The sequence below is a fragment of the Panthera tigris genome, chromosome C1, assembly GCF_018350195.1.
Source record: "Panthera tigris isolate Pti1 chromosome C1, P.tigris_Pti1_mat1.1, whole genome shotgun sequence".
In the NCBI taxonomy this organism is placed as follows: domain Eukaryota; kingdom Metazoa; phylum Chordata; class Mammalia; order Carnivora; family Felidae; genus Panthera; species Panthera tigris.
Genome location: NC_056667.1, coordinates 108968580 through 109040668, shown reverse-complemented (window position 1 = coordinate 109040668; position 72089 = coordinate 108968580).

The window sequence follows — 72089 nt, the reverse complement described above, 5'->3', positions numbered from 1 at the left end:
ACTGTGGTTTTGCTTTTAATTTTCCAAATGACTGATGATGTTTAGCCTCTATTTATAAGCTTATTAGCCATCTGTCTTCTTTAGTCATGTGTTTTTTCAAATCTTTCATCGATTATTTAATAGTTCTGAAAAAGAACTATTGAAAAAGAACTTATTGCTGACTTTTGAGAGTACTTTATATAAATTCTGAATACAAGTCCTTTGTCACATTTGTGATTTGCAAATATGTGCTCTTCGTCTCTAATGTGTTTTTCCATCCTTTCCACAATGTCTTGCAGAAGGTGAAAGGTTTTTTTTTATTTAATGAAGTCCAGTTATTATCTTTTCTTTTGATTATTATGCTTTCGACGATGTATCTTAAAATCTTCACTAATCCAAGGACACAAAGATTTTCTTCAATATTTTTCCTCAGAGCCTTATAGTTTTTTACCTGTTAACTTTAGGTCTATGATCCATTTTAAGTCACTTTTGTATAAAGTTAGAAGTATAGGGTAAGGTTTATTTTATTTTAAAGGATACACAACTATCCCAACATCATTTTGGAAAATACTTCCTTTTCTCCACTGAATTGGTTTTGAATCTCTGTTCAAAGTTCAGTGGCCATCTTTTGTGACTCTATCTCTCGACTTCCTTCTATTCTGTTGATACGTGTCTGTCATTTCCCCAGTACCACAGTCTTTGTTACTGTGGCTTTAAGCACTATGTTTTTTTGATGACTACATTTCCCCAGGTTCCAGAGAAAGAGATTTCCTGAGCTGTAGAACTAACAAGACACTGGGACAATATTTACATACATTTCAAAATGGACAGCGAGGGGACTTATAAGTTTCCTAAAATAAATGCTCTAAGGAATGGGAGGGCAGGAGCCTATGGGCAGAAAGAAGACTAAGGTTTGGTCAAGCTAAGGGACACTTGAAATCTGTCTTGGTTACCCCTGTGAGAAACAATTTTATCATTAAGAACTCAGTGCATAAATGCAAATGGTTTTGCCATTATAGATGCCACACATTTTCAAAATTACTTCCTTCAGCAACTTTTTCTCCACTCTCTTCAGTAAGGTTGTTCTGTGTGTTTGCAATAGAGTTAGATTTTTTTTTTTTTTACATTCTTCTTTTCATACTGGGATGCTTCAACCTCCTAATTTAAAAATAATTTGTGTATATTAAGGTTTACTTTTTGTGTGGTGAAGTTCTATGGGTTTTGGAAAATAAATAATGTTATGAATCCACTGTATTATTTTCCTAGGGCTGCAAAGTACCACATGGTGGGAAGTTTAAACAACAGAAACTTATTTTCTCAGATTTCTGGAGGTTAGAAGTCCAAGATCAAAGTGTCAAACAATTTGGTTTCTTCTGAGGTCTCTTTCCTTGGCTTGTAGCTAGCCACCTTCTTCTTTCTGTGTTTCTCTGTGTCCTTATTTCTTATATGATACCAGTCATATTGGATTAGGGCCTACCCTAATGACCTCATTTTAACTTAATTACCTCTTTACAATCCTGTCTCCAAATAAAATCATCTTCTGAAGTATTGAGGGTTAGAACTTTAATATATGAATTTTATGGGGACACAATTCATCCATATCTACCATTAGAGTATCATGCAGAATAATTATACTGCCTTTAAAAATCTCATAAGCTTTATCCATTCCACTGCCACCCCAATCCAAACCCCTGGAAATCACTGATTTTTTTTTTATTGTCTCTGTAGTTTTGCCTTTTCTGGAATATAATAAAATCACACCATATGCAGCCTTTTCAGACTGACATCTTTCAGTTAATGATATGTATTTAAGATTCATCTATGTCTTTCTGTGGTTTGATACCTCATCTCTTTTGGTTGCTGATTCTTTTCATCTATTTGATGAATGCACCACAGTTTGCATGTCCATTCGTTTACTGAAGATTATCTTCGTTGCTTTAAGTTTTTGGCATTTATGAATAAAGCTGCTATAGACATGCATGTGCAGGTTTTTATGTGGACGTAATTTTTCAAATCAATTGGGTAAATATCTAGGCACATGATTTCTGGATTATGTGGTAAAACTGTGTATAGCTCTGTAAGAAACGATCAAACTGTCTTCCAAAGTAGCTATAGAACTGTTTTTTTATCTCACCACCAATAAAAAGGGTTATTGCTCCACACTGCTGTTAGCATTTGGCATTGTCAGCTTTGGGATTTTAACCCTTCTAAAAGAATGTAATGGTCACTCAAGTTTTAATATTATATTCCTGAATACCAAATAATGTTGAGCACCTTTTATCTGCTTATTTTCTACCTTCTCTGTATGTGCTTTGGTGAGATGCCTCTTCAGGCCTGTTGCTTAAATTTATTTATTTATTTATTTATTTATTTATTTATTTATTATTTAATTATTTAGAGATATAGGGATTATTTTTATTGGCTTGTTCACTTTATTACTTTTTAATTTTTGTAAATTTTATTTTGCTAGTTTTTTGAGGATTTTTGCATCTATGTTCATCAGGGATATTAGCTTGTAGTTCTCTTTTTCAATGGTGTTTTTATCTAATTTTGGCGTTAGGTTAGACTGGCATCATAGAATGAATTTAGAAGTTTCCCTTCCTTTTCTATTTTTTGGAATAGTTTGAGAGAATAGGTTTTAACACTTATTTAAATGTTTGGTAGAATTGCCTGTGAAGCCATGTGGTCCTGGACTGTTGTTTGTTGGGAGTTTTTTGATTATTGATTCAATCCTTTCTGGTTACCAGTGTGTTCAAGTTTTCTATTTATTCCTGTGTCAGCTTTGGTAGTCTATATGTTTCCAGGAATTTATCCATTTCTTCCAGGTTGTCCAATTTGTTGGCATATCGTTTTATGTAATATTCTCTTTTCGTATTTTCATAACTGTATTTCTTTGGTGTTGCTTGTTATTTCTCCTCTTTCACTGGTGGTTTTATTTGAGCTCTCCCTCCCTCTCTCTCTCTCTCTTTAGTCTGGCTAAAGGTTTACCAATTTTGTTGACATTTTCAAAGAACCATCTCCTGGTTTCATTGATCTCTTCCATTGTTCTTTTAGTTCTATATCATTTATTTCTGCTTTAATCTTATTTTTTTCTTTCTTTCTGCTTGTTTGGGGTTTTGTTTGTTGTTCTTTTTCTAGTTACTTTAGGTAGCAGGTTAGGTTGTGTATTTGAGATTTTTCTTGCTTCTTGAGGTAAGCCTTTATTACCAATACCTTCCCTCTTAGGACGTCTTTTGCTGCATCCCAAATGTTTTGGCCCATTATGTTCTCATTATCATTTGCTTCCATGTATTTTTTAAATTTCTTTTTTGATTTCCTGGTTGATCGATTAATTGCTTAGTAGCATGTTGTTTAACCTCCATGTATTTGTGACCTTTCCAGATTCTTTTGGGGGGGTTGATTTCTAGTTTTATAGTGTTGTGGTAGGAAAAGATGCATGGTATGACTTAGATCTTTTTGAATTTGGTAAGATTTGTTTTCTGGCCAAACATGTGATCTACCCTGGAGAAAGTTCCTGGTGCACTTGAAAAGAATGTGTATTCTGCTGTTTCAGAATGGAATACTCTGAATATACATGTTAGATCTATCTAGTCCAGTGTGTCATTCAAAGCCACTATTTCTTTGTTGATTTTCTGTTTGAAGGATATGTCCATTGATGTAACTGGGTTGTTAAAGTCCCCTACTATTATTGTATTACTATCAATAAGTTTCTTTATGTTTGTTATTAATTATTTTATGTATTTGGGTGTTCCATGCTTGGTCATAAATATTTACAATTGTTATATCTTTTTGTTCGATTGTCCCCTTTATTATTATATAGTGTCCTCTTTGTCTCTTGTTATAATCTTTGTTTTCAAGTCTTTTTCTTTCTAATATAAATAATACTTCTCTTTCTTTTGAAATCCATTTGCATGATAAATGTTTCTCCAGCTGTTCACTTTCAATCTGTAGGAGACTTTAGGTCTGAAATGAGTCTTTTGTAGGTAGGATACAAATGGGTCTTGATTTTTATTCACTCTCTTAGTCTATGTCTTTTTATTGGAGCATTTAATCCATTTACATTCAAACTAATTATTTATTAATATGTATTTATTGCCATTTTGTTACTTGTTTTGTAGTTGTTTTTGTAGTTTTTCTCTGATGCTTTGTCTATTTCTCTCTTTCACGGTTTGCTGGTTTTCTTTAGTGATATACTTGGATTCCGTACCTTTATTCTTTGCATATCTATTACTGTTTGTTGATTTGTGGTTATCCTGTGGTTAATATATAACATCTTTATAGAGCAGTCTATATTAAGCTGATGTTCGATTAATGATGAACTCATTCTTTACTCCTTTCCTCTCCACATTTCCAAATATATCCAAATGATATATTGGTATCATTTTACATCCTTTTATTTTGTGCTTCTGTTGACTGATTTTTCAAGTATACTTATTTTTATTTATTTATTATTTTGCTTTTGTACTTCCTATTTTTCTTACTCTTACTTATGATTTTGTTTTCCACTGACAGAGTCCCTCTTAACTTTTCTTGTAGTGCTGATTTAGTAGTCATGAATTCTTTTAAATTCTGTTTGTTAGGGAAACTACCTTTCCTTCTATTCTGAATGATGGCCTGACTGGATAAAGTTTTCTTGGATGCAAATTTTTCCCGTTTAGCACTTTGAATGTATCATGCCACTCTCTTCTGGTCTACAAAGTTTCTGTTGAAAAATCAGCTGATAGCCTTATGGAGTTTCTTTTGTGTGTTACTGTCTTCTTTTCTCTCGAAACCTTTAAAATTATTTCTTTATCAGTTTTATTTTTTGTCATTCTAATTACTATGTGTGTTGTTGGTGTGGACCACCTTGGGTTGAATTTGTTTGGTGATCTCTGTGCCTCTTGAATCTGGATCTGTTTCACTCCCCAGACTGAGGAAGTTTACAACTATTATTTTTTTCAAATGCGTTTTTTTGCCCCAACTTTCTCTCTCTTCTTCTGGGACCCTATAATGTGAATGCTATTATGCTTGATGGAGTCACTGAGTCCTCTAAGCATATTCTCATTATGCAGTAATTTTTGTCTCTCACCTGTTTAGCTTGATTGCTTTCCATTGACTTTATCCCACAGCTCGATGGCACATTCTTTTGCTTCCTGTAGCCTATATTTACACCATCTATTGTATTTTTAATTTCACTGATTGCTTTCTTCATCTCTGATATGTTATTTTTTATCCTTCTGTCTAGGGTCTCACTGATGTCCTTCATCCTTTTCTGAAGTCCAGCAAATAACTTTATGATCATTACTCTAAATTCTTCATCAGGCATATTACTTATGTTTCTCTTAGATTTCCTACTGTAATTTTGTCCTGTTCTTTCATTTTGGGATATATTCCTCTGTCTCTTAATTTTATCCACCTAACTGTGTCTATTTCTCTGTGTTAGGAAAGTCAGCTACATCTTCTGCTGTTGAAAGTAGTGGTTTTATGAAAAAAGGTCCTGTAGTTCCCTGAAGTGGAATATACTTTGTTCATCAGAACCTGACGCTTCAGAGGAGTCTCCTATGTGTGTAGCTTGTGTCCTGCTATTATGTCTGAGTTGCTTTTTGCAGTCCAGATGTCTTAGCTGACTTTTGGCTTGCTGTGGACCATGGTTGCTCTCTGTGGTGTTAGTGAGACCCAGACAGACCGGTTCTGAGGGGGCATGACCACAGGAGGGCTTGGGGACAGGGTAGTAGTATTAGCAAAATCAGTGTTGAGCTGCTAGTCCTAGGCTGAATTCCCCAAATGTGGTGGCTGCCAGGAAGTATGGCATTTAGCAGTCAGGGCACAGTGCCTGTGAGCATGGTAACTGGGTGGGGCACACACGGCATTGACAAAATTTGTGCTGATCCCAGGAATGAGGCCAGCATGCTTGGAGTGGACAAGTCCTCAGGATAACTTTTGGGTGGGGCACACTGCTAGCAGGTTAGGTGGTGTCTGTGCAGTGCTTCTTCCCACAGGTTGTTGCCTATTTTTTGAGTGGTTTCTTTTGTTATTTTTGAGTTTTAAGATTTTCTTTGTATATCTTGGATTTCTTATCCTTTATTAAATTTGAATTTTTCACATATTTTCCCTCATTCTGTGACTTGTTTTATGTTTTTAGTATTGTTTCCATAATGCATAACTTTTAATTTTAATAAAGTTGCATTATCCATCTTTTGTTTTTCAAGGATCATTCTTTGTTGTTGCATGTAAATACTCAACACCAAATCCAGCCTGAGATAGTTGAGTCCACAAACATTGTTCTTCTTATTTGGTATTGTGTTAGTTACTCTAGGTCTTTTGCCTTTCCATATACACTTTAAAATTTGATTGTTGATATTTATGAAAACTTGGCATAAGGTTTCTAGGGATCCCAAGTAGCCAGAACAATCTTGAAAATAAGAGAAAAAATTTAGAGGACCTACACTTTCTGGTTTCAACACATACTACAATCTTACAGTGACCTAAATAGTTTGGTACTGACATAAGAATAGACATACATACCAGTGGAATAAACTGAGATTCCAGAAATTAATCATTATATTTATGGTCAGTTGACCTTTAACAAGAATATCAAGACCATTCAATAGGGGAAAGAATAGTCTCTTGAGTAACATGTGCTAGGATAAATGGTTATCCACTTTCAATACAACGAGTTTAGCCCCTTATATCACAACATATACAAAAATTAACTAAAAATACAACAAACACCTAAATGTAAAAGATATAATTATAAAACTCCTGGGAGAAAACCTAGGAACAACTGTTGTTGACCTCAGACTTGACAATTGATTCTTAAATGTGGCATCAAAAATATAAGGGACAGAAGCAAAAATAAACACATTAGATTGATTTAAAATTAAAAATGTTTATTTATCAGTGGACAATTTCAAAAACATGAAAAGTTAATATATAGCATGGAGGAAATATTTGCAAATAACATGTCAGATAATGGTCCAGGATCCAGAATAGATGGACCCTTAAACCTCAACAATGAAAATATAAACAACCCAATTAAAATCTGGAAAATAAATAAATGTTTCTCTAAATAAGATATACAAATGGTAAAAAAAAAAAAAGCACTTGATAGTATAGTCAATATCATCAATCTTTAGGAAAAGGTAAATTAGAACCACAATGGGATAATAGTTCACACCTGCTAGGGTAACTATAACAATAATTTTAAAATAGAAAACGTTGGTGAAGATGTGGAGTAATTGTAAGTTTTGTACATTTCTGGGGGAAATATATAATGGTGCACCTGCCATGAAAACAGTTTGACAGATGCTCAAGAAAGTAATGTAGAGTTACTATTTGACCTAACAATTCCACTCCTAGAATTTAACCCCAAACTGTAAACATATATTCAAACAAATGTCATGCAGAAATGTTTATAGCAACACTATTTCAAGGAAAAAATGAAGTACTGATACATGCAATAGTGGATGAGCCCCAAGCAGAGTATATGAATTAAAAAAATCCAGACACAAATGATCACATATGATTCCATTTGTATGAAACATTCAGAAAGATAAATCCATACAGACAGAAAATAAATTAGCTGTTGCCAGGGGATGGGAAAGAGAGGAAATGAGAAGTAATTGCTCTAAGGACAAAAGAAGTAACTGCTTTAGGGGTTTCCTTTTTTATTTTAATGTTTATTTTTGAGAGAGAGACAGAGAGCAAGCTGGGGGAGGGGCAGAGAAAGAGGGAGACACAGAACTCAAAGAGGGCTCCAGGCTTCATACTGTCAGCACAGAGCCGACTTGGGGCTCAAACATATGAACTGTGAGATCATGACCTGAGCTGAAGTTGGACGCCCAAAAGACTGAGCCACCAAGGTGCCCCAGGGGTTTCCTTTAAAAAAAATGTTTATTGGATCTGAGAGAGGACAGAAGCAGGGGATGGGCAGGGAGAGAGGGAGAGAGAGGATCCCAAGCAGGCTCCATGCTGTCAGCACAGACCCGAACACGGGGCTAGATCCCATGAACTGTGAGATCATGACCTGAGTCAAAATCAACAGTCAAATGCTTAACTGACTGAACCACACAGGTACCCCCTTTTTCTTTTATTTTCTGAATTCTGTGAGTTTCCAACATTTTCCTGTTGTCAGTCATTTATTCTGTAAGATTTCTTTGTTTGCTCTTGTTTGAAACATTTTATCATGTTCTTTCTTAACTTTTTATTTTATTTCTGATTTTAATTTGCTTCTAACTCTCTAAATTCCTATTTTTTTAAAAAAATTCTGTCTTTATGAGCATGTGGCATTATTTTGTATGAATAATTGAATGAGTTGACTCATCCTGGGTCATTTGCTAGCAGAAGAACCATATTGTTGGGGTATTTAAAGCCACTTTTCCATTTGTCCACTAAAGATCTCTCTCTTTTTGTATTGTATCTTTCATATTCAGCTGTCTCTTTAATTTTCCTGCATTTCTGTTATCTCAACTTTTCCTTTTTTGTTTTTTGTTCTTCTCTATTGGTTTTCAAATGTATGTGATAAATTACCTATATTGGTCATAGATGTATGGTATTTTTTTCTGGATTCTTAACTGATTCTATTTCATTGGCCTGTATGTCTATACTTGGGCCAATATCACACTGTATTGATTAATACAACTCTGTAATAAAATTTGAAATTTGGAAGTGTGAAATCATCAGCTTGGTTCTATTTTTTCAATATTATTTTGCCTGGGAGTCACTGATAATTCCATATGAATTTTTAGTATTATACTTTTTAATTCTTCAGAGAAGGCCATAAGGATTTTGATAAGAATTGCCTTGAATCAGTGGGTGCTTTGGGAGTTTGCCATCTTAACATTAATTCATTCAATTTATGAACATAGGGTATTTCTGTTTACTTAGGTCTTCTTTATTTTCTTTCAATAATGTTTTGTGGTTTATAGTCTGGGTCTCTTCAGTAAAATTTATTCTTAAGTATGTTATTATTTTAAATGCCATATAAATTAATTGTTCTCTTAATTTTCTTTCAGATTGTTTATTGCTGGTATATGGAAACACAACAATTTTTGCATGTTCAGATTCTATATTGACATCATGCTACATTAATTTATTAGCTCTCAAAGGGTTTTTTTTTTCTGGTGTATTATTTAGAAGTTTTTACCTATAAGATCATGTTATATGGAAATAGAGTCATTTTACTTCTTTCTTTCAATTTGGATGCCAATTATTTCTTCTTCTTACCTGCCTTCTCTGGCTAGAATTTCTAGTGCATGTTAGAAATATCAAAAGGATACTAACCCTTTAACAGATATGTCATTTGCAAATATCTTCTACCATTCCAAAGGTTGCCTTTTAGTTCTGTTGACTGTTTCCTTCGCTGTGCAGAATCTTTTTATCTCGATGAAGTCCCAAAAGTTTATTTTTGCTTTTGTTTCCCTTGCCTCAGGAGACACTGCTAGTAAGAAGTTGCTACAGCTGATGTCAAAGAAGTTACTGCCAGTGTTCTCCCCTATGATTCTGATGGTTTCCTGTCTCACATTTAGGAATTTCATCCATTTTGAATTTGTTTTCTTGTATGGTGTAAGAAGATGGTCCAGTTTCATTCTTGCAGATAAAGGGGAACCCTCTTGGGAATGCAAACTGGTGCAGCCACTCTGGAAAACAGTATGGAGTTTCCTTAAAAACTTAAAAATAGAACTACCCTATGATGCAACAACTGCACTGCTAGGTATTTATCCCAAGGATACTAAAATACTGACTCAAAGGGACAAATGCACCCCTATGTTTATAGCAGTATTAGCAACAATAGCCAAATTATGAAAAGAGCCCAAATGTCCATGAACTGATGATTGGATAAAAAAGTATATATGGAGTGTTACTCAGGCATCAAAAATAATGAAATCTTGCCATTTGCAACAATGTGTGGATGGAGATGGAGAGTATTATGGTAAGTGAAATAAGCCAGTCAAATACCATATGATTTCATTCATATGTGAGATTTATGAAACAAAACAAATGAGCATAGGGAGAGAGACAGAGAGAGAGAGAGAGAGAGAGAGAGAGAGAGGCACACCAAGAAACCAAGAAACAGACTTTCTTAGAACAAACTGCTGGAGAATAGGTGGGTGGGGGTGTGGGCTAAATGGGTGATGGGTATTAAGAAGGGCACTTGTTTTTAAGAACACTGGAGGTGATGAATACCTAAATTCTACATCTGAAACTAATGTTACAATATATTTATGTTAATGTAATTTTAATAAACACTTGAGAAAAGAGTAATTCAAAGCCATAAAAAGAAATATCAAAAAGAGGCACCCTCATCATGATCTCAATCTTCAGGGAAAGCTTTCAGTATTTCACCATTGAGTATTATGTTAGTTGTGAATTTTTCATATATTCCTTATTAATGTTGAGGAAATTTCCTTCTATCACAAGTTTCTTGAGTGTTTTTATTGTGAAAAGATGTGGATTTCTCAAATGCTTTTTCTGTATCAGTTGAGATGATCACGTAGTTTTTCCTTTATTCTATTAATGTTGTATATTACATTGGTTGATTTTCATGTGTTGACGCAGTCTTATGTTCCTAGGAAAGCCCACTTTGTCATGATGTGTCATTGTCTTAAATATACTACTATATTCATTTTGCTAGTATTTTGTTGAAAATTTTGCATTTGTATTCACAGAGATATTAGTATGTAGTTTTCTTTTCTTGTGATGTCTTTGGTATTGGGGTAATTCTGACCCCATAGGATGAGTTAAGAAATGTTACCTCCTCTTCTATCTTTTAGAAGAGTTTGTGAAGTTTAGAAGAATATTAAGTCATATTTAAATATTTGGTAGAATCATCAGTGCAGTCATCTGGTCCTAACTTTTTATATTTTGTGAGATTTTTGGTTACTAGTTTAAAATCTTTACTTTTTATATATCTATTCAAATATTCTCTTTCCTTTAGTCAGTTTTGATAGTTTTATATTTCTAGAAATTTGTCCATTTCACCTAAGTTATCTAATTTTTTGGATACAATTGTTTACGATATTCTCTTAAAATACTTTTTATTTCTTTAAGGTCTGTGGTAGTGAGCCCACTTTCATTTTGTTAGGCAACTTAAATTTTTCCTCTTTTTCAAGTTTAGATAAGAGTTTGTCTATTTTGTTAATATTTTGAAAGAACTGACTTTTGATTTTATTTTCTCCATTTTTTTAATATACTCTATTTTGTTTACCTTTAGTTTTTATTATTTGCTGCCTTCTGCAAGTTTGGACACCACTTTTTTTTAACTTTTTTAAGGTGTAAAGTTAGGTTTCTGATTTAAGATTTTCTTTACGTTTTGGCACTTACAACAAAACATTTCCCTTGAGCACTTCTTTCACTATTTCCCATTAGTTTTGATATGTTGTGATTTCATTCATCACAAAGTATTTTCTAATTTCCCTTATAATTTCTTCTTTTATTTCTTAAGAGTATGTTGTTTAATTTTCACGTATTTGCGAATTTTCCAGTTTCCTTTCTGTTATTGATTTCTGGTTTATTTCTATTGTGGTTAGAAAGATATTTTGTATGATTTTAGTCCTTCAAAATTTTTTGAATCTTGTTTTCAGGCCTAATGTATGTTCTATCCTGGAGAATATTTTATGCACGCCTAATAATAATGTTTATTTTGTTGGTGTTGGGTGAATTGTTTTATCTATGTCTATTAGGTTTCATTGGTTGATAGTATTTTTCAAGTCCTCTATTTACTTGTTGTTCTTCTCTCTAGGTAGTCTAACCATTACTGTAAGTAGGATATTGAAGTATCCAACTATTACGGTAGAACTGATTATTTCTCTATCCATTTCTGTTAATGGGTGTTTTAGACTGTTGTTAGGTGTCTATATGTTTGTAATAGCTGTATTTTCTTCACTGATGGAACTATTTCTCAATATATAAAGTCCTTTAACTCTTACAACAATGTTTAACTCAAAGTCTATTTTGTCTAATATTAGTATAGCCCCTCCTACTTTCGTTTGTTACTATTTGCAAGAAATACTTTTTTAAATTTATTTTACTCTTACAATATTTGTATCTTTGGATTTAAAGTGAAGTTATTGTAGACAGAATATAAATGGATTCTGTTGTTTTATTCATCATGTCAATCTCTGCCTTTCAGTTAGAGGTGTTAATTCATTTACATATAAATACTTATTGATAAGAACAGATTATTTCTGATATTTTTGTTTGTTTCATATGTTTGTTTTCTACATGCTTTATATCTTTTTTATTCCTTAGTTCCCAATTATTACTTTCTTTGTTACTTAATTGATGATTTTTTTTTGTATTACAGCACTATATTTCACTTTTAATTTTTTCCCTGAGTACTGTTGTTGTTGTTTACTTGAGAGTTACTTTGAGGTTTAAATTAAGATCTTAAATTTATAACAGCTAATTTAAATAAATACCAATTTAATTTTAACAGTATACAAAAAGTCAACTCTATACATCCCTGTGGCTCCTTATTTTGGTTGGTATTATCACAAAATACATCTTTGAACATTGTTGTGCCCATTAATATAGATTTACAGTGAATTTATATTGTCTTTTATATAATATAGAAAAAATAGGAATTACAAAGCTATCAAAGATATGCTAATACTGGATTTATATTTGCTATGTGGTTATCTTAACCAGGTATTTATGCTCGTTCAGATTTTTTTTGTTAAATGGTTGTAAGTCTGTTGTATGTCTAATTATAATTCCATGGAAGGTGATATAATTTGACAAATGACAGCTCTTAAAATTAGGCAGTCTTTGACAGTTTTCAATTTTTACTACAATGTATTTACATATTATCTTCTTTTTATTTAGTTGCTGTAATTCATTGTTTTTCCTGAATGCGAGAAAGGATGCTTTTAATCATATTTGAGAAATCTAGGCTGTTTTCAAATATTGTTACTCTTCTATTAAATATTTCCCAAAATTCACATGAGGCATAAATTAGATCTTGTAAGTCTATCTTTCAAATATTTTAATTTCTCTCTATATCTCTGCAATTATTTTAATTTCTGGTTTTTTGTAATTTTGGAAATTAATTTTTTTCCTAGTGTTTTTTTCTTACCATTTTGATTTCTTTTATAGATTTAATCATTTAAATATATTAATTGTATACTCTTTTATTATCTGAAAATTGGATGACTATTTTGATTCTCACTGAAGATCATGAATGATTATTTATCTTATGCATTTTATTACTTTGGATTATGTTATTTTTTTAAAAATTTGTTTAAGTAATTTCTACACACAATGTAGAGATCAAACTCACAACCTGAGATCAAGAGTCTATGGTCTTCCAACTGAGCCAGATACCTCATGGATTGTGAACTCATTTTAAAATGGTGCTTAATCTGTGGGAATTCTTCATATCCTGCACTGAGAAATTTATTAACAATAAGCTTTGGAATTGGCTCTATAAAGCACTCTAGGAGCATCACTGGACTAAGACCAATTTTTATGTTAATGTTGTAGGACCATGTATTATTCCAGGTTCTTCAGAAAACAGAACCAATAGGATATCTATTTTTCTATATATTACCTATATTTCTGCCATCTACTATCTTTTTTTATATATTTATCTATTTATTATCTTCATCATATATAATGAGACTTATTATAAAGAATTGGACAATGCAATTATGGAGGTCACCAAGTTCAAAATCTACAGGGCCAATGTCTCAGGTTGAGTGTGAAGCCAGAAGATCCTATAGAACCAGGAAGAACTGATATCCCAGTTTGAGTCCAAGGCTGTTGTAGAACCAGGAAGAGCTGATGTCCCAGTTTGAAGGTATTCAGGCAGGAGAATTACCTTTCACTTGAGAAAAGGTCTGCTTTTTGTTTTATTTAGGCTTTCAAATGATTGAATTAGGCACATCTACGTTATGGAAGGTAATTGTTTTACTCAGTCTACTTATTTAAATGTTAATGCCATCCAAAAGCATACTCAATGAAACACTCAGAATAATGTTTCACCAAATATCTGAAAACCTGTAGTCCAGTCAAGTTGACACATAAAGTTGACTATCACAGACTATGATGATAGAATAAACTCAAATTTCAGTTACAAGTGTGAAACGGTTATATTATGTATTCTTAGGGGAGAATTATTTTGTCTTCTACCCTGAACCAAGGTGAAATGAACAGTTTTTTTTCCCTGTCATGTTGGTGGGTTAAATTATTTCAAATTAAATAATTGACTAAAAATATAGATATATCTAAATAATGGCTTTAGTTCCAATTTCCTATCTAATTATATCTATATCTAAGATATAGTCTATTATCTCAAAGATAATATTAAATTTCAGTTCTTGAGTTGCAAATACTGGAGACCTCCTCAGCCTATCCTTCTCCATATTGCTGTTTATTGGTCTTTATTTACTTTCTCTTCTCTTAGATTCTGAGGATTTTTTCATCGCTCACATAATTTTGTGCCAGCTAACTTCTGCATTTAATGTAATGTTTATTAAATAACTCCCTAACTTTTCTAGGTGTTTGTCATAGGAAATTTTCAACATATTTATTGTCTATTATGCTAATACCCAGAAATCAAGTCAATTATTGCTATTTTGCAATTTGGGGAACCAGTCTACACAAATATAGCATTACTATGTTATAAAACTAGTGGAGTAGAGCCCGTAGTTTCTGAAACTACCTAAACCAAATCATGATCCCATTCAGTTAAATTCCTTTCTTTATTGTAACAGTTCTGTATTCTTTACTTCTAAACTTGAATTTTTAGCACAGTTTAATTGTAAAATTGTACATGGGTAATTAGGCAAACATACTTTACTTTTATTTATCCTCATAGATATAAAATCAAGATTAAAAGAAAAGGTAAGTGTTTTTGTTTAATTTTATTCAGAAAAATTATGTTTAATGGTTTTATTGTATTTACTGGGAAACAAAATCACAAGCTTTAATAAAATCTCTTGATACATACTTGATGTATAGCAGTCTATGTTTTAAAAGTCAATAGGAAAAGTGAGATTTTATTCCCAAGGATGATATATTATTCCCTATAGGGTCACCCAGGACACAGAATGATAAAATACTCCTTGCCTCAATTCCTACTGAGTCCCTTGTATGGAGACTTTTAATTAGATTCTGGTGTTGGTTTGATCTTCCACAGAGAGAGGATTGCTGAATGTGGTTATTCATTGCAGAGTTAAAGCTCAAAGCAGCTGGGAGATCCAACTGAGAAATTGTAGAAATATGGATTCCAACATGGCATTTGCAGGAAAGACCATTATCCCAGACCTAACAGGAATAGTCCAGGGTTACTTTGGTGGCTCAGGAAGTTAAAGATAGGGCTACTTTTTAAATTTATTAAATAAGCTATTTTATAATGGATTTTAGTTTATAGAAAAGTTACAAGATAATACATAGATTTCCCTTATAATATAGACTCAGTTTCCCTTATTATTATGTTTTTTATTTTTAAAATTTGTATTTATTCTGAGAAAGGTGGGGGAAGGGAGGGAGGGAGAGAGAGAGAGAGAGAGAGAGGGAGAGAGAGAGTTCCAAGCAGGCTCTACACAGTGCAGAGCTTGACACAGGATCTGACTCATGGACCATGAGATCATGACCTTAGCCAAAATCAAGAGTCAGTTCCTCAACTGACTGAGCTACCCAGGCACCCCAATTTCCCTCATTATTAATATTTACATTACTATGGCAAGTTTTCACAATTAATGAACTACTACTGATACATCATTATTACCAAAGTCCATACTTTATTCAGAATTCCTAGGTTCTGCCTGTAATCTTTCAAGATCCCACACAGGATAACACATTACACATAGTCATCAAGGCACTTCAGGCTCCTTTTGGATATGATAGATTTTCAGAGTTTCCTTGTTTTTGATGAAATTGAGTTTTTAGGAGTACTGGCCAATTGGAATTTGCCAGGTAATTTTCTCATGATTGAGATGGAGTTATGTGTTATGAGTTCACAAATGTGAAGTGTCATCTTTATTACATCATATCAAGTGTGCACACTATCAATATGACTTTGTCACCTTGATCACCATGCTAAAGTAGGTTTGCAAAGTTACTCTTCCTTCTTTTTAATACCATACTCTTTGGAAAGAAGTCAATATTCACACTTTGTACTGTGGGGAACTATACTCCACTACTTGAAAGCATAGCATCTACATAAATTATTTAGTATTCTGCTTGAGAGATTTTTTTTATGTTTCCCTTTTTAAGAAATTAATTTTAGGGGAGCCTGGGTGGCTCAGTTGGTTGAGCGTCCAACTTTGGCTCAGGTCATGATGTCACAGTCTGTGAATTCGAGCCCTGCATCCAGCTCTGTGCTAACAGCTCAGAGCCTGGAGCCTACTTTGGGTTCTGTGTCTCCCTCTCTCTCTGTTCCTCCTCCACTCGTACTCTGTCTCTCTCTCTCTCAAAAATAAATATTAAAAAATATTAAAAAGAATAAATTAATTTTAATTAAATTAATCATTTATTTATGTAATTATAGACTCATGGATATTTATGTCATACTTAGGCTTATAATCCAAAACTAACTTACTTGGCTTTTTTCCTTTTTTTTTTTTTTCTGATTTGTTTCCAGGTTTGAGCATTGGGAATCACTTATGTTTGCTACTATGTCATTTGGATATATCCCTATCATTGTGGTTTATTGTTTGAGAACTTCATTAATTTTTAAATTTTCCACACTCATCTTGTGTATTTTCTAATCCAGTTCTAGAATCAGCCATTTTCCCAAGGATTGATAGTTCCTTTTATTAGAGAATGGTATTAGAAACCAAGATTTAGGCACTAGGTGTGCTCATTGTCTCTGAGGTATCATGGTTTTTAGGGCCTCTCAGCTGAAAGAGAAATATGTGTGAATGTATACATGTATACATATATCAATAAATATATCTATTTTTACAACCTACGTAAAATAACCATGAGTTTATGCTGTCTCCAACTTCAATTCATTACCTTTCCCTACTTATCTGGAACCTTCTACTCTAATAGCGAGAAAATGGCTCCCAATGTCTGCCATGTATTTATTTAATTTTCCAATTCCAGTACACATGTATAGTTGTTATAAAAGTGTTTAATCCATACCCTATGTGAAACTACTTTATCAATTATTACAGTTCTTATGTGCAGAACCTTTTGCCTTTAGTTTACAGACTTCACACTTCCAAAGCTACTTCAGTCAATAGGTTTCCTCACATTCCTTTCAGTGATGGGAATTAGGTTATTTCATCATATTCTGAATTCCTGAGGTCTGCTGACTTCCACATTTTTAAACTTTGCATACATAAGTAGTCATGCTTCTGGCTATAGAATTTTATGAGTTTTGACAAATGCTTAGTGTCATACATCCATCATTACAGAGTCATATAAAATAGTTTTCCCACTCTAATAAAAATTTCCTATTTATCTCCTACTGAACATTTCTCTCCCTGAACTTGGGGCAACCATTGATCAGTTTCTCATCTCTGTAGTTTTCCATTTTTTGTAATGTCATTAACTTGAGTCATACACTATGCAGTCTTTGCAAACTGATTTCTTTCACTTAGCAATATGCATTTAGACTTATCATGTCTTTGTATTACTGGATAATTCTTTTTATTGCTGCATAGTATTGCATTGTATGGATATACCACAATTTGTCTATCTACTCCTTTACTGAATACTGGTTGCTTCCAGTTTTTGGTGATTATGAATAAGCTGCTACAAACATTAACTTGCAAGTTGTTGTGTGAACATAGCTTTCAAAGGGGTAAATGTGTAGATGTACAATTACCAGATTATAAGTTATGGTAAGCTGAGTAAAGACCCCCAAAGATATCCACAGCCTAATCTTTAGAACTTGTAAATGTTACCTTTATGGAAAAATGGACTTTTCGGATGTGATAATTAAGAATCTTGATGAGGAGATTATCCTGGATTATCTTGCTAAAGTCTAAATGCAATCACAAATGTTTTATATAAGAGGAAGAGAGAGAATTGATTACAGTGTAGAAGATGGTGTGACAAAAGCAGTGATTTGAAGATACTACAGTGCTGGCCCTTGAAGGTGGAAGAAAGGGTCAAAAGCCAAGTAATGCAAGGAATGCAGCTCTAGAAGCTGGAAAAAGCAAGGAAATGAATTTTCCCATAAAACTTTTGGAGGGGGGCTGGACAACACCTTGACTTTAGCTCAGCAAAATTGATTTTGTGTTTATGGTTTTAAGAATTATAAAAACTAAATCTGTGTTGATTTTAAGTTAATAAATTTGTGCTGATTTTTATAGCAATTTTAGAAAATGTATATGGTAAAACTATGTTTAGTGTTGGAACAATCTGTCAGCTGTCTTCCATTGTGACTGTACCATTTTGCATTCCAACCACTGGTAAGCGAGAGCCAGTGTTCTTCCTTAGCATAGCCAACAACGGGTAACATCAGGTTTCGTGTGCATGCACGCGTGTGTGTATGGTGTGTGTTTAACTTTAGATATTCCATTAGGTATGTAGTGGTAATTCATTATTGTTTGAATTTGCATTTCCTGATAACAAATGGTGTTAATGATTTACTTACATGCTTGTTCTCAATCTACATAGTTGTTTTGATGATAACCGTTTGGATCTTTGGCAAAGGTATTAATTACATTACTTGTTTTGTTATTGTTGACCTTTATTTTATTTTCTTTAATTTTTTAAAATTTTATTTTATTTTATTTTTAATATAATTTATTGTCAAGTTAGCTAGCATACAGTGTATACAGTGTGCTCTTGGTTTCAGGGGTAGATTCCCATGTTTCATCACTTACATATAACACCCAATGCTCATCCAGCCAAGTGCCTGACTTTTAAAAGATTTTTGTGTACATTGGGTACAAGATATTTATGACATATGAATTTTTCAAATACTTTCTCCCCATTTATAATTTGTATGCTTATTATCTTATCTGTGTGTTTCACAGAGGAAAAGTTTTTATTGTAATAAATTCTAATTTATCAACTTGTTCTTTTTTTGGATTATGTTTATGGTGTCATGTCTAAAAAGTTATCATTAAAATAAAGTTACTTAAATTTTCTTCTATTTTTTCCTATAAGTTTTAGATATTTGCATTTTGCAATTAATTTTATAATACATTTTGAGTTAACTTTTACAAAAGGTATAAGATTTGTATGTATGGAAATTTATTTTGTATACTGTGGTAGAAAATTTGACTTTAAGATTCAATATTATGCACTGTCTTTGTATCTTTTAAATTGGGAGGGTCTTGGATAACCAAACTGAAAGTCTTCTTCCCCAGTCTGCTCACATCGATATGGTCTCCCAGCCAAAAAAAACAAAAACCAAAAAACAAAATAAAAGGGAAAAAAACACTTTCCTTATCATGGGAACAAGGCATAGTCTGTTGTTATTCCTGAGTAGTGGGCTTCAGTTCACTGTCAGCCTAAGGAATTAAACCAATCAAGGCCTCCAGAGGTGACCAGGGGTCTTTCCATCTTTTTGTGAATATAAAGCCTGCCCCTCACAGCCCCTGCTTTCTCCAAAAAGTGTAACTCCTTTGCGATACTGCATAGTTCAATGTCCTTTTCTTCCAGGCTGTGTTCATATATGAGTAGTAAACTGTCACTCTCATCTGTCTGGTGTCAGATGAGTTTGTCCATCTAAGGAAAGGAATGGCAATCTGTTACTCACCAACAGGTTGAAGATGATTCCAGTAATATTTGTTGAAAAGATTGTCACTTTCCCATTGGATTGCTTTCATGCTTTTCTGAAACATCCGTTGACTGTATTGTTGTGGGTCTATTTATGAGTTCTCTATTCTAATTCATTGATATACATACCAATATCATTCTTCACCAACCACACTGTCTTGATTACTGTACCTTTGCAGTAAATATTGAAATTATATGGAGTGCATTCTTCAATTTTGTTTTTCCCCTTCAGATTTGTATTCTAGATCTTCTTCTCTTTTATATAAATTTTAGAATCAGTTTGTCAATATCTACAAAGTAGTTTGTGAATAATTTGATTAATATTGGACTAAATCTTTATGCCAATTTGGGAAGCATTGACAACTTAAGAATACTGTGTTTTCCAATCCAAGAACATGGAAAATCTTTCATTTATTTAGATCTTTGATTTATTTCCTCAGGGTTTTATAGTTTTCTGCATAAAGATCCTATACATGTTTTGTTAGATTTATAGTTAAGTATTTTATTTTTAAAGTGCTAATATAGTTGGTATTTTTCAAATTTCAATTTCAATTGTTCACTGATGATACATAGGAAAACAACTGACTTTTAATGTCAACTTTACATCTTTTGACCTTGTAAAACTCAGTTATTGGTATTAGAAGGTTTTTTTTTCTTTCTTAATAGATTTTTAATTGTTTCTAATGTAGATCATGCTATTTATAAACAAAGATAGTTTTATCTGTTTCCTTTTTAATCTATATACAATTTATCTTTTACTTGCTTTATGATAACTGGGTAAGAATTCTGGAATGATATTGGATAAGAAGTGGTGATAGACAACATTCTTACTCTGTTCCTGACCTTAAGAGGAAAGCATATCCTTTTTCATAATACTAAAAAAATAAACACATCTATCATCTCACAATGTTATATGTTGTGCATTAGATCCTCAAGACTTATTAATCTTAAAATTGAAAGTTTGTAACCTTTGACCAACATTTCTTCCACTCCCCAGCTCCTGACAATTAGTATTCAATTTTATTCTACTGAGTTATTTATTTATTTTTTTAAAGGTTACACATAAAAGTGATACCATACAGTATTTTTATCTTTCTCTATCTGGCTTATTTCACTTAGCATAATGCCGTGTAGGTTCATCCATGTTGTTGCAAATACCAGTATTATTATGTTGAGGTAGATTCTTATATATTTATTGATTTTATTGAGAGGTTTGATCTTGAAAGAATGTTGAATTTCTCAAGTGCTTTTACTGCATCTATTGAGATAATCATGTGATTTTTATTCTTGATTCTGTTAATGTGATATACCACATTTACTGATTTATATACATTGAACAAGTCTTAATTCCTAGGGATAAATCCCACTTGATTATGGTGTATGATTTTTTCTGTATACTGTTGAATTTGCTGTAAATTTGTTTCTTGTAGTGTGCTTGTCTGGCTTTACTATCAGGGTAATTGTGATCTTGCAAAATGTGTTTGGAATTGATCCTTCCTCTTCAGTGTTTTGGAAGAGTTGGAGAAGGGTTGCCATTAATTCTTATTTGAATATTTGATACAATTTACCCATGGAGCTCTTTTTTTCTGGGTGTTTCTTTTTTGAGAGGTTTTGATTACTGATTCAAACTCCTACTAGTTCTTGGTCTTTTAAGATTTTATTTTTCATCATGATTCAGTCTTTGTATGTTGTATGTTTCTATGAATTTATCCATTTCTTTTAAGTTGTCCAATTTGTTAGTATATAATTGTTCATACTATTTTCTTATGATCCATTGTATTTCTTTGGTATCAGTTGTAATGTTTCCCCTTTCCTCTCTAATTTTATTTACTGAGTCTTTTCTCTTTTTTTCTTAGTCTACTTAAAGGTTTGCCAATTTTGTTTATATTTTCAAAAAGAAAACTCATTTCATTGATCTTTTCTATTTTTTTTTTCAGAGTATGAAGAAGTACTTTAATAGCTCAAACTCAAAGTCATTGTGCCCCCAGTTCTGAAGAGATTCCTAAAAGAGGCAACTTCGGCCGTTTGGGAAGCCAAGAGTCACCGGCCTGTGGTCTCTGGTGTCCATCTCTTCTGGGTGCTGACCGCGAGAAAAGCAAAAACGTGCCCAGGACCATTCTGGCCCCTGTGGGGCCTTCCTCCACCTATGCGTTATATCAACTGCCTTAGTTGGACTAAGATGATGACTCAGTTAAAGCGAGAGACAAATGTTGACTGTCTAAGCAGGAACAGTCCAAGCCGGCAAGGAAAAGCACACTGCATACATAGGAATACAGAAGGGCGAGCTTCTGCCTACGGATCTATTGTGTTTCTAGTCTTTGTTTCATTTATTTTTACTCTGACCTTTTTTGATTCCTCATTTTGTCAACTTTAACCTTATTTTATTGTTCTTTTTATAGTTTCTTGAGGTCAAAAGTTAGGCTGTTTATTTGAGATCTTATGTTTATTAATGTAGGCATTTATCAATGTAAACATCCTTACATGTATATCCTTAATGTAGGCATTATAAACTTTCTTCTTAAAACTGCTTTTGTTACTCCCATTAGTTTGGTGTGTTTACGTATTTGTCTCAAGATATTTTTTACTTCCTTCTGATTTTTTTCTTTTACTCATTGGCTGTACCTCAGAATGTTAACTTCTGCATATAAGTAACACATATTACCAGTTTTCTTCCTGTTATTGATTTCTAGTTTCACACTATTGTGATTAGAGAGGATATGCCAAATTTTCAATCTTCTTAAATTTGTTAAGATTTCTTCCGTAGCCTAACATAGAATATGTCGTGAAGAATGTTCTCTGTGCACTTGATAAGAATGTGTATTCTGTGGAATGCTCTGTATATTCTGTATTCTGTCCAATATGTTCAAGCCTAAAATTTCCTCATTTATATTCCATCTGGACTATCTACCAATTGTCAAAAGTGAGGTATTAATCCCTATTATTGTGTTGTTTTCTATTTTCCTTTTCAAATTGTTATTTGCTTAATATATTTAAATGCTTGATATTGAGTGCATACACACTTAGAATTGTTAAATTCTCTTGATTATTTGCTATCTTTGTCATTATATAATAACTTTCTTTGTCTCTTGTCATTTTTTAATTTATTTTGTCTGATAAAAGTATAACCACTCTCTCTTTCAGTTTTCATCTGTGTAGAATATTGCTTTGCATCCCTTCACCTTAAAGCTGAAGTGAGTCTCTTGTAGTTAATCTCTTGCCTTTTTTAAATTCCATTCACCCAACTCTATGTCTTTTGATTGGATAATTTAATCTACTTAATTTAATGTGATTATTGACAGGTGAGGACTTACTCTCCCCATCTTAATTGTTCTCTGACTTTTATAATTCCTTTCTTTCTTCCTCTTTTGTGTCTTTCTTCGTAATTTGATTATTTCCGTAGTGATAATGCTTTGATTCTTTTTTCTTTATCTTTTATGTATCTACAAGTTTTTTCTGTCATTACCATGAAGCTTACATAAAATATCTTAAACTCATAACAATCTATTTTAAGCTGATAATTTCAACTGCATAAAAAACTTTGCCTTTATTCTCACTCATTATTTATTTATTTAATGAATATAATTTATTGTCAAATTGGCTTAATACAACACCCAGTGCTCATCCCAACAAGTGTCCTCCTCAATGCCAATAATCCATTCCCTCTACCGCACCCCCCACCCTTAGTTTGTTCTCTGTATTTCATAGTCTCTTGTGGTTTGCCTCTCTCCCTCTCTGTTTGTATCTATTTTTTCCCCCTTCCCTTCCTCCATGGTCTTCTGTTCAGTTTCTCAAGATCCACATATGAGTGAAAACATACAATATCTGTCTTTCTCTGACTGACTTATTTCACTCTCTCTCTCTCCATATTTTATGTTTTTGGTGTCAAAATTTACATCTTTAATATTGTGTGTCTATTTTTTAAAGTTTATTTATTTATTTTGAAAGAGAGTTGGGAGGAAGGGGGGAGAGGCAGACAGAGTGGAAGAGAGAATCCAAAGCCCTGAATTAGGCTCCATGCTGACAATGCAGAGCCTTATGTAGGGCTCAGTCTCATGAACCATGAGATCATAACCTGAGCCAAAATCAAAAGTCTGATGCTTAACCAACTGAGTCACCCAGACACTATATTGTATATCTATTAAAAAATTATTGTAGCTAAACTTATTTTTAAAATTTTTGTTTTTTAACTTTTACACTAAAGTTAGGTGATTTACACACTACCATTACAGTACTAGAGTATTTTGAATTTGACTATATACTTATCTTATCAATGAGTTTGATACTCTAATATGTTTTCATGTTACTAATTAGTGCCTTTTTATTTCTGCTTGAAGAACTCTCTTTAGCATTTCTGATAAGGCAGGGAGGCCAAATGGTGATGAATTCCCTTGTCTTTTGTTTGCCAGGGAACATATTTATCTTTTCATTTTTGAAGGAGAGCTTTGCTGGGTAAAGTATTCTAGGTTGACAGTTTTTTTCTTTTAGCACTTTGAAAATATCAATCTACTTTTTTCTTGCTTGGAAGTTTCTGCTGAGAAATCTACTGATAGTTTTATGGAGTTCTCTTGTATGAGATGATTTTTTTTCTCTTGCTACTTTCAAGACATTCTTGTTGTCTCTGATTTTTGTCAGTTTCATTATAATATATCTTGGTGATGTCTTTAGATTGAATTTGTATGGAGACTTATAAGCTTCATGTATTTGGAATCCATATCTCCTCTCAGATTTGGGAAGTTCAGCCATTATTTCTTTAAAGAGGCTTTCTGCCCCTTTCTCCTCTTTGACTTCTGGGGCTATGATAATTTAAATATTGTTTAATTTGATGGTACCCCAGAATTCATGTAGACTTTCTTTAGACTTTTTAATGTTTTTCTTTTACTTCTCTGACTGGATAATTTCAAATTACTTGTCTTTCAGTTCACAGATTCTTTTTCTGCTGAATCAAGTCTACTGTCAATGCTATCTATTATGCTTTTCATTTCTTTCATTGTGCTCGTCAGCTAATAGACTTATTTCTTTTTATTAGTTTTATTTCTTAGCTGAACTTTTCATGTTGTTCATTCATTGTTGTTCTGATTTTGTTGAGTTGTCTGTGTACCCTTATAGGTTTCTGAGCTTCCTTAAAGCAATATTTTTTAATTCTTTGCCAACTCAGTCTTTTTTTTTTTAACATTTATTTATTTTTGAGACAGAGAGAGACAGAGCATGAATGGGGGAGGGTCAAAGAGAGGGAGACACAGAATCTGAAACAGGCTCCAGGCTCTGAGCTGTCAGCACAGAGCCCGACGTGGGGCTCGAACTCACGGACCATGAGATCACGACCTGAGCCGAAGTTGGCCGCTTAGCCAACTGAGCCACCCAGGCGCCCCAACAACTCATAGTCTTTATTTATTTAAGGTTTGTTAGTTTCTTATTGTGTTACCTTGGTGGTGTCTTATTCTACTGATTTTTTGTGTTTCTTGTAGACTTTCATTGATAACTATGTTTATGATGGAACAGACAACTCTTCCTGTCTTTACAGGATGGGTTTTAAGGGGAAAGGCTTTCATTTGTGGGTGGATATGAGGGTAATGGTTGAGTGAAGTATGGCAGTCATAGTTCCAACAACATAGTCTCCATGCCACTCCATAAATGGAAGTCAGCTTTGATAAGTATTTTGGGGATCTTCAATGGCCAAAGTGCAGGTAGGCTACAGTGTTGGTAAAGGCTGTTGTCATTTTCAGTGGCAAAGTCTCTTGTGAACCACCTGATCCTTTTGTCTCCCATAGGGGTGGTTATGGCCAAGAGGATCCTCCTCAGCACGTGATCTGGTTTGTGAGAGCATTTATGCTGATGATAGTACTAATATCTGATATGTGGGAGTCTGGAGCACTGGCTAGCCTGCAGAAGTTATGGTTCCATTGCCTGAGTCATGGGCACCTCGAGCAGCCATAGAGGCAGAGACTGCAGTGTGGGCTCTTGTGGAGTGACAGTGGCTCCTGGATCTGCAGTCATGGCTAATTAAGAGTGGTAGTGGCTCTGGTAGTGTCTCTGGTGGTGATGAGGGTGCACACTGAGCAGTCAAAGCGTTGTTACATATGGAGAGACAGCAACTTTGAGGTTTGGGACACTGGTTAGCCTGCAGCAATTGTGCTAGTTATACCCAATACACAGGTGCACATGGAGAAGCCATAGAGCCAGATATTGGAGCTTGGGCATGTACAGAGAAGCTGCAGAGCCAGCCATGGAGTGTGAGCTGTTGTGTACCTCAGTGGTGAAAGCTGTGAATGTCTTCTGTGGAGCAAGCTGCTGGGATCCACACTGATGAACACTACCTGCTTCTCTATTGTGAAAGCTGTGGATTCTCCACAGCTGTTATGGGAGCTGTTGAGGCCCTTATTGGCAAAGTCTTCCAGGGTTCTCTAAAGAGAAGCCCTCAGGTGGGCTGTATTGACACCAGCTACATGTCTGATACAGATAGTGCTCACATTTTTTCCTAGTTGTCATCTTTAGACTTCTCAGTTTTATGTAATTCTTTCCCAGTGATTCTTTGTGTATTCTCTCTCCCTCTCTCTCTGCCTCTCTGTCTCTCTCTTTGCTCCACTCTGTTGCCATATGTTCTTAATTGGACTCTTGGGCCTTCCCAGGACTAGTTTTGTTCATGGTTATCTATCTATCTATCATCTATCTAGCTATCATCTATTTATTTCATGTTGGGGGACAAAGACCGGTATTTCCTACTCTGTCATCTTACTGATATCACTCAGTCTGCAGAGATTGACTTTTGAATGTTGAACCAGGTTTGTATTTCCATACTGTATTTCCAACTTAGGCTGAGAATTAGAGTATAATTCTCTTTTACATTGTTGGATTAAGTTCACTAATGTTTTGTTGAGGATTTTTACATGTGAGAAATTGGTCTGTAGCTTTCTCTCCTTGCATATTACCTGATTTTGGTCTTACAGTAAAGTCAGCCTCATAGAATGGGTGGGAAATGTTTCCTCTGCTTCTATCTTATGGATATGATTGTCAGGATTCAGTATTATTTCTTATTTAAATATTAGGCAGAATTCACCAGTGAAAGTATTTTAGTCTGATAATTTCTGTTTTTTGAATAGTGATTATTAATTCAATTTCTTTAATTAGACAAAGGATTATTCAGTTTATTTTTCCTTGTGTCCTTTGTATCTTTTAAGAAATTGCTCCATTTTATTTAAGTTATAAAACTTAAAGCAATAGAGTCATCCATAACTTTTCTTTATTTTTCTTTTAATGTTCAAGCCATTAGTTATGATGATATTTTTTCATTTCTGATACTGTAATTTGTAACTTTCTCTTTTCTCTTGTCTAGCTTGACACAAAGTTTTTCACCTTTATTGATCTATTCAAATAATCATTCTGTTGATTTCATCTATTGTCTTATTTTCAATTTCATTTTCTATCCTAATTTTTGTCATTGATTTATTTTTCTGCTTGCATTAAGCTTAAATTACTCTTCTTTCTGTAGTTGACTAAGGTGAGAGTTTATATTACTGATATGGTGTTATTCTTCTTTTCCAATGCATGTATTTATTACCATAAATTTACCCATAAGTATTGCTTTCACTGTATACTACAAATTTTGCTGAGTTTTTTTTAAATTTACTTATTTAAAAATGTTAAAATTGTTTTGAGAATTATTCTTTTACTCAGGTGTTATTAAGATGTATATTTAATTTTCAAATATTTGGGAATGTTTCAACTATTATTAATTTCTACTTTAATCCCACTATGGTCTGGGAACATACTTTGTATGATTTCTATTCTTTTAAATTTGTTACAGTGTGTTTTATGGCCCAGATCTTGTTGAATGTTCCACTTGAACTTGAGAAGAGTATGTGTTCTGCCATTGTTGGATAAAGTATTCTATACATATTAGTTAGATCCAGATGATTGATGGTGCCATTCTGTTCAACTATATATTATTACTGATTTTCTGGCTGCCTCATCTATCAATTACTGTAAGAGGGATGTTGAACTCTATAACAGCTGCATTGTCTAGTTCTCCTTCAGACTTATCAGTTTTTTACTCAGGTATTTTGATTCTATTTTGTTTTTATTTTTTCAGTACCTGCATGTTTCAGATTCTTGTCTTTTTAGTGAATTAAATCCTTTATCATTATATAATATCTCTCTTTATCCTTGATAATATTGCTTGTTCTGAAGTCTGCTTTGTCTGAAATTAATATAGCTGCTCCACTTTTCATTTGATTAGTGTTAGCTTGGTACTGTATTCACTATTTCTTTACTTTTTATCTTTATTTTTAATTTTAAAGTGGATTTCTTATAGATAACTTAGGGTGAGTCTTATTTTGTTTTAGTCAACTATGACAATATTTGTCTTTTCATTGATGTTGCTAGATCATTCCCATTAAAATGATTATTAATATACTTGGATTATCTGTGTAAATGTTTTCTATTGATTGCATTTCTTCCTTATCTTACTTTTATCCTTCATTCTGCCTTCTTTTGTTTTATTTGAGCATTTTTATGAATCCATTTTGTGTCTTCTCTTACCACATCAAACAATATTTTAAAAATATAGTGGTTGCCCTACAGTTTACAATATACATTTTTAACTAATAAAAGTTCACTTTTAAATAACAGTTTATTATATTTTGGAAAGTTCTTGGACATTACTACTTTAAATATTTCTTCCGCTCCATTCAGTCATTCTTTATCTGATATACTAATTACTCACATACTATATCTTTTGATGTTATTCCCCATTTTATGAATAATTTGTTTTGTTGTTCTGAATAAATTCTTTGTTGTATCATCAAATTATCATTTGATGATAATGCTAATTACTATCAACAGTCATTTTCTTTTACTGTTCTTCTTTCCTCTGCACTTATTTTGGCAAGTTTCTGTAGTCTTGTCTTCAAGTTCATTGATTCTTTCCTTAGTTTCATCAAGATTACTAATGAGCCCATGAAGTTGGGCTGTGGTTAATTTTTGCTGAAGCTATGAGTACCAGGGCCTTCAAATTCCTCTCATGTCCTTGTTTATGCCTCTACTTGACCTTATTGCTTTCCTATGTACTCCTCCTCTGAGAGTGTGTGTCTTGTAACTTTTTAGGTTTTAATTTATGGCTATTATTATATTGTGATCTCATTAGTATAATGGTAAAGTGTTGGTTAGGAGTAACATTCTATAATTATTTTTTTTATTAAATCTTAGTTGTTGGTTTTTTCTGACTTGTGATCTTTGAAAATATTTTTCCATTGATATAACTTTTTGTTTTTCTGTTCTCTACTCCATTCCCTTGCTAAAGTACTCACAATCTATTTCCTTGAAGCTCTGAGCCTTTTTGATTATTTTTTTCTCCTTAGATGAGACATGAAATGAGGGGCCTGGAGTGGGAGTAAGTCCATTTCCCATGTAGGATAAGTCTCTGACAAGTTCTTCTCCTTGGAGACTAGGCTTTTGTTATGGAGAAGTCTGTGGATTGGTTTCACAAAGGTTAGTCTTCCCCTCCCTCTGCTGGAGTCCTGAGAACAACTTTCTACATTTTCACCATAAGAATCTAGTGAGTTTCCTAGAGATAAAGCTCAGAAAATTCTAGGGTCCCCTAAGACTGTGGCCTTTAGGAGGATTTCGGTCTTAAGCTGGTCCACTCTTAACCTCCAGCAATATGTCAAATTAGCATTTACACTTTTCTACTAGGTTTTGGTTCCAGCAGCTTCCACTTGAGGTAAGTGATTGCCACTGTGTCTGACTCTATCTACTGGTTTCTCCACATTATGGGGTGGCAATTTGCCCTTCAATGTTCGTTCTCTGATAGGTCTAAGCAAAGTTGTTGGTTTTCAGTTTATCCTGTTTTATATTATAGTAAGAATGGGAGTTACTATTCAAGCTTTTTTCATATTAGAACGAAAACTGAAAATTACAGAGGACATTTTTTACTTTACCTTGGAGTTTGGATGTAGCTTCTGCAAATCTCCTGGAAAATGCTTGAGTTTGTTTATAGTATTTTTTTTTTAATTTTTTTTTCAGCGTTTTTTATTTATTTTTGGGACAGAGAGAGACAGAGCATGAACCGGGGAGGGGCAGAGAGAGAGGGAGACACGAATCGGAAACAGGCTCCAGGCTCCGAGCCATCAGCCCAGAGCCTGACGCGGCTCGAACTCACGGACCGCGAGATCGTGACCTGGCTGAAGTCGGACGCTTAACCGACTGCGCCACCCAGGCGCCCCTGTTTATAGTATTTTTTTTAAAAAACATTTTATTCAGTATGTTGGAGTCTGTGGGCTTTTATTATGATCCAAAACCAGTGCCACAAAAGAAAGAAAAATGGAATTGAATGATCAGAAGTAGTGCTGATATCAGGAAATAATCTTAAAGTCTTTAAAGACAATTAGAAAAACACTGTACATTTAATAATTGTGTGTTGATATTTTGGTGCCTGCATCGGACCTTGCCTCTCACTAAATCCTTTCCCTACCTCTGGGTCCCCAATGTGATATAATAATAGCATTTACTGTTTTTAATAATGTCTGGGCAAATTTTTGCCACCTCAAAACCAGGTTCTGGTGAAAGTTAGACTGGGGAAGGTGGTTTTGGTTAACCCTCACCTTCTCCACATGTATGTGGGGCTAAAACAGCAGGTAAGAGACAGAACTAAGCGATGATGTTGAATACCTTGAATGTGTTTATAGGCATCCTTCTGTGATTCCAGAATCCTAAGTGTCTATGGAATGTAATTAAAATTCCTCAGTAGACCTCACCACTCAAGTGCAGCATTTAACTTGAAGTGATGGAAAGAATCAACTTTGGGGTCAGATAGGAGGGGTCTCTTTGACACTACTGTTACTCTACTGGTATGGCAGCACTGCTCAGACCTCCCTGTAAAGAGTGCAGCTTATAGCTTATAGCCCTCAGCTGTTAAAAGTTTTAAGACAACTTTAGCTTCCAAGCTGAGGTTGCTTTTCCTGGGCAGCTTCAGCCAACGGCAAAGCATGTCTGTGGTTTCAGAGTCTGGCCACTCCATCAGGCAGTGTTTGCTCTGAGCTTACAGTTGGACTGGTGGGGATTGTTGGATGTCATTGAGATGTGAGGCTCACCTTGCCCCATCCTGATGTCTTAGTCTCATTAAAAAAAAAGACAACAAAAAACTTTTTTAAAAATCTTTATTCTTGAGAAATAGAGCAGTAGCAGGGGAAGGGCAGAGAGAGAGAGGCAGACACAGAATCTGAAGCAGGCTCCAGCCTCTGAGCTGTCAGCACAGAGCCCAATGTGGGGCTCGAATCCATGAACTGCGAGATCACGACCTGAGCTGAAGTCAGACACCTAAATGACTGAGCCACACAGATGCCCCTTTCTCAGTCTCATTTTTATTCTCAAGTGTTAATCTTTCCTTCCCAAACTTCTTACACTTCTTACTCTTTTTCAGTGTTTGCTTCTGGGGAACATTTCTGAAACAGAGTGTAATCTTGGGCAACTTATATAACATTATATATTAATAAAAAGGATAATCACTGCTTCAAAAGTTTGCTGTGAAAAAAATAAGATGTGGGAAAAGTATTAATGGGTCATTTATATAATTCCTGTAACTCTTTTACTTAGATGGCATTTGACAAGTAGGGTACCCCCCCCCCACACACACACACACTGTGCACATTCTTTGTATTGTAGGATGGGTGTGCAAGCTGAATTGAAGTGAGAAATGGGAGGTAAAAGAAGAGGCAGATCATGAGGCAAAATGAAAGTAGAAGGAAAAAGACAACTGGTTCTGCAGATTAAATTTACCACTAAAATATACTTATTAATGAATATCAGGTTTAGTTGCAGGATAACCAGGTGTCTGTCCTGCCTTGTCCTATAGGAGTCATTCCTATCTAATTCAGGACTGATTATCTGATCTAATAGAAGCAAATATTTTTGCTTCTTTAAACAACTCATTGTTAAGAGAGTTAGAAAAGAAAGTAGTTAGAGGCCCTGGGATTTAAGATAAACACAAGTGAATGAAGTCTGAGGTCTGCAGAAAGTACTGGGGTTGGGATCATTGAAATAAAAAAGCACAAGTTATATCTTAAATTACTACTGCAACTGTCTGAAAAACAGTTGTCAAAATATACTAAATTTATTAAAAGTCCTTCACATAAATTGTGTCTGGTCTTACAAGAGTCTTGAAAATTAGATATTTTCTCCATTTTTTAGAAGAGTAAAATCACGCCGTACCCCTTTCCCAAAGTCACACAAGGGAAAGTGGCTAAACCCAAAATGTCAAGTCAACAGCATCTGCACCATCACCTTTATTTCAACATGTTTCCATGGGCAAGATGATTCTCTTTAAACGAAACAGATCGTCTGTCCAATTCCTGCTTAGAAACTTTTATTTCCAACATAGTGGAGGAAGTGTTTATCCTCGAGTTAAGTTTATTTACTAAGTGGAGAAACAATGAACTTTTCCCATCAGAGAATCTGGCAAGTGCATGTAGATAAATCTTGGGCTTGGCCTGAACTAGCATCTCAAGAATTGATCAATAAACACAATTCTAATCACCCCGTGTTATGGCCGCTGGTAGTGGTGGAGTCCGGAAGCTGCGGCGCCAGGTGCCTATGCCTGTGCACTACCAGTTCCTGTCCTGATACTGGAGATTCTCCGCACTGACATTTAGCTCATTTAGCCAACCAAGAGTTTTCCAAAAGGTAAGCTTATTGGAAGTTACTTATTGCAAGTTACTAAAACAATTATATAACACAATTTCCAGTATGTAACCTAAAGTCTAGTATACACTAAATGCTTAAATGCTTCTTTAAAGAATGAATCAATTATTTAATATTATGAGACTTCTATTTTCCTACATAGCTTCCTAAAGAGGCAAATACTTAGCAGTTGGGATAGTTTTCAATGAAGATTAAGCAAAATCATTAATATTTATCAAATGTTTACACTGATGCCCTTCGACTATGTTGCTTATACAATTTCATTTAATCCCCACAATCATCTCGTTATTTTTTATTTAACAAGAAAGTAAAAGGATATTCAGATAAATTAGATAGTGTACCCAAGGTTACCTGCAAGTAAATGACATTGGAAGAATTTGAATCTAGTGCTGACTAACTTCAATGTCAAAGCATGCTTCCTAGCACACCAGTGATTTCTAGGTGTGGTCCCCTGGACCAGCAGGAACAGCATAAAAGTGGGTTCCAATCTGGACATACTGAATCAGAAACTCTGGGGATAAGGCCAACAGCCTTGTTTAGGCAGTTCTCCAGGAGATCCTGATGCAGTGGAAGTAGGAGAGCCATTGTGCTACTGTCTAAACTTCTCTGTTCCTATTTGCTGGCCTTTTGCTCTGTCTTTTCTTCATATATATATATATACACACACACATACTGTAGTGACAAAAAATATCTTCTCTTGATTTTAGGAAATTGTCAGAGAATTTCTGCAGTGGGAATGTTTTCCTCATATAAAAACTGAATTTCATGGCACATTTTTTCTGGAGACATTACATATCTTGGAAAACACAATTTTTAAGTAGTCACAAAGATAACTGCTACTCTCTATAATTTTATCAAAAGTATTCTTTTAATGTTTATTTACATGAGAGAGAGAGAAAGAATGAATGAGCGGTGGAGAGAGAGAGAGAGAGAGAGAGAGAGAGAATGAATCCAAAGCAGACTTTGAGCTGACAGCAGAGAGCCCAATGTGGGACTCAAACTCATGAAACATTACATTATGACCTCAGCCAAAGCTGGATGCTTAACTGACTAAGCCACCGAACCACTGCTATCACAAGTCTTAAGAGTGTTGTTTTACTTGTCAAATTATTTCTGCATGAAAAATGATCCTACAATTAAATGCTAAGCAGTGATGTACTGTGCAACATTTCTTAATAAAGATAAGAATGATCAAGTAAGTAAATGAGTCATTGAGGTGGGACATGTTCACCATGACTGCAAGTGATTCATGTGCTTACTGGTGTGAGCTGAAGTGACACTCTGTGGACAGCCTCTGTCTTCCCACACCCACATAAGGCCAGAGTCAACACTTCACTGCACCCATCACTGACCACAACAAAATAATGTAGCAGCAGAAGCCCTGATTCCAACTCCACAGCAGTGTATGCTGACGGAAGTTTTCTTGGGGAAGCCAGAGGGTGGGTATTCTTGCCATGTGCACAGGAAAATGGAATTTTGTTCTTAGAACCTGCCAGCCCCAGGTCTGCTATCTCTCTAGGATTCTCCATATGCTCTGTTCTACTGTGCTGGCTCCAGCCTCCTCCTCTCTAATCTTTCCCCTCTGTCTCTTCCTGTTCTTTTTCAAATAAAGGATCTTCCCTGAGATCTACCTTCCTAATACACAGAGCTAAGCATAAATAACTTTTTCCATCACACATATTCACAAAGAAGAAAAAGATGTAATTTTAAAAACCACTGATTTTTAAATTTCTAATTCTAAGACTACTCCATTGTATGACATGTAAACTTCATAAAGATTGTTGAATAATGGCAAGGAGGGGCAATGGACAGTTCTTGCCACCATGATGAAGTCTGCTGTTCAGACATATCAGCTGAGGCTGCACCTGAATGATGCTGCTGGCCCCAGGATATGACAAAAGCCTTCCCTTTAGATAGAACCATCCAGAAGATGAGGCATCCTTTTGCATATGAAGTTAGGTTTTCGGTTTCCTCTCAGCTCTCTGATAGTTCCCTGTTATCTTTCTCTGGGGGAGGAATGACCTTGATGACAAAAACAGACCTCCTCCACCTGTGATTACCCCTGCCTAATTTGGTGCTGATTGTTATTGAGTCTGTTTAAGAAGCACAATGTGATTATACATTTTACTGAACAGATCTTTATACTCTATTGTGTAATTAAGGAAACAGACACTACAGCTTTAGGGAAGGAAAACATTCAGCAACCAAGAGGAACACGTCAGGCGCTATGAAAATCATAGTGCTGGTCTCATGAGTATTGCACACAGAGGTCTCTAAAGTGCAGAGTTTAATAATGAAGGTAAAGTAGCTGAATGGGAGCTAGGACAGAACATAAGCACATCTGGCTCCACAACTTTTTTCCTTCCATCTAGTTTCTGCAACAAGTTATATAGAACACTGGTTAGGAGCAAGTATTCTGGAACCAGACAGTTTGGGGATTAAAATACTGGCTCTGCCACTGAGTAGCAGCATAACCTTGAGAAAGTTATTTAATTTCTCAGTATCTCAGTATCTTTATTGATTAAATGGGGGATAATAAAAGTTCCTGTGTCATAGGTATTGGTTATCTATTGTTGCATAATAAATCACCAAATGTAGTAGTTTAAAATGGCAGAAATCATGTTATCTCAGTTTCTCATGTTATCACACAGTAGGTCATCAGTTCATGAAGGTCTCTGCTGGACAGTTCTAGCTCGGGTTTTCTGCTGGGATTGTGGTGGTCAGACAGTGGTGGGAGCTGGAACCAGAGGTGAGTAGTGAAGCAGCTAGAGATGGTTAGAACTGCTCTCCTCTTGCAACCTCAGGGCTTCATCATGCTGTCCCTCCAGGTGAATTAATTTGAACTTCATCATAGCATGGCAACCTCAGGGTTTATATGGCAGTGAAAGGCTTTGAAGAATATTCTAGTACACAAAGTGGAAACTGTCATATTTTATAAACCAACATTGGAAGCTATCCACTGTCACCTCCACAACATCCTACTGACTGAAGAGTCACAAGAGCCCCACCCTTAAGGAGACACAACTTCTCCATGAGAGGAGCATCAAAGTCTCATGCTACAATTACCTGTAGGATGGGCAGCAATTTTGTGGTCACCTCTGCAAAGCACAATCTGCTGCAACAGGGGTGTTTCAAGTTAGTTCATGTAAAGCACTTAGATTGTTCACCCCTGACAAAGGATGGACCTTACAAAGATTTGCTATTAAATCTCCAAAGCAGGGTTAGGCAAAGATTGAAAAAAACAAGATGAAAAGTCCACTCTCTGTACCTGGAGAGAGGTTCTCAGGAGCATCTACTGCCAACTCAGCACGAGAGAGGCTGTTCTCATTTATGGACCTCCATGCTCAGGCCTGGGGCACTTCACTATGTAGGAGGAGAAGAATAGCCAAGAGCATTTGCTAAATGGCTGGAAAGTTCCATGTGTTATTTGGACCCACCCATATTGACTGCCTATACTTGTCTGAGATTTAAATATAATATTATTGAAATTTCAGAGACACGGTTTCAGAAGTTGCCTCAGTATCTACATGTTCATGTTACTTGGGGCCAGAACTTGCACAGAGTTGCCATGTGCAGGCATTTTTTCCATGGCCTTTGAGCCAGATGGACCAAGTCAGGTGTGAGAATTGTCACTCAATGGCCATGGGACCAAAGAAAAATGGAGAGGGAGGAACCAGTTGGTTGCCTAATACCACTGGTGGCTCTTGCAAAGGACTACCACTCTCATCCTGTGCACTTGACCCTGCCTTTCTCAGGCTTGCCCTTGGAATTTTGCCATTGATTCTGGCTTGGCCCCATCAGGGTTTACTCTGTAAACTATCTCCAAGTATTCCTGGTTCTACATCCACATCTCTATCTATCTCTGCTCCCTCCCTACTGCTTCTGCCTATTCATTTCTCTTCTTTTTTTCTCATGTCTGTGTCATCTCTCCTTCTAACTGGTTCCATCATCCTTGGGTGCCTCCACCCCATTCTCTGCACTGTTAATCTTACCATGAACACTTTAAGTACATATTTCACCACTACAAAAAAATACTATTATTAAACAGACTTCTTTTTGAGAATAAGAAATAGATTATGAAAAATATTAAAATGTTGTGATTTGAACTACATGCTTTGACTACATGCTATATAGTTTCAAATTAGCACTTACCCATGAAATGTAAGGATGATATTCTTTACCATTCCCCATCAGCTTCCCCCTGCAGTTCATGATAGTAGTCAGTTATTGTTTTTATATTGTCAATATTTATAATGTTCATGTTCTATTTTATAAATGTTATTTTGATTATTTAGCATTGATACAATGTGTAAACTTGTCTGAGGCTCAGGATCCTTTCTGGCTTCCCTATGCCCAAATTTTTCAATTGACTGCCTTTCACTATTGGTAGGTTTTTTGTTTGTTTTTGTTTTTATTTTTGTTTTTGTTTTGTTTTGTTTCAAATTGAGCTTAAGAATGTTGGGTTTCTTGAGATCTATCACCTTTGAGATGATCTCCCTAAAGCTGTAATACTTGAATGAAATAGTTGTTTAGTATACTATTCTTGGTCATAGTTTATTTCCCTCAGAATATTTAGAAACACTTTTATGTACTCACAACACTAAATAGTGCCAAAGAGAAATCTGACGTGATGTCCATCCCTTTCACCAAATGACCTACTTGAAGTTAATCAGTTTATCTGATTTTCATGGGACATGGTATGAACGTTTATCTTCAGAATTGGGAAGTTTTCTCTCTGTGGATGTTTCTCTGTGGATAAGAATATGTGTTTTGTTCCATTTGTTGGAGGCTCCTTTTCAGAGACCTAGTTATCATTAGATTACATCATCTTTGTCTGTCTTCCATATCTGTCATCTTTCCTCTAATTGATTTACTTATTTGAAACCAAGGTTTTCTTCTTGTAATTCAGTTGTCAGTGGTGACTATTTAGTTCTTTGTTGTTTATACAACTTTACTGGTTGTGAGATAATATGATCATGCTATTGTTTTTGGTATGTTATGGTATTTTGGCTAGCTTATTCAATACTTCTTTTGGTCCCATTCTTTGGTTTATTAGGTCTTCTTTGAACTTTTGAATTTATATTCTTATTAACCTTATTCTATAAAGGAATAATGATTAATTTCCATGTATTTTTCTGCTTATGTTTTCATAGTTTTTATATAACTTTGATATAATACATTACATGTATATATATTTGCTGTAGGAGGTTGTTTCTTTTCATCTTGCTCAGGCTTGAGCAATGCTACTGTGTTTATATAGCTCAGTGTGGATGATTGATTCATTCCCTCTCACCACATAGCATTAGAGGCCAGCTTGTTTCCTCTTTTCAGTTACCATTGGAAGGTAGGTGTTGAATGCTTTGAATTCTGGTAGGTCTTGGTAGCCTGAGGGTATGGTGAACACCCAAAAGGAATCTAGGATCCCACTGTAGACACCTGAGTTGAATGACCTAAGCTCTTCGTGTGAATTTTTTTTTTAATGTCCTATATCAGGACTTCTCAACCTCCCAAGTTGGGATACACATCCCATTTGTAAGAGGGAGTACTCTTAGGCTTTGGATCTTTTCCATTAATTCAATTGGAATGCTGAGATAGAGCCAACACTGTTCTGTACTGTTCTTTCCACACATTTCACCCCAACCCCTACTATCTCTCTGCTTTAAGGTAAGAGGAAAATGGAAAGGTTAACCTCTCACTTTGTTTCCCTTCCATTGTGGAGTTATTAGTACACATTTTAAGGATTACTGGGCTTTTGGGATATGGGAACAAGATTAGCATTCAAATCTTTCTTTGCTTCCCCAGGCACTTTTGCATGGCATATTTCTTTCATTAGTCAACAGTTTTTGCAACTTATTACATTATATTATAACCCCAATCAACTGTACTTGCTGTTGGTCAGTTTTCCTGCTATGTTGAAATTTCAATCTGCCATCTTAACCAGTAACTTTTCTTTGAAATAAAATCTTTCCTAGAAAGATGTAGCTCAATCTCTAAGCAGTTGAAATGCTTTCCACCAAAGCATTAGTTCCAAAAACAACTAATGAAACAATCTTAAAGGACTCTGTTCCTTACTTGCACCTCCTGAAGGGTGTTAAGTGACAGGTAGTACATTCATCACACACCCATTCCCACAACATCCCTTCTTATTCTTCCTCTCCTTTCTCACTTTCTAACCCCACACACATTCTTCCAAACCCAGAAACTCTTCAATCAATGTTAGATTAGCACATCTTTTGTCCTCATCTTGTTTCCTCCTCCCAATTCTATGCAGAAGTTAAAATAACCAGTTAGGAAGAACTCTCTCCCTCCTTTGAGGGCAAGACAAGGGAATAAGCTGAACTCTGCCTAACAGGGAGAAAAGCAGAGGCTGGAAAATTTCATATAATAGTCTCCTTTGTCCTGTGATATGGAAGCAAAACACAGCATTACACATCAGTGGGGAAGAGTATAGACTTCTCAGCATGTTGAGACAACTGGCTTGCTTATGGTAAAATAAAATAAAATGAGCTCATACTATACAAAATGTGGGCTTCCTTGTGGGCTAAAGATTTAAAGGTGAAAAATAACAGAAGCCACCACAAAAGTTTAGAAGAAAATACATCTGTATTGCATCAGGGCAGGAAACAATTTTTTTAAAAAGACAAAACAAGGGCACCTCGGTGGCTCAGTTGGTTAAACATCCAACTCTTGCTTTCAGCTTGGGTCATGATCTCATGATTTGTGCGATCAAGCCTTGCATCAGACTCTGTGCTGACAGATTTGATGTTTCAGATCACTCCATATTTATAATCATTATATGTCATTCCCACAAATAGACTGAGAACATGCTGAGGGCTGAGCTTCTCTCTTTCCCTCTGTCTCTGCCCCTTCCCCACTCATGTGCATGTTCTCTCTCTCTCTCAAAATAAATAAATTTAAAAAATAAAATAAAAGGACAAGACAACACAAAACATAAATGAAAAGATTGATAAGTTTCATGCATTAGAATGATAAGATGGTTTTGCTCTAAAAATCCAAAATAAGCAAAATTTTTAAAAAGCCATTGGGTAGGAGGAAATATTTGCCAAGTAAACTTATAATGGTAACCACAATACATAAAGAACTCCTACAGATCAGGGCAAAAACAACAATACAAAAAAATAAGTGGAGGATGACATGTGTAGGAAATTCTCAGAAGAAAAACAGCTGGCACATCAACACTTATTAAGATGCATGTGCTCCTTAGAAATCAGAAAAACTCAATAAAAACAACAAAAGGATACCATTTCATTCTCATAATATTGGAAAAAGGAAAACAAACAAGTCTTATAGTCCAGTGTGTTGGTAGGGATGCAGGCATGGGGGCTCTGCTGGGAAAAGTGCAAACTGGTATAACTGTGTCAGAAAGCAATGTGGCAATGTCTATCCAAACTAAGGTTCACTCCTTATGTCTTGTCAATTCTACCTGCAGGTAAATATCCTCCAGATGCTCCTGCTTGTGTGTACAAGGAGGCATGTCAAGGAGGCTCATTGAAGGCTTGTTTGCAATAAAATAGAAACAAATAAAACATAAACACTTACCAGCAAGAAAATAGGTAATTAAGTTTTGGTATATTAATACAATTAAATATCATGCAGATTAAATGCATGATCTAGATACACATGAATCAATCTAGGAAAATAAAATCCAATGAAAGATGCTAGCTATAGAAAAAGCATAGGATGCCATTTTTATAAATTTAAAATACCCATAAAATATAATATGCTTCTCATGAATTTATATATATGAGGTACTAATATACAAACACTAACTTTAGAGTAGTGAATACCCTAGGGAAGGGGGAAGAGGAAGCATAGGGGATTTGGTAGAGATGGTAAGGATACCATAACAATTCAAAATGATTTATTTGTAAAATAAAACATGAAGCAAATATGACAAATATATCAACACTTTGTCATGTAACTCACTCTGCTTTTTGAATGTTTGAAATATTTCCTAATAAACACAAGGAAAAAGAGAGGACAGGAAGCAGGCTGAAGTTCAGCTTCTATGGGCATTCCAAGTCCCAAGGACACAACTCAGCCTGCACGTTCAGCCTCATCCTGATGCAAATGACACTTGTGCTTTTAAGGTATGAATCTTCGGTGGATTTTCATGCAGTGATCCTCCCTCATATCTCTATCCTCCTGATCCTTCTGGGTCCTCAGTCTTCTTTCTGGGAAGCTGACCCTCCCATTTGGGTTGAGTGGCTCCTCTCCAGGTTGATGGTTCCAAATCACTTCATATTTACAACTGTTATATGTCAGTCCCACAGATAGACTGAGAACATGCTGAGCACTTGTGTTTAAATCTTGTCTATATCTCAGATTCAGTCTAGAACCCAGTGGAGCTCAACGCTTGCTGAATTCAACGGACTTGACTTCAGGCATGCAGCTGGCTATCTTCTGGCCTGTCAGCTGGAGCCACCACAGGATCCAGTGCCCCCTGACCTTTGGCTGGTGGGGGAGGGTTACAATTATGTTCCTATGGGTGAAGATGTTACAAACAAAGCTGACCTTGTCTCCTCACTTCTGGGGATTTTCCCATTTAAAAAAAAAAGTCTTTTATTCATGTTGCAGGTTTGAGAGTTTGTAAGAGGCTCCCCCCAACCCCCAGCCGGCTCCCACCTTGGCTGCTTGCTTTTAGGGACTGGATTCATTTATCCTGCTCTAATGATTGAAAGGTAACTTATTGTGGTGGGTTTTTGCTCTCTACCAAGCACCTTTCATAATTATATATTTAATCTTCTGGCATCCCTGTGAAGCACATAATCATTGTCTCCATTACACAAATGAGTAAACGGGGACTCAGAGAGGCAAAATGACTCTTGCAGTCATACAACAAGACCCAGGTCCAGAAATTCTCCCTTGGATGATGTGATTCTGCACCCAGGGCCCTGCATCTCCCCATCAGCCTGCTCCTTCCCTGCAGTTCCCCACGCCCACTGCTTCTGCCCCCGGGGGTCAGCAGTGCCCAGTGTCAATGCTGTCTAGGACTGAACCAGCAGAACAGACATGAAAATAGCATAGAAGTGACTAAGCCTGGAGAAAAGACAATAATAAACAGCTTCATCACTCTGGGGCAATCACACACAATTAAAAGATTTGCTAATTTCATATTCTTACCTTTCCAATAAATTTGCAGTTTCTTATGGGGAGTTATTGTTCATTTATTAACACAAGATTGCTTTACTTTGAAGTATAAGTGAAGAAGCAGTGGGATGGGCCTGAGCCATGTCCAGGTGCCACCTGAGCAAGGATGGAATATGCACTTTCCATAGGCTTTGTCAGTAAGCTGGCATCTCTGAGGGCAGAACACTCTATGTAGATGGAATCATTAGTGAAATTACATAGATAATGAAGGGCAAATTAATGAAACTCTGTAACATTTTATAAGCCTGTACAAACAGCAACTTGTCATACATCATTGGGAAATAATTGCCAGAGAGTTGCTTGGAGTGTACTCATTAAGTCTTAACAATATCAACTGGATAGTTTGTCCCTCATGGAGCAGCTCATTCAAATGCACTTTATCTCATGCTGAGAAGTGGATTTCTGGTCTCAATCTCAGGTGAGCATCTAGCCTTACCTCCCATAGTGGGATGGGCATATTTGAGGAAATCATCATAAGAGCTAGAGGAGGTGGGGAAAGATGTCCCACTCCCAGCAAAGGGCACCAAGACATCAAATTGCAAAAATGTTGTATGTGTTGTTTTAAAACAATTAATTCTCTGCTCTGCTCTCTAATAAGCAAAAGAGAACAAAGGAATGATAACACCTGTTTTGATCAGTGAGCACTCCTCTCTGCATCTGGACAATGCCCTGCAGCCCCATCATACATATCACGTGGTGATAATAATTTAATAGTGTAGCATGTGCACAGATATAAGTCTTAAAATAATTAGCATTCTTGCCATGCACTCTCATTATGTTGGAATATAACTAGCCTAAATTTGAAAATTCTTTTACAAATATTCATAAAGCCTCAAATTAGAACTGTTCGTTCTGGAGCTGCTAGTGGAAACACAATTGCAATCATCCCAAAGACATCCATATATTGGTCTTGCCATGCATGGGGCCAGTGTAGAATGATGTGTCTGTCTAAACATCTGTGTTTGTCTTCTGGTCCCAACCTATTGAGGACACTGTGGGAAGGTTAGTTGTCGTGGTTCTGTGGGAGAGGCAAGGATGCTGGCAGGACATTCGTGGTTACTGAATTAGGAGAAAGAAAAAAGGGAGAACAAAACAAGAGAACACCATGGGTATCTCCCTAGTCTTGGAGCTCTATCTCCCACCTGAGGTCATCAAGAAGAGCACCAAACAAGTTTCGACTGGACACTGAAGTGGTCTGGGCAGTAATGGGTTCTTGACTAATGTTTACAACTATTGCCTGTAGGATCAACAGAACCAAAAGCCTCTTAGCAGCTGGGTGGGGAATCCAGAGAGTTGCAAAGGGAAGCAGCTATGGAAGAGAGACCCTGGGTAGCTCTGTGCAAACTGGAAGTCCTGCCTCAAGTCCTCATTTGCGGCTCACTAACTGTCCAGATGTGGACAAGTGTCAACCTCTCTAAGCTTTAGATTATTAGAAAAGTTGGTGTTAGGGGCTGAATTATGTACCTCCAAAATTCCTGTGCTGAAGTCTTAACCCCCAATACCTCAGAATGTAACTGTATTTAGACATAGAGTCTTTAAAGAGGAAAAAATAAGTTAAAAGAAAGCCATTTAGGTGGGTCTTGATCCAGTTTTACTGATGTCTTTATAAGAAGAGGAGATTGGGACATAGACACACGCAGGGAAGACCATTTGAAGACACACGAAGGAGACAGCTATCTACAAAACAAGGAGAGACACTTTAGGAAGAACCAACAATGCCACACCTTGATCTCAAACTTCTAACCTCCAGAACTGTGAGACATGAATTTCTGTTGCCTAAGGCTCCCATTCTGTGGCACTGTGTTACTACAGTGCTCGCAAACTAACACGGGAAAGTATGATCTGGCAGGATGGACTTCATTAAGTAGTAACTACAGTAAGACACCAATACCCTGAACTTCCTCTGGCTTCACAATCTTGGGCAAACATGGACAAATATGGCCAAATGCCACTGGGTTTTACACATCCCATTTACCCATACTCCTCACAAAGGGCCACAGGTGTCCCCTATAACATCCCATGGCTGCTGCAAACAAACCCACACTCAGAAGTCTGTTCCTTCACCTCTATGAAGGGTATCTTGAACAGCCTCTCTGCAACCATTGTAGCTTGGGGTCCTTGAGCTTGAGCTGAGCACCAGGGTGGTGATGTGCACCTACAGAAGAGAGAGTGCCTTTTTCCACTTCCTGCTTCCTAACAGAGGGTATTAAAGAGTGATGCTTTATGTTTGTGCCCTGATGACTTAAAGTATTAAAGATAAAATGGTTCTTTTGTTTTTACTGACAGCTTCCTACCTCTCACAGTTATCCCTCCCCCAAATGTAGGGTGTTTGGATTAAGGAAACATTAACTTTCAGGGAGCAAAGGATTATTTATTCTTCCATCAGATCCTGAGACAATGCTTCTCAAACTTAAACTGCCTCACAATCACCAGGAAGCCTATTTTTTTTTAATTTTTTTTAAACATTTATTTATTTTTGAGACAGAGAGAGACAGAGCATGAACAGGGGAGGGGCAGAGAGAGAGGGAGACACAGAATCTGAAACAGGCTCCAGGCTCTGAGCTGTCAGCACAGAGCCCGACGCGGGGCTTGAACTCACGGACCGTGAGATCATGACCTGAGCCAAAGTCAGACGCTTAACCAACCAAGCCACCCAGGCCCCCCCAGGAAGCCTATTTTTAAAAGCCCAGATTTATAGGTCTCATCTTTATTATACATGGGGCAGGGCCCAGGATTGTGCATTTCTTGTCTCCTGGGATGCGGTTGTTTCTTGTCTATGGACCACCTTTTTTTTTTTTTTTTTGAGGGTTTGTATACAGTGCATATTAATGAGTTTAGCATAAGTCTATTCCCACAGGCTTCAACACATAAGTTTACAAACACTTGGATCTTTTTGTGTGTGTGGTACTGTGGTTTACTTTATGTACTTTTTAATTTTTTTAAATTTAAATTCCAGTTAGTTAACATAAGTATAGTATTAGTTTTAGGTGTACAATACAGTGATTCAATACTTCCATACATCACCCAGTGATCATTACAAGTGCACTCCTTAATCCCCATCACCTATTTAACCCATTGCCCCCACTAACCTCCCCTCTGGTAACCATCTGTTTGTTCTGTATAGTTACGAGTCTGTTTCTTGATTTTTCTTTATCTCACTAATTTTCCCTATGTTCATTTGTTTTGTTTTTCAAATTCCACATGAGTGAAATCCTATGGCATTTGTCTTTCTCTAACTTGTTTCGCTTAACATGATACACTCTAGCTCTATTCACATTTTCCAAATGACAATATTTCATTATTTTTTTATGGATGAGTAATATCCTATTATATATATATATATATATATATATATATATATATATACCACTTCTTCTTTATCTATGCATCAGTTGATGGACATTTGGGCTGTTTCCATAGTTTGACTATTGAAGATAATGCACCTATAAATACTGGGGTGCTTGTATCCCTTTGAATTAGTTTTTTGTTTGTTTGTTTTGTTTTCGTTGGGTAAATACCTACTAGTGTGATTGCTAAGGTAGCTCTATTTTTAGCTTTTTGAAGAACATCCATAGTGTTTTCCAGAGTGGCTGTACCAATTTGTATTCCCACCTACAGTGCAAGGTGATTCCTCTTTCTCTGCATCCTTGGCAACACCTGTTGTTTCTTGTGTTGTTAATTTTAGCCATTCTGACAGGTGTGGGATGATATCTCATTGGAATTTTGATTTGCATTTCCCTGATGATGAGTGATGTTAAACATCTTCTCATATGTCTATTGGTCATCTGGATGTCTTCTTTGGAAAAATATCTGTTCATGTCTTCTGCCCATTTTTTAAAAATTGGATTATTCAGTTTTTGAGTATTGTGAGTACCACTTTTTAAATGGACCACACTTATTAGTGGTACGAAAGCCCTTGACTTCCCTAAGGGATGACTTGGGCAAGAGGAGCCAAGTCCTGATCACTCTCTGCTTCTCAAGAAATACACTGAACCAAGAGCCATGCTTCCTTTGTGCTGTGGGAAACGTAGAAGGATAAAGGTGGTGCCATGGAGAAGGGGACTTCTTCGGGTCAGAGGTTGAGTTCATAATATTCCAAATCTTTATGACTTTGAAAAGAAGTATTGACATTTCGGGGTGCCTGGGTGGCGCAGTCGGTTAAGCGTCCGACTTCAGCCAGGTCACGATCTCGCGGTCCGTGAGTTCGAGCCCCGCGTCAGGCTCTGGGCTGATGGCTCGGAGCCTGGAGCCTGTTTCCGATTCTGTGTCTCCCTCTCTCTCTGCCCCTCCCCCGTTCATGCTCTGTCTCTCTCTGTCCCAAAAATAAATAAAAAAAAAACGTTGAAAAAAAATTAAAAAAAAAAAGTATTGACATTTCTAGATGAGCAATGTTAAAGCTCAAAGAAGTTATCTCATCTACCCAAAGTCAGATAGATATGAGGTGGCTAGGGGCTGCCATCAGACGGCTCATTCCTGTGCTGAAGGGTCTGTGACATGCTGATCTGAGCCAATGTGGAATTGGGGTGCAAGATCAGAAGGTAGGATGAAAAATTTACGTCTCATATGGGTTCCTGAAAGAGTTAATACTTTGGCTGCAAACTTCCAGCACCTCACAGACTTTCTAATGGGCAAACAGCTTTCTCAAATATCTGGATTCATAATGGAGCTCTAGAATAGAAAAGTGAAGAGTAAAGCATAACTCCTCACCATTTAATGGGATAAATTTATTTTTAAAAAACCCAATTATGTAAAGTCTATGGAAATTTTCCTAAAGACATACAGCAAATGGAGAAATATTTCATTAAACAACATCCACTGTATCTTGATAAGAACAGAGTGTGTGGCATTTGAGTCAATGCCAGGTCTCTCCATATCCCTCCCCACTTTCTTATGGAAGCTCTACCTTGGGCACTCCATACAGATAGATGTAGTCAAGAAGATGGGCTTCCTTCTTCTCCATCGTCCAGTCTGGACCTGTGTTTGCATTCAGAAAGGAGCAGACTGCTGACAGTTTTCATTTCTTCCAGCCCCATATTGCAGAAACTCTATTCCAGGAGGCACTGCTGAAAAGACTCCCTTCTTCACTCAGCCTCTACTCATAAGGTGGAAGCTCTACTCCAGGTGCATCATGTTAAGAGTACAAGGATTCCACCCCACCTCCCAAGAACATTCCCCATGAGGCAGAGGTTCTATGTCAGCAGAAACCAGCTAGGATGACCAGAGGCTATCTTTCCCCATCCCCAGTGTCTCCTCACAGAACAGGTTGTCATTCTACAGTCCCCACATCAGATCCTGTGTAGTTTAGAATTTCTGCTTTCAAAGGAGAGTGGGGAGGAAAGCCAGAAGGAATAAATGTAACACACCTCTGTTTTGGGGGACTGACTTTATTTGGAAGAGAGTACAGAATTGCATGCTTAAAGATGTTGCCAGAAAGAGGCGCCTGGGTGACTCAGTTGATTGAGCATCCAGCTTCAGCTCAGGTAATTATCTCACAGTTTGTGGATTTGAGCCCCGCATTGGATTCTGTGCTGATAGCTCAGAGCCTGGAGCCTGCTTCAGATTCTGTCCCTCTCTCTTTCTCTGCCCCTGCCCCACTCGTGCTCTATCTCTCTCAGAAATAAACATTAAAAAAATTGAAAAAAAAGATGCTGCCACAAAAAAGGAGACCTTGGTAGAAAGAGATTATGATGACACTAATAGCTCCATGGTACTAGTGGCAACAGTATAAATGGAAAAAGAAAAAGAGTTTAAGATAACCAGAGAGAGAAAAAGCTAATACCAAGAAAAGCCTTTTAAGATCATGGTTAACCCTGAGTGCTGGGAAGGCTGTGTGCAAGTGCTGAACTCTACCAATCAGAATAAAGCAGAGAATGATGTGGATAAGACTTGAAAACATTCCCATTGCCTGACACAGGTTAGTCAACAAAGGGTTGAAGGTTTGCTTGCACTAGGGGCTTGAAATACAATCCCTGAGCAAACACTGAACACTAAGTTGCTCTGATGCAAGGTGACTCTTAGGAAGCCAGGTTTAAAAATAATATTACTTCATCCCTTAGTCTGATAGACTGCATGCATGCCCAAGGCACACCATCTCATGAGTAATTAAATTAAAAAGTTCAAGTTATTAACAGTGGGCAAGCACACACACACACACACACACACACACACACTTCTACAACTGCAACTGCAATAGCCTATAAGCTACACACATCTGATGGTTAAGGGTAAAAATCCATCTTGCCAAAGGGAATTAAATGTAACTTTTGAACAAAATGTGGCTCACGCTGACTGAGGAGTGACCCTTAGGTAACTAGGCTGAAATATAACAAAAAAATAAATCTGGGCAGAGTCATTGGCAGCTACACCCTTCAGTGTTAGTTCAGCCAAGTTACTACCCTGAAAAATGAGTGACCAAGCACATAACAACATCATCCCTGGGGGAGATAATGACCAGTATTTGGAGTTGCTATAATATATTATCAACATTATTTAGTTTTAACAAAAAATAATGTACATGCTAAGAAACACTAAAGTGTTATCCATACACAGGTATGGAAACTGCTTTTGAATGGAGTTAGCAGATAATGACTTCATTAGCAAATATAAATGTATTTAAAGAACTAAAGACAACTACACATATACACATATACACACAGACAGGCTCTGTTTCTCTAGAGTACCTTGACTCATACAGTGAGTTTTTAACATACAGATATACATAATGATAACAGCACAAAAAGTAGGGTAAGGGAAGGAACTATATCGAAGTAAAGTTGCTGTATGTAACCAGAAATAAGTTAGTATAATTATGAAATGGATTTTGTTAAATTAAGATATACACAGTAAGACCTGAAGTGGCTAAATTACTAAAGAAATTAAAGTATTACAGTAAAAAAATCCATGTAAGTAAAAGTAGAAATAAAGGTGGAGCAGAGGAAAAAAGGGAAATGAGATACATAAAAATAAACAAAAGGAAAAATGGCGCCTATAAATCCAACCATGTCAATAATAACATTAAATGCTAAGAAATTCCATAATCTAGTCAAAAGATAAAGATTTTCATACTGAGTAGTAAAACAAGGGTCAACTCTGTGTTATCTACAAGAGACACTGTTTATATACAAAGATACAAAAGAGTTGATTAACTAAAAGAATGGAGAAAGATATACCATGTAAATAGCAGCATAAGAGAGCTGGAATGGTTATTCCAATATCAGAAAAAAATAGACTTTACAGTAAACACACAAAAATTACAAAATGTAAAGAGAAATATTTCATAATGATAAACAGTTTAATTCACAGAGAAGATATAACAATTCTAAATATATATGCACATAACAACAGAGACTCAAAATATATGAAACAAAAATGGACAGAAGTGAGGGGAAAATAGACAACTTAACATTTAATGGATAGAACCACTGGGACAAAGATCAACAGGGAAATGGTGGACTTTAACAACACTGTAAACAAAAGACGTCTGTAGAATATAGTCCAATGATGATAAAACACTGACTCTTCTCAAGTGCACATGGAACATTACCTAGGATAGAACATATGCTAGGCCATAAAACAAACCTCAGCAAAAATACAAATATTGAAAGCATACAGGGTATGTTTTCTGACCACCTGTGATTAGATTAGAAATTGACAGAGGAAATTAGGGAAATTCACAAATATGTCAAAATTAACACACTTATAAACAGAAAATCGGTAAAAAAAAGAAATCATAAGAGAAATTAGGACATACTTTGAAATTAATGAAAATGAAGACACAACATATAAAAACTCATAGGATGTAACAAAAGCAATGCTCAGAGAAAACTTTGTAGCTATACATACATATATTGAAAAAGAAGAACAATTTCAAATTAATAACATAAAATTCCACCCTACGTATCTAGAAGAAAAAAGAATGCATTAAATACAAACCAAGAGGAATGAAGCACATGATAAATATTACAGTGAAAGTAAATGAAATAGAGAAAAGAAAAATAATAATGAATATCAAGTAACTAAAACCTTGTCTTTAATAAATTGACAAATTTTAAGCTATATTGTCTAAGAAAAAAGTTTGGTATCAAGTTACCAAACTCAGGAGTGAAAGTGAGAAAGAAAATGAACACACACACACACACACACACACACATAATTTCTACTATGTACAACTATATCCCAAAAGATTAGGTAATTCAGAAGAAATGAGAAAAAATAGAAGAAATGACCAAATAAATTCCTGGAAAACAAAACAAAACAAGAGAAAAAGATAAAAAGTACCCAAACTGATGCATAAATAAATAGAAAATCTGAATAGACTTATGGCAAGTAAAGAAATTTAATTGTCAATCCAAAACAATTCCATAAAGAAAAAAATAGTCTCAGATGGCCTGAATTCTATACCAAATATTTAAATACCAGTACTTTACCTCTGTTCCCAAAAACAGAAGAGGACAAAACACTTTCATCTCAGTTTTGGGACCAGTATTACCCTAATAACAAAACAAGAGAAAAATATTAGAAGAAAAGAAAACTATAGACTAATACTTCCCATGAATGTAGAGGTAAAAAGCCTCAGCAAATATGAGCAAACAAAATCCAGTAGTATATAAATGTATTATCATACACAATGAACAAGTTGGATATATCTACATGCAAGGTTGGTTCAGCATACAAAAATCAACACATGTAATATCATATTAACAGAATAAAGGAGAAAAAAACCCACACCGTTTTCTTAATAGATGCAGTACAAGTATTTAATGAAATCTAATGCAATTTCATGACAAAAACACTTAGCAAACTAAGAATAAAAGGGAACTTCCTCAACCCCATAAAGGACATCTATGAAAAACCTCCAGCTAACATCATACTTAATGATGAAAAACAACACTTTTTCCCTAAGATCAGGAAGAAGACAAAGATGTCCACTCTTACCTTTTCTTTTCAACATTTTAATGGAGGTTCTAGACAGAGGAACTAGGAAAGAAAATGAAGAGCACCCATATTGGGAAAAAAAAGAATTTAAACTATTTTTATTCACAGATCATACAATCTGATATATAAAATATCTGAAGGAATACACTAAAACCCTGACAAAACCCTGACAAAATAAAATACAGTTTAACAAGACTGTAGGATACAAGATCACCATTATCAAAGCAGCCATACTTCTTAACTGCAAGTACATGGCCCTCTGAACCTGAATTCACATAGCAAATACATAAGAATGGTCTGGGAAAGAGCTGTATCTGGAGGAGGCTGGCCAATTCTCTCCACCTTTCAGGTGGTGATGCAGGAAGTTTTAGGTTTGAAGGGATGCTAGATGATACCCCACATGAACTATAGGTTGAGATGAGTAAACCAATCTGCCAATTCATTATGTGAAAATGAAAAAGTAAAGCCACCCGGCAGATCAGTGTTTGTGAGGATATAATTGGCACATGGTCTCCCAGTAGGAATTGAACATGGGATTCCAGCATATCAGCATGATGCTTGAAGAAGCTGGAAAAGAGTGAGAGGAAGTGGGTAAGTCATTCAGGTATGAGATTGAAAATGAAACAATGATAACAGTGTTCAACTGATATTAGGTGGTAAGAAGTTGAGGGTGCCGTGGGAACATGGATTCCTGGAGGTTGAGACAGGTAAGCAAGAAAGAAGGGAGGTTGTCCTGAGCAAGAGACTCTGGGAGGAAAGCTGCTTACTTTCAGTTAGAACACAGACTAGGACAAGGAAATGAAATGGAAGGTTTAGGAGACCACATAGTACCTGGTCATGGAGGCTCAACAAAGGAGTTTTTTTTTTTATATGAAATTTATTGTCAAATTGGTTTCTATACAACACCCAGTGCTCATCCCAAAAGGTGCCCTCCTCAATATCAATCACCCCCCCTTCCCATCACCCCCATCAACCCTCAGTTTGTTCTCAGTTTTTAAGAGTCTCTTATGTTTTGGCTCTCTCCCTCTCTAACCTCTTTTTTTTTTTTCTTTCCGTCCCCCATGGACTTCTGTTAAGTTTCTCAGGATCCACATAAGAGTGAAAACATATCGTATCTGTCTTTCTCTGACTTATTTCACTTACCATAACACTCTCCAGTTCTATCCATGTTGCTACAAAAGGCCATATTTCATTCTTTCTCATTGCCACATAGTATTCCATTGTGTATATAAACCATAATTTCTTTATCCATTTGTCAGTTGATGGACAAGGGAGTTTAACATTGTCTAGAAATCCAGGGGAGATGTTGAATTGTTTTTCATGTCCCCTGCAGAGAAGGAGGCTTCAATCACCTTGCAGTGTGTAGTCTATAATAGACTGTGTGGTATAACGGTGAGATTATGGACTGAGTGTGCCTTGCCTGCAGTAGCTGCTCACCTAATATCAGGGTCTGGGCCTTAGATGTAGTAAATGGTCAATAATGTGAGTTAAACCCAAAGCTGAATTTCATACAGTCAATGAAATATGTATACTCAAATATCCCTTCCATGTACTCAGTGTTTCTGTTCCAGATTGACCTTCCCCCTGTTAGAGGTAAAAGAGCTCCACTCTCACATACATGTAGGCCTCCCAGATTAAATTTTTCTTTGCTGTTTACTAGCTATAACTAGGCCAAGTTTATCTCTTAGATCTTCGGTTTTCTTCTCTGAAAATGCGAATGAAGATACCTATGTTGGCTATCATCTGTTTTCTGCCCCCATCCACTCTTCTCCCTTCCCCGGTCTGTGTTCTATGCTGTATGTTCTGGAAGGCTGACATATGGACTGCTTCACCATGGGACTGGATTCCCTTATCTTCTTGCTTCCAAAACAGTAGCAGTGTCAAGGTTCGCAACCCCGTGGTATAGTGTTCAGAACTCCCTGGAGGCTTTTCAGTTCTTTACTTTTAAATACAAGCAGAAAATCAAGGATTATCAGACATCTGATATAACCTGTAATGTGACAAAGATCAAAACAAACAGGAAGCACAGTTAGAGGAAACAGAGGCAAAGGGAAGAAAAAAAAAGAAATCCATCATAAACACAGAAATAAGGGAAGACAATGCTTGAAAAAGCTAACAAGAGAATGTCATAGAAATTTAAGTAAGAAAATAGGCATCCAGAGAGCATATGTTCACATGCCAGAGTTCTACCGAAATGTTACCATGATAATGAGAGTGTGGGGCTTGGCAGGTCCCAGTCCTTATTTCTTGTTTACTTCTTAGGGTGCTGCACAAAATACCAGTGTCATGTCATTTCAGGCACTTTCTTTTTTGGGTTTTTAGTAGCAATACCTCCAGTGGTCCCTTGGTATATTGGCTTCTTATTGTTGTAGAAATGACCACAAACTCAGTGGCTACAAACAACATAAATTTACTGTTTTACAGCTCTGGAGGCCAGAAGTCTACAATCAAAGTGTTGGCTAAGATGATATTCCTTCCAGAAGTTCCTGGGGAAGTCCAACTCCTTACCTTTTCCAGCTCCAAAAACTGCCCATGGTATTGTTTTATAGCCCCTTCCTCCAACTTCAAGCTCATCCCTCCTACCTCTTGTTTTGCCACCACATCTCTTTTTTTTTTTTAATTTTGGCTCCTTTGCTTCTCTCATAAAAAGGCACTTGTGATTACTTTGGGTTTACCTGGATAATCTAGAATAATCTCTTCATCTCAAGTTTGTCAATATAATCATGTCTATAAAGTCCCTTTTGTCATGAAAGGTAACATATTTACATGGTCCAGGGATTAAGATATGGGCTTCTTTGGGGACCATTATTCAGTTCTTCACAGTTGATATCTGTCTTTTGTAATTTCTACAGTCCAGGTAGCATTTATTCAGTGACACCTCTGTTCTAGGTCTGTTCTTGAAGATGGGGATGCAGCAGAAAAAAACAGCCTCTGCTTTCAAGCTTCATAGTTCCGAGGGGACACAGTCAGATAACTCTAATGTCTGCAGAATGACAGTCTGGTAAAGACTTCTGCAAGTGTTTGAGAGAAGATGCAGATAGGGTTCCTTCCTTCAAGGAGTTATGATCCTATGCGGGGGGGGCGGGGCATGAGAAGAAATGTGGCTGGTGTAATTAGGAGTGCCAGCTCTGCTTCTACCTAGAACATGGTTTCACCGTTTTCCAGTGACTACTGGTTGAACCTCTCCTTTCCATTGCAAAGTAGCTGCCTTAGAAGTAGATCAAGGTTTCCAGGACTTTCCAGTCACTGACCTTTGATAAAGAGTCCCATTGCAGTTAAGATTCTATCATGTTCCTTTTAGCTTTAAATAAAACTTCACAAATCTTCCCTTCCATCCACCCAGTCCAGGATGGATGTGTGGGTCTGACTTTTGGTGTGGATAGGCTGGGGAGGGGAAATGGATGGCTCTTGGGTACTTCTCTCATTGTCTCATGGAAAGAAGGAGAATATATGCAGATGGCTCATGCATGGCAGATGTGGAGTCTACTGTTTCTGTTTGCCTTTGGCTTGAGTCCTTTAGCGTGGGAGCATTTGTTGGTTCTTTTGCAGACTGGCTCAGGCTTGGTGTCTTCCTCTTTGGTGAAGCCCTGAGGAAGGCATTCCTTTCACTGTAGCTTCTCATTGCCAGGGCCTCTTTTGCAACATCAGGCAGACTTCTGGAGGGAATTCTGACAAGATGACTGAAGTCCTTCCATGAGACTCACCCCATGGGAACCAGTCACTTCTCAGCTCTGACATCTCCCCCTACCCCTTCATTTACCCCCCAGAAGTATCTGGTTCTGCCCATCATAGCGGGTCCTCCACTCTGACTAAGAGGTGATCTCCAGCCTAGACAGATCCTCATATTCAGGGTGATGAGAGTCCTCAGAGACTGTCCTGGACCTTTACAACCTGGATTCAACTGAGACAATGGCTTCTCCCCAAACCTATACTGCCTTTTGCATAGAAAATAGGTCTGAGAACTAAGCATTCTATCTCTGAGTGGTGTCAAGTTCTAGAGTCTCAGCTAAGAAGCAACACAAACCTTCCTCATCAGCATCTCTTCAAAGGGGAGTAAAAGCTACACATCAACAATATTCAATGTCCCTTTATAAAATTCCCTGTTTTTATACCTTACCCTCTCTAGTGCCTTTTACTCACCATACCTGCCCCTACACAAAACATGACATCACCTCCTTGTTGTCCACAGCCAGGACACCCTGCTTTCTGTCTTCTCCACATGTCCCAGCTCTGTCTGGGAACACTGACCTAGCCTCCCTCAGTATAGCTTCCTATGTGATCACCTCCATGATGCTGACTTTCTCCATCCTCCAAGTCTGTGTGACAAAAATTACACAATAAGTGTTGGAGATCAAGAGTCCTTTAAAAGGCAGGGGAAGGAAAGAAAGAGGGGAAATTGGACTGGCATTTCCAATATTTTCCCAAGGGTTTAGGTAAAAGGAAAGTCTGTGCACAACCCACAGTGGTCATTTCATTCATCATACGTGCAATAAGATACTTATAGTATAGAAGGTGTATATGATGGAGAAACAGATCATACTAGACATCTACATACTTACGACTAACCTTACCAAAATCTTTCATGAATATTGAAGGAACTGGGAAATGCCTCAAAGTAGTCTGAACTCTAGGCTGCTTGCATGGTGGGTACACTGATAGACTGCCAAGATAGGAATAAGATGCCTACAGGGGAAAGAAAAGTGCTGTCCTCAGGGGTCCTGGGTATCCATTTCTTGTGATGAGCACACTCTACCAGTGGACTTCTATGGTTTTGCCCAAAATCTTGTCCTATGGATCTTAGCCTAATATCTCCAAAATCCCTTTCCTTACTCCACACTGTAGGTCTCTATGTGTGCCTGAACCTAGGCCCTCCCGTGGTCTATTTATCTCTCCTCTCCACAAGCTTGCACCCCCAAGCTGGAAGACATCAGGATTGTAAGGCAGCATCTATAGGATTTGCTTTTAGAGTTACCTAATGACCTGTGAAGAACTTCTATTAAATGATGGTGCTGGGTGACTGACAGAAGGGCACTAAAAGACAGTAAAACAAGTGCCATCAAGAGTTGTGATTTATTGTTCAAGCTCCCTGAAGCAGCTGTCGTTTTCCCTGCAGTACACAGCAGAGCCACACCAGCTTCTCCCCAGATTATTCAAGACAGCCTGTGCTGTTGTGGAGTGATTGTAAGCATCCATTGGTCTCTCTGAGGTTCTTTCCATCATGGAAGATTTTGTACTTGCTGAGCAGTGCAGGGCCATCTGCAGGTGATATAATTACCCCTTACTTACCTAGTGACAAAAGGAGTCAGGGAGAATGAATGAACAATTTTCGTGCTGAGCCATAGTACATCTCCTTTTGGGCTGGATTCATAACATTTATAATGGGATTGAGCAGAGAAGATCTACTCTGATAAGAAGGTCAACAGCTGTCAGCTAGGCTTTATGATTTCTTTCTTTAGGAAAAATAAAACCCATATTTGGAAATATTTCACTTCCATTTTTTTCCTTCTGCATTTATGTTAGATGGCTCCTAGCATCACTGTGTGTACATGGGGGCACCTTCTATAGTGACAGAAGTATTTTCATTAATTCTAGGTGAGATAGAAACCTGGCATTCAGAACTAAAATTGTCAATCTCTCCTTTTCCTCCTTAGAAAACTAGGCAAGCACATACAAGAGAAGAACACAATGATGTTGGACATGGGTGCATAAAGATGGCAATGGAAAATTACCACAGTGGATTATTTAGTATCTTAATAAGATATTAGACAATTTGATTCTCATTGACACTCAGCAAAGTTGACAAGCCATGTATTAATGTTTCTCGTTATAAGGGAGGAAATCAAACACAGTGATGATGAGTGGCTTACCCAAGAGCATGTGGTTATTAAGAGGTAGACTGGGTGACTTTGCTCAGATACTTCGGTGTGAGAATTAATTTGGCATAGCCACTACTTAAAGAACTTTATGACAATTGAATACTTTATAATAGAGTTTTAATCAAATAAGCATGTTCACATTATACACAGTATCTAAATGGGGTCTATCTGCATATGTGTGCATTTTGAAATACAAGTATTCCAAGAATCAAACTACAACTATTTTCTGAATTTTTGACTGACAGATTCTATTTTACAATTTTATTTAACTTGTTAATGTGAACATGTTTGCTTCTCTAAATACAGCAGGGAAACAAACAGTTGAGTCCAAAGAAAGAGGCGGGAGCTGGCAACTAGCTTAAGCCTAGACCTGCCATAAATGACAGTTGATCACCTGGCCTGACATCATTTCTTCTTCTGACCCCCAAAACAGACACCTTAGAACAAGGACCTGAGCTCATTCAGCTTTCTGGAAGATTTTATAACAGGGCTGTGTCTAAGGCATAGAGTAAGTGGTTAATATCTGCTTATATTAGTATATTACAAGATATGAATACTGAGGGGGTATTTTTTGGTATTGTTGGGAGTCTCAGTTGAAGATGAGTCTCTCACAACTCTACATCAAAGAGAGGTGGAATATTCTTACATTTAGCAGTTTTCCACTAAGTCTTGCACTTTTAGTGGTACAAGATGCACTTAAACACTGCGGAAAGGCAGACTTTGTCTTTCTTGCTTCAAGGTTCTACTCTTAAAAAGGTGTCTGGAAAACACACCAGCAACATGAACAGATACATTTTTTTCTAATATGGTGAGTAGATTGTGCTTATGTGGAGGCATCCAGTGTTTACCCTACAGATTTCTTCTTTAATGGTGGCTATCTTCACTGGATGTTGTTAGCATATCAGGAATGACATTAATTGGCTAACCAGAAACACCAGGGTAGCTAAGGGGTACTGGCTAGTGGAATCCTGCTACATGAAATGCCCAGCCCCAAAGGTGCTCTCCATCTCCCACCAGCAAAGGGGAGCCCACCACAGCAAACACCCATCCAGAGAAGTCTCTGTTCCTGTGGTCTCAGATTCCACTTCCCCACCAAAAGACATCAAGTGCCCTATACTGTAGAAATACTTTTTGCCTTCTGAGTGTGCACAGTGGGTACTCTAATGATCCCTTTTAAACCAGGCAGACCAAAATAGCATCCTAAAGTACTGAAAATTAAATTGTCATTGCAACACAGTCCATAGTTCAGTCCAGGATTTGTGTACTAAACCCTAACAGGGTAATCACCTGCTAAACTATATTATTTAAATGGAATCCAGAGTCTCCTACATAATAGTCAAAATTTCTGGGATATCATATAAAGTCATCTACCCTACAACATTTAGGCAAATCACAACTTGAATGAGAAAAGACAATCAACTAATGCCAACACTGTATGAAACATGTTAGAATCATCTGACCAATATTTTAAAGCAACTATAATAAAAATCTTCAAAAAAATATTCTCATGGAGCAAATGAAAATTTTAGTGAAGAAATAATAGTTTTGAAAATATAATGAAATGGGAATTGTCAGTTGTATACTTTAAATATATACAATTTTATTTGCCAATTATACCTCAACACGATACCTTAATAAAAGAAATAAAATAAAATAAAGTTAAAACAAAATTTGCTGAACAGCATTCCCAGTAGAGGTGAAATGACAGAATGTAGATCAATGAACCTGAGCACCCGTCAACAGAACTTAATCTAAAGGACACACAAAGAACAAAGCCTTGGGGACATATGAAATAATAATAATACTAGTAATAGTAGTAGTAATAATAATGATAATAAACCCATCCTTGGTATCATGACAAGGGATATAAAGTTCCAGAAGGAGGAGAGTAGAGTGAGATAAAGAATTATTCAAAGATATAATGACCAAAACTTCCCAAAATTAGTATGAGAGACACAAACTTACATATTTAAGAAGCCGAGTGAACACATATGATAACTAAACTTCAAAACTTTAAAGGGAAAGTAAAATCTAAGAAGCAGGAAGAGAGAAAGGATACATTACCTTCACAGCAATACGAGTTTTAATAAAAGTGCCTATCTCATCTGAAAACATGGAGACTGGAAAAAATGGGTAATATGTTTTTAAAGTAAAAACTGTGTTTGTCTAACCTGTACATGAATGCTAAGAGCAGCTGTATTCAATAGCAAGAATTGGAAACAATCCAGATGTCCCTCAACAGGTAGAATGGTTAAACAAACTGTACTCAAAAGGAACTATTGATACACATAATAGCTTGATGTTTCTCAAAGGAATCATGCTAAGTTAATCAATCAATCAATCAATCAATCACTTAATCAATCAAAGCCAACCCTAAAAGGTTATATGTTATATGATTTATGATTCTATTTATGTAACATTTTTAAATGACTTAATTTTAGAAATGGAGAATAGATTAGTGGTTGCGAGGGGTTAGGGATGGGTTGGTGGAAGGAAGTGTCTGTGGTTATGAAAGGAAAACATGAAAGGGCCTAAGTGATAGAACTGTTCTGTGTCTTGACTGAGGTGGTAGATACACAAACCCTCCAATATGTTAAAATTGTATGTGTGTATGTGTTAAAATACAACATGACACACAAATAAATAGCACAGTTAAAGTGGGACAATCTGAACTGGGAGATTGGATAAATGTCAGTATCCATGTTGTTATATTGCATTATGTTTTTACAAGGTTACCATTAGGGAAAACTGAGTAAAAGGTGCATAGGAACTTGCTGTATATTTCTTACAAATACATGTGAATTTGCAATTACCTCAATATAATTATCAACTAAATAAAAGTAAATCCACAGATTCTCTGTCCAAGAAATAGACATTTCTAACACCTCAGGTACCCTCCTTATCATTCATTCTGATCTTAACCTCTTCCCTCTTCCCAGGTAACAGCTATCCTTATTTTTAACAGGGATTAGTTTTAACTTTTGTGTACTTTATACAAATGAAACAAGTTGTATCTGTCTCTGGCTTCTTTCTTTCAACATTACATTGATGAGATATCTCAAAGTAATTATAATTGATTCATATTTATATTTAATTGTTTAGTATTCAGTCTGTGTTTAACGGTCATTTGGGTAACTTCCCAGATGCCCCAAATTTGGAGCTTTTGGGAATAATGCTGCTATGATTGTTCTTGACATGTATTTCAGTATCCATTTGCATTTCACTGAATAGATACCTTGGAATAGAGTATAAGTATATTCAACTTTAATATATACTGCCAAACCATTTTCCAAAGCTGTACAGGTTTACACTCCCAATACACTAGTTTAAGAGCTCTAGCTGCAAAACTGGAGGTATCACAATCCCAGATTTCAAGGTATATTATGAAGCTGCAGTTATCACAACAGTGTGGGACTAGAACAAAAATAGGCAAATAGATCAATGGAACATAATAAAGAGCCCAGAAAGAAACCCATGATTATATGGTCAATTAATCTTTGACAAAAGAAGAATGGGAAAAAAATATTTTCAAATCCAATAAAGGATTAGGATCCAAAATACATAAAGAGCTTATACAACTCAACATGAAAAAAAATCAAATTAAAAATGGGCAGAAGACATGAACAGATTTCTCCAAAGAAGGCATACAGATGGCCAACAGACACATAAAAAGATGTTCAATATCACTCACCATCAGAAAAATGGAAAAACTGATAGTTACCAGAGGGGAGGTGGGTGGTGGGATGAGCGAAATAGATGAAGGGGATTAGGAGCACACTTATCATGATGAGCACTGAGTAATGCATAGAATTGTTGAATCACTCTATTTTACACATGGAGTAGAAATTAAAAAAAAAAAAGAGTGTGGTTGCTCTGTGTACTTGCTAACATTCAATAGTGCCAGTCATTTTCTTTTTTCTTTATTTTTTAATTTTAGCCTTATTAATAGCTGTTTATTGGTATCTCACAATGGCATTAATTTTCTTTTTCTTGAGAATAAATAACATTGGGGACTTTTCATGTACATCACAGCTTTTTAATATTTTCTTTACAGAAGTGTCTAAGCTTATTGACTTTTGAACAGATTGTCTTTTCTGAAGTTTAGGACTTCTTCACATAGTCTGTACATAAACTGTCTTTTGGTTAAATGTGTTGCAAATATCTTTACCCATTTTGAGTTTTTTACTCTCTTAATGGTTTCTTTTCATTACTCAAACTTCTTATGTTTAATCCAGTTTTATCGGTATTTTCCATTATAATTAATACTTTTGAGTCTTATTTAGAAGCTCTTTGCTTACCTGAAGGTCAGGGAGGTATTTTCCTTTGTTATATTCTAGAAGCGTTATTATTATTTACATTTAGACATATCTTTGTATAGTGTGAAGTAGTAGTATACATACAACAATAATTTCCCCAGTGTTCTTTGCTACCAACTTTGCCAGTTTTCCATATATCAGTCTGCCTTTGACTTTTTATTCTGCTTTATTGGTCTGTTAATCTATCTATACCATACTCTATTATTCATTATAGCTTGATTGTAAATATGGCTATCTGGTAGTTTTCATTCCCAATTATTTTTTTCAAGATTGTCTTAGCTAGACTTGTCATTTTAAGTTCTATATACATTTTAGAGTCAACTTATAGTTTTCCAGATTCTACAAAGATATTAAGATGTTAACTAATTGGAATTTAAATAAAACCTTAAAACAAATTAAAAAAAAAGATTTCTTTAGATCTATATTTGAGGAAAATTGATATTTGTACAATACAGAATCTTCCAATCTATGCATGGTGCTTTATTTATTTGGTCCTCTCTGTTAGCTTTATTGATGTGTTAACATGTCTAGGCTATAATCTTCAATTTTCACTTAAACAGTAATCTAGTTGTTGCTGTGAAAAATTTTACAGATGTAACTAAAGCTCTAATCAGTTGACAGTAAGGGAGATTACCCTGGATAATCTGGATGAGTTTTATTGACTCTTTTGGAAGGCTTTAAAGCAGGGCTTAGATTTTGTTAAAAGAAAAAAATTTCAACTGTGGATGAAAGCTTTAATTCTACCCATGAAATTCCCTTCCTGATTGCTTTTCTTATGGATTTTGGACTTGCTTAGTCATGATTGCTAAACCAATTTCTTATAATAGGTCATATATATTTTGTTCTGTTTCTCTATTAAAACCCTGACTGGTAGAGCTTTTTTAATTTCTCTGAATATTTTCTATATTTCAGTATATAGATCTTGCACATATTCTGTTGGATTTATATGTATGTATTTCATATTTTCAATGCCATTTTTATGGTGCTGTTTTAAGCATTTTATTGTGTACCATTATTTTTTGGTGTAGAAAAATACATTGATTTTGTATGTTTACATCATATACAGCTATCATACTAAATTTACTTATGCACTTATTACTTTATTTGTAGAGTATTTTGGAATTCTAAATATATACAATCATTCACCAGCAAATAAAGGCAGTTTTATCTTCTTTAAATTCTTATAATTTTAGTTTCTTGCCTTAGGTTTACTAACTAGAACTTTCAGTAGAGTGTTGAATAGCAAGAATCGTTGGCTGACTACTGATATTAGATGTGAATTTTTGACATTTCATAAATGAGTATTATTTCTGTGTAGGGTTTCTGTAGACTGATTTTTGAATGTTTTACACACTTTGAGGGTTGTTTGTTTGTTTGTTTATTCCTGGAATGAAATTAACTTGATTATAATAGTTCCTTTTTATGTTTCATTGAACTTGATCCACAAACACATTGTTTAGGACTTCATGAGAGACATTGTCTTGTTATTTTTCCTTCTTTATAATGTTCTTGTCAGGTGTTGGCATGAGGAGTTTCTTATTTCATAAAATTTATTGGGAAGTTCTCTTTTTCTGTTTTCTACTCTTTGCAAGAAGAATTCATTTTTGAAGCTACTGGACCTTGTGTTTTTCTATGTAGAAAGGTATTTAGCTACATGTTCATTTTCCTTAATGGATATAGAAAACATTAGGATTTTTGTTTCTTATGTCTGTTTTGATGAGATTTTGCAGGACATTTTCAAATGTATTGACTCAAAGTTTGTAATATCCCGTAAGAACTTTGGAAAATATCTTCAATACCAATTATCTTCAATTACCAATAGTAATATAATTATCTTATTCCTGGGTATGTACTTGTACTTTTTTCTATTTTTGTGTTGATCATCTTGTGAGAGGGTCATTAATTTTGTTAATTTTTAAACAAACCTTTCATTGAAATGATTATAGATTCACATTCAGTTGCAAAAATAAACTCCTTTGAACTGTTCACTCAGCTTCCCCTAATAGTGATATCTTATGTAAAGTTAGTAAATATTAAAACCAGGAATTTGGCACTGATAAAATACTATTAATTAGACTACAGACCTTATTCAGTTTTCACTAGGTCTTGCATGCATTTGTGTGTATGTGTGTGTATGTGTGTGTGTGTGTGTGTGTGTGTGTGTGTGGTTTGGGTGTGCATAGATGCATGCAGTTTGATTACATATAAACCTTCGTGTAACTATTATCACCATAAAGTATAAACTCTTTCCATTACCACAGGGAAATTTCCTTATATTCCTATTTATCATCGCATCATCAAAATACCCTGTCCTTCTTCTCTGGAAACTACTAATCTGTTATCTATCTCCATATAATATGTAACCTTTTGATACTACCTTGTATTACTAACCTTAATGCTCTTGAAAGACATCCAAATGGTTGCATGTATGAATAGTTTGCTCCTTTTTATTAACAAATAGTGATCCACTCATAAATGTACTAGTTTGCTTAACCATTACATTGTTAAAGGATATCTGGACTGATTCCAGTTTTTGGTTAATATGAATAATGGAGCCACATTTATTCATGTATAGGATTTTGCCCTAAGTTATATAGTACTACATGTTTAGTTTATAAGAAACTGCCAAACTTTTCCAGCATGGCTACATCATTTTACATCCCTATCAGTAATGTATGGATGATCTGGTTTCTCTGTATTCTTATCAGCATTTGATGTTGTTGATAGTTTTTATTTTAGTGATTCTGATGTATAGTAATATCACCTTGTAATTTTAATTTGCATTTTCCTGATGGCTAATGTTATTGAACATACCTTTAACTGATGATTTTCTATCCATATTATTTATAAGTGCAAGGTACATGCATGTATTTTGTCCATTTGCTGGTTTGATTGCTTTTTTTTTTTTTTTTTACTGTTGAGTTTTAAGGGTTCTTTATGTATTCTATGTATTTGTCCATTGTTAGTGATGTGATTCACAAATATTTTCTCCCTGGGTGTGTAGCCTGTCTTTTGAGCCTCTTCACATAATCTTTCAGAGAACAAAATTCTTTATGTTTGATGATATCCACTTTGTGAATTTTTTCTTCTATGGATCAAGATTTGGTATCAAATCTAACAACTCTTTGCTTAGCCATAGTATCCAAAGATTTTCTCCTATGATTCTTCTAAAAGTTTTATAGTTTTACATTCTAAATTTAAATATGTGATATGTTATAAATTAATATTTGTATAAGATGTAGGATTTAGCTTTTGTTTGCCTATGAATGTCTAATTGCTCTCACACTATTTGTTGAAAAGACTTTTCTTCCTCCATTCAATTGCCTCATATTTTTGTTAAAAATCAGTTGGGTATATATATATTTTTGGATCTATTTATGGACCCTCCATTCTATCCCATTGATCTATGTATTTTTATTTCTGTCAGTATCACACTTTCTTGATTACTATAGCTATGTAATAAATTTTAATATTTGCTAGAGTGATTTCAACCATTTTCTTCTTTTTGCATTCAATATTGCTTTACCTATGCTAGGTGTTTGGACTTTCCTTATACCTACAATTTGTTAGGATTTTGATAGAAATTATATTAAATATAATATGCTTATATTTAATTGTATATAATATACTTATTATTTTTAATATTTAATAAGCATTAAATTATTTATTTAACAAATTATTAATTAAATAAATTTAATAATTTAATATTTAATTAAATGTATTATGCTTATGCACCAACTTGAGGAGAATTAACATATTTACTATGTTTAGTGTTCCAATATGTGAACATGGTAAGCCTCTCCATTAATTTAGATCTCCTTGTATTTCTTTCATCAACATTTTGTAATTTTTTGCATAGTTTAAGCACATGTTTTGTAAAATTTATGCCTAAGTTTTTTATTAAAAAAATTTTAATGTTTATTTATTTTTGAAAGACAGAGACAGAGTGTGAGTGGGGGAGGGTGAAATAGTAAAGATCAGAGGAGAAATACACAATATTGAATCTAAAAACAAAAACAAAAACACAACCAGTAGAACAGATGAATAAAACTAAAATCTGTTTTTTTGAATAAATAAACAAAATTGATAATCCCCTAGTCAGACTTCTCCAAAAGAAAAGAGAGGGGACCCAAATAGATGAAATCATGAATAAAGGTGGATTTATCACAATGAATTCCTCAGAAATACAATTATCAGAGAATATTATGAAAAATTATATGCCAATTGGACAACCTGACAGAAATGGACAATTTCCTAGACACTCACACACTACCAAAAGTCAAAAAGGAAAAAAATCGAAAATTTGAACAGACCTATAACTAGTGAAGAAACTGAATCAGTTATCAAAAATCTCCCAACAAATAAGAGTCCTGGGTCAGATGGCTTCCCTGGGAAATTCTACCAGACATTTAAAGCAGAGTTAATACCTATCCTGTTTAGCTGTTACAAAAAATAGAAATGGAAGGAAAACTTCAGGACTCATTCTATGAAGCCAGCAGTACCTTGATTCCCAAACCAGACAGAGACCCAGTAAAAAAGGAGAACTACAGGCCAATATCCTTGATGAACATGGATGCAAAAATCCTGAACAAGATACTAGCAAATTGAATTCAACAGCATATAAAAAGAATTATTCACCCTGATCAAGTGGGATTCATTCCTGGGCTGCAGGCTGGTTCAATATTCACAAATCAATCAATGTGATACATAACATTAATAAAAGAAAGGATAAGAACCACAAGATACTTTCAATACTTGCAGAACAAGCATTTGACAAAACTCAGCATCCTTTCTTAATAAAAACCCTCAGGAAAGTTGGGATATAAGGAACATACTTAAACATTATAAAAGTCATATATGAAAAGCCCACAGTTAATATCGTCCTCAATGTGGAAAAACTGAGAGCTTTCCCACTGAGATCAGGAACACGACAGGAATGTCCCCTCTCACCACTGTTGTTTAACATAGTGTTGGAAGTCCTAGCGTCAGCAATCAGAAAACAAAATGAAATAAAAGGCATCAATATTGGCAAAGAAGTTAAACTTTCACTTTTTGCAGATGACATGATACTTGACATGGAACACCCAAAAGATTCCACCAAAAGGCTGCTAGAACTGATACATGATTTCAGCAAATTGCAAGGTACAAACTCGATGTACAGAAATTGGTTGCATTTCTGTACACCAACCATGAGGCAACATAAAGAGAAATAACAAAATTAATCCCATTTACAATTGCACCAAGAACCATAAAATACCTTGGAATAAACCTAACCAAAGATGTAAAAGATCTGTATGCTGAAAACTATAGAAAGCTTATGAAGGAAATTGAAGAAGACACAAAGAAATGGAAAAACATTCTATACTCATGGATTGGAAGAATAAATATGTTAAAATGTCAATACTACCCAAAGCAATCTACACATTCAATGCAATTCCAATAAAAATTGCACTGGCATTCAAATATCCTAAAATTTGTATGGAACCACAAAAGACCCTCAATAGCCAAAGCAGTATTGAAAAAATAAACCAAAGCCGGAGTCATCACAATCCCAGACTTTTGCTTCTACTACAAAGCTGTAATCATCAAGACAGTATGGTATTGGCCCAAAAACAGACACATAAACCAATGGAATAGAATAAAGAACCCAGAATTGGACCCACAAATGTATGGCCAACTAATCTTTGACAAAGCAGGAAAGAGCATCCAATGGAAAAAAAGACAGTCTCTTTAACAAATGGTGCTGGGAGAACTGGACAGCAACATGCAGAAGAATGAAACTGGGCCACTTTCTTACACCATTCACAAAAATAAATTCAAAATGGATTAAAGACCTAACTGTGAGACAGAAAACCATCAAAACCCTAGAAAAGAAAGCAGGCAATAACCTCTTTGACCTCAGCCTCACTGATTTCTTGCTCAACACATCTCCAAAGGCAAGGGACTTAAAAGCAAAAATGAACTATTGGGACCTCATGAAGATAAAAAGCTTCTGCACTGAAAAGGAAACAATCAACAAAACTAAAAGGCAACTGACAGAATGGGAAAAGATATTTGCAAATGATATATTGGATAAAGGGTTAGTAACCAAAATCTATAAAGAACTTATCAAACTCAACACCTGAAAAACAAATAATCCAGTGAAGAAATGGGAAGAAGACATGAATAAACACTTTTCCAAAGAAGACATCCATATGTCTAACAGACACATGAAAAGATGCTCAACATCACTCATCATCAGAGAAATATAAATCAAAACCACACTGAGATACCACCTCACACGAGTCAGAGTAGCTAAAGGTAACAACTCAGGTAACAACAGATGCTGGCAAGGATGTGGAGAAAAGGGAACCCTCTTTCACTGTTGGTGGGAATGCAAATTGGTGCAGCCACTCTGGAAAACAGTGCGGAGCTTCCTTGAAAAATTAAAAGTAGAACCACCCCACAACCCAACAATAGCACTTCTAGGAATTTATCCAAAAGATACAGGAATGCTGATTCATAGGGACACATGTACCCCAATGTTTATAACAGCACTTTAAACAATAGCTAAATTATGGAAAGAGCCTAAATGTCCATCAACTGATGTATGGATAAACATTATGTGGTTTATATATACAATGGAATACTACTTGGCAGTGAGAAAGAATGAAATCATGCCATTTGCAGCAGTGTGGATGGAACTGGAAGGTATTTTGCTAAATGAAATAAGTCAGTCAGAGAAAGACAGATATATGTTTTCACTCATATGTGGGTCTTGAGAAACTTAACAGAAGACCATGTGTCAAGGGAAGGGGAAAAAATAGTTACAAACACAGAGGGATGGAGGCATACCATAAAAGACTCTTAAATACAGAAAATAAACTAAGGGTTGATGGGGATGTGGAGGAGTGGAGAAAATGAGTGATGGGCATTGAGGAGGGCACTTGTTGGGATGAGCACTGGGTATTGTATATAAGCAATGAACCACAGGAATCTACCCCCCAAAACCATGAGCACACTTTATACACTGTATGTTAACCAATTTATCAATAAATTATATTAAAAAGAAAAAATACATTAAATAAATAAACTATAAATATCTTTCTAAACATGGTTTTAGCTGTATTCCATATTTCTCATATTTTATTGATATTTAATTTAAAATATTTTCTAATTTTCATTATTAAATATTTATCTAATAGGTTATTTCAAAATGATTATGATGCTTAATTTCCAAGTTATTACTTTTTTTTAAAATAGAATTTTACTTTAGGTACATTGATGTCAGAGATCATACTCTATAACTTCAACCCTCTGAAATTTATTGAAACTTGCTTTCTGAATCAATATACGGTTAATTTTTTTATAAGTCTCCATGCACATTTGAATGGAACTCTAGGCTTAATATTCTATGTTCATGAATCAAATCAAGTTTGTAATCTTGTTGAAATTTACTATACATCTGTTGATATTTTTATTACTTTGTTTAATCCATTACTGAGAGGATGGTGTTAAAATCTCCCAATTTAATTGCACATTTTTCTATTTCTACTTTTATTTTTGTCAGTTTTTGCCATATGTATTTGAGGCTATATCATTAGATACGAACAGAGATGCATTTATTCATTATATCTTCCTGGTGAAATAAAACATTTTTATTCTGTTTATTCCTAATAATGCTTCTTGTCCTAAAATCTACTTTGCCTGATGCTAATATAGGCAACATCACCTTCCTCTTGATTCATATTTACATGACAATTTTTCATCCTTTTCTTTTCAATCACTTTATATCCTAATTATTTGAGTCTCTTACAAACAACATATTGCTGCTGCTGTTGTTTTTTAATCCATACTAATAATCTTTGTCTTTTGATTGGATTGTTTAGTCCACTAACATTTAAAGTAATTGCTGACACATTTTGCTCTTTTAGTATTTGCTCTTTTAATTGTCCCACCCTGTCTTTGTTCCATTTTTCTTTTTTTGTCTTATTTTAAATTTATTTTTACTGTTACATTTTCCTCATACGTTCTTGTTAGCTATATGTCCTTAATTATTTCTTTAGCAGTTACCATATAAACTACAATATTTATTCTTGACAACTAAAGTTTAATAATATAGTTCTTTTCTATTTTGTGATTCTTTTCTACTTTGTCCATTGTGTGGACACTGCAAATATTTCAGAAAACTCAACTTCTTGCCACTTTCTATTGTATAGTTTTTAAGTGTTTACATTTTCTATAATGTTGTTATGTATCACAAGAATTTTGGAGTTTTGTTTGTTTGTATGAATTGGTCAATAATAATTTAGATTTATCCTTCGTATTGCTTCTTATTCTCCCCTGTATCTGTGGGTAGCAAATGGCACGATGCTTTTGATTCTTTATGAACACTCCATTGGCTTTGGCCTTGGCCAATGGGATATAAGCAGATGTGACTATACCATATACAGACAGAAACTTTACACGTGGTTGTGGGGGTCAGGTCCACATTTTCCTTTTAGTCTCTCCTATAAGAATGAGCATGATTTTTAATTAGGTTGTTATTTCATACCCATCCCTTCTTTATGTTGATGGGTAATAAATATTTGTAGTTGTAAACCACTGAGATATTAACTTTGTGGCAAGGAAAGGAAGGCAATAAACCGAGCTTCCATCTAGGACATTATCCTTTTGTGTGTCTTTAGTACAGGTGTGCTGAAAACATAATTTTTCAATTTTTGTTAATTTGAAAATTTTATTGCACATTCACTTTTTTTGCATTTTGTTTTGAAATACAACAACAAATATTAGTAACTACACAGAATGATTAATTTTAATAGAGTAAATACACTTTTGTAACCAAGACCCAGATCAAAAAGCATAACACTATTAGCATCACAGAAGCACCCTCTTCCAAATTAATGACTATCCTGATTTTAAATATCATACATAAATTTTCCTATTTTGAACTCTGTACAAAGGGATTCCTTCAAAGTATATATTTTATCTCACTTATTTTGCTAATTAATATTCCAATATTTGAAATATATTCATAATATATAATCATATAAAATTTTACACCTTTAATGTGTTAAACTTATTGACTTTTCTCTCCTTTTTCCTCCTCACTCTTGTTAAGAGGATACCCCTTTTTTCAGTGCTTGATTATTTTGTTTACCAATATTACTTTCATGCATGTGCTTTGTGATTACTGTGCATCTCCTGTATGTCAGGCACTGTGAAACCAGAGTGGGTGCAGATATTACTAGGACACTGTCTCAACTTTAGTAGGTTCACAGTCTGGATGGGGGGTACAGATGAATAAGCAGTGTGATGACAGTCACAACTGGGTAAGTAGGATTCTTGAGTATTATGCAATAATGAATAAATGAAATAAAAAATTAGCTGTTTGCTATTTCTGTGGCAGTCCTATTCAATTCTTGAAAACCTCTTCATTGTGCAACTCACTGTTTCTGGCACTGGTCTAAGATACAGCAAAGATTATTATGTCTCAGTCCCAGCTCTCTTGTGACTTTGAATTGGGTTTAGCACACATTCTAAACAAATATAGCAATAAATGAATGATGACAAGCAGTGATGCCTGCTGTAAGTTGAATACAGCAGAGTGCATTGAATGAGAGGACTGGACAGAGCATCACTGGCAGGAAGTGCTGAGATTCCAAGGTTGGAACAGATTAGCTCAGTCAAGGACAGAAAGGTCACATGGCTGTGGCCTCATGATCAAGGCAATGGTGGGTAGCACGACATGAGACTGATGAATAAAACAGGACCCAGCCATGGAAGGCATTAGAGGCTGTAGTGGGAAGTTTGGTTTTCATCCTGGGAATAAAAGAAAGTCAATGCAGACCTTGAAGCTGGAGGTTGAGAAGCAAAGGAGGAGAATGCTCAGGGTACTTTGGAGAAAAAATAGAAGGGATCCACCTGGGGACAATAAGACCCCCTCATCTTGCTTGAATTTCAGGTGTAAGAAGTAGTGGAGATAAGCCTGAAGAGACAGGTCATGAGGGGTCATGAATGCCACACTGAGAGTCTGAAACTTTACCCAGAGGGAAGGATTCACGAAAGGGTTAAATCTAAGAAAGATACATGAGCAAAGAGAGGTTTGATCTGAGGGTGCTGAGTGATGGCTTAGAGTAGAGGACACATATCACCCTTGAATATGAGAAGGTTAGTGCTTAGACAAAATGGCATATTTGATAGTTCACTTTAGGAAAAAAAAATAAAGAAAACATGGCTTTTTGCCTTCAGACTTTCTATTTCCCAGACTCACTCTCTGTGGATCCTGATAAATTTGGAAAATGTCACAAAAGTGAGAATGTAAGCAAGGTCATAAGGGTGGGAACCTGGCTGAGTCTCCCCTCCTGTTTTCTGAGGTGATGTTCTTGACCATCCTTGTCCCTCTAGGAGCAGGCAGTCCATGTTTCAACTTTGCTGTGTTGTTCACTGAAGAGGCTGACTGATTACTGATGAGACCCAGGGACTGAGTGAGGCTACGAAATGGGGCTAGGAAATGGGAGGGGCTGCACTGATGGCTAAAAAATCTGAGTGAGGAGGAGTCAGAACTAAACACAGTAGGGAGTCATTGGTGGCTTCTAAGACCAGAAGAGGACATGGGAAAATGAATATATTAGGAAAATTTGCTTGGCAGTGGTAGGCAAGATAGATATAAGAGCATCATTTTGATTATGGAGCTGGGAAAAAACAAGGATTTTTTAAAGTCATTACATATAAATATAGATCTCCATTCAAAAGGGATTGTATACATATCTGAATATTTATATTTCTAAATATGGAGAAAGCACAGTGCTTGGAGGGACATAATGACACTTTCAAGTTTTAGCCAGAAAGATATATGGATCTAAATTGCTTCTGTACACATTATCACATTTTATTCCCATCATCCTTAAGAAATGGGAAAGTATAGGGAATAGTCCCATTTTCAGAGAGAGAAAACAAGCCAGCATTTAAACCCTTTCCCTGATTGAGGATGGCCATAAAAGACAGAGCCTTGAGCCTTAACAACTGGAATCAGTGGGGGTAACCCTACCAAGTGGTGTCCCCTTTCCATACCAAGGGCATAAACCTAAGTCCCCAGCCCTGCTGTGTTGAACAGAACTTTTTGCCATAATGCAAACTATTTCAGCTGGCAACTACAATATCCACTAGGTGTATCTGGGTTTTGGAGACTTGAAATATGGCTGATATAAATGACATTTTTAAAATTTTATTAAACTATATAGTTAACCAAAACTTAAATGTGAATGCCCACATGTGGCTAATAGCTCAGGTTTGAGCCCACTGCTTTTTGGCTGAACTCTCTTTTTGGCTTTTACTCACTCATCTGTTAACTCTTGGGTTGCTTTTCTCAAAAATATTTACCAGAGAAACAGTATTTTCTGGGGGAGGTGAGGTAAGAAGCAGGATGTTGGTTCAGAGTCTTTCAAGGTGTATTTGATATGATAAAATGTCTCCACAG